Consider the following 72,089-nt stretch of genomic DNA (forward strand, 5'->3'; position numbering starts at 1 on the left):
TGCTGAATGGGAGCTAGATTTCTGCCCCAAAGCCTTGTCCTGATGGTGCTACTGGCTGCTACAGGAAACAGAAGCCCCTTTTCTACCCCCCCCCCCCAATATGGTTTAGTTCACCTTACCTCGTCCTCTGGTGTCCTTACAAAAGGTTTCCAATTTCCTTGGCCAGGGTCATCTTACCCATAGAAGCTAGTGGCACAGGGCGCCAGGGCACCAAGTTCTGGAGGGCGCCAGGGAAGAGGTGGAGGCTGGACACGGCATCTCCTGGCATCAGCTCGCTGCCCTCACCCACCTCCGTCATGCCAAACCAGCGCCGCCCCTGGAGCCTCCATCTGCCGTAGCCACCGTGACACAAAGCGGCCAGCTGAGCCAGGAGGCTTCATCCAACCTCCTCCTCTTCCCTGCCAGAGGAACCACTCTCCAGCTGCTGCCCGCCTCCTCCAGCCCTGCCGGCAGAGCCGTCCTCCCTAAAAAACTGGGAAACGGGGGGGGGGGCACCAGAGGGAGCTTTGCACCACAGTGCCGGATATGCTTAAGATGGCCCTGTCCTTGGCAGTGGGAGGGGACAACTGGATCAGGTCCTGCCATGGCCCTTGCCTGCCTGCCTGCCTTGCTCTGGGCAGGTGGTCTTGAGAACCACTCAATATGCAGCAGGCCCTTGTGTTTTGGTGATGCATTTCCTTTTTTATTTCACTGTGAAAGTGGCTACAATATGGAGGAGGAAGGGAAATTAATATAGTGTTCCTGTTTCCTGGAACAATTTAATTTTTGATTTTTAAACAGTATTTTTTTTTCTGCTCCGACTCACTACTTTTGATTTTCCCTTATTCATTTAAAATCTGAACCAAGCTACAAATATGTTTTAAGTTTTGTGAAATTATGTAAAGGAAAAGATAGGTGAACTCCAGAGTAATCAAAAACAGGATAGTTTAACTGCATTGATTAAAATTAAAAATCTCTCCCTCAAAGACATGAGATGACAGTTTTTATTTGCTCTACATTTCTATATATGAATTCTGAAATGTTGAATGGCAGCCCTGCTTTATGTATTCAAGAACAGAATGTTCTAACCTTTGCATAAAATTATCTCTAAACTTGGCATCTTCCAACCTGAAAACAAAATATCCCAACTGAAACCACTTATAGGACCTTCCCAATTCTAAGTAGAATTTGCCATAATGAATTGCTAACAATCAGAATGAGGAAGTTAAAATGAAATTAATCTTGCAGCCATACATATAGCATCAACTTATTCCCCACAAGCAGAAATGAATTAAAAATAACTCTAGCAGAAAATAAAATAATAAAAAATTGTCGGCAAGTGTTAAATGAGTTGAAGAAGAATGATGCATAACAACTTTGTAAACCTTAAAGCAATAATAGATTTCTCTCTAAAGCTGTCTAGGTTTGTCCAGGGACTTATAAAAGCATAAGATATGTGGCCACTATAAGAAGGTACAGGTGTGAAAGAACTCCATGTTATTAGCTGCTACTGGTGCTGGTGGGAAAAAGACACAGTGTAATAAGATTGGTGCAGGATGTACGTTGTGCTGACATCCGTTCCACAGTAGGCACCAGTCACGGTTTGTCCAGGGTCAACCCTCAACAGTCCTCCAGGTCCAAAGGAGTATTGGCTCTTCATCTGTGGGAGCTGGAGATAACACAGTCTAGAGGAGGCAAATTTCCAACACCAGCAACCAAAGCTCACGCAGCAGCCAAAATCAGGTAGTGTAACCAAGCCAACACAAGTTTAAAAGTTACCATCATATGCACAACCTGTACTATACATACCATTTTAAACAGTCATGGCTTTCCTCAAAGACCCCTGGGAACTTTAGTTTGTTAAGGGTGCTGAGAGTTGTTAGGAGACGACTGTTGTTGTTGTTGTTGTTTACCCCACCCTTTTCTCTGATGAGACTGAATGTGGGTTACAGTTAAAAATAAGAACTGCTAAAAATATCGAAAAAACAATCATAGAAAACAATTAAAACTGTATACCTGTATGAAATACTGTATATTTAAAGTCATACAAATAATTACAATAAAAACAGCATGGCACCAGCCCTTTCATTAAAAGCCAAAATCTCAAAAAAATGAAGTTTTGGAGTTATTTTTAAGGAAATTGACAGGCGTAACTCCTCTTACCCCTCCTGAATCCCTCTTTCCAGAAAACTGAGAATTATAGGTCTGTGAGGAGAAGGGTCTCCTTACAGCTCTCAGCACCCTTAACAAACTACAGTTCCCAGGATTCTTTGGAGGAAGCCTGGCTGTTTAAAGTAGGGTGATACTGTTTTAAATGCATAGCACAATGGGATCTTACAGAAACAGTGTTTTGTTTCAATCCAGTATTTACTGTGAAATAAGATGGCTGCCTGGAGATGGGGAGGAGGGCCATGACTGAAATACATAAATTACAGCTGAATATTTCTTTTTCTCAAAAGCTTTGTAATTTGATTCATTTCCATTACAAATATTAACACAGAAGATCACACAATCATCTTTTTTGCAGAACATGGTTTGTGTGATTTGTGTTCACCCGATGGTAAAATATGCACCTATTAATCACTCATCATAAACTCCACTTCCAGAAAACAATTGTTAAGCTCAAAGGAGATCAAAATAGAAAGTTCCTCATTTTCTAATGGTCTTTGTTTTGTATTTTCTTTCCAGGTTTCTTTTAACATAAGAAAATCAACACCTGGGACAAAGCACTCTGCTAAAATGAGAGAGAGAGAGAGAGAGAGAGAGAGAGAGAGAGAGAATATGCCTAGGAGCGAAAACAAAACCACTTGCATAGCAAATGTGAAGTTTACAACTTGCATGTTCAGTACTCAAACCTTGAGGCTTCTTGGCAAGGACATTGTATCTACAAGACCAGTGATTTTCAAACTGTCAACCTCCAGGAAATCTTTACTGCATGAACTTGTCTGTTGCTGAGGTATCCTCACACACCTGCCATGGACAGGGCCCAAATATCATTTCTTTAGGACCAGTGCAAGCGTGGAACCGGAGTCCTGTCCTCTGCTCCCAATGGGCCTTGTCTGGGGTTTTGTTTTTTTTAAATGGAGGATTGATTGGTACCTTTAGCTTCCTTAGGCAACTGTTTTATGCCATGTTTCTGCCTGTCTGATTTGTATTTCTGCACAAAATGCCCTTCATACAGTGTTCCCTGTCCCTGGGGCCATTTTGTGTGTGTGTACGTGTATGTATGCCAATCAAATTCACACACAAACGCACACTTTATGGAGACCAAAGCACAGACTCTTGGTTCTTAAGGCATGGATGAAGTGTCTTCCTTCTATGCCCTATCCCCTGCTGGAGCAATGGCCTGAAATCTCTGTGCATTCCAGAGAATTTGGGGAAGTGTTATAGCTTGAACATTCACCATGAGACTCACTTTTGTGGTCTCTTTATTAGAAAACACCCCAGAAGACATCAAATACATCATAAGAGGAGACTGATGACAGCTGAGTTTCAGGGAAGTTTAAGTTTCAGAATACCTTTCAAGAAGCCCCAAGGATTATTTAATTATTAAAATATTTTGTATACTCCTGTTATATGTGGTTACTAATGTCTGGCTCACACATGTTTATTCAGATAAAAAAACATTCCTTGTAAGAGCATGCAGTATATTAACTTTTCTTTAAATTGTTTGTTGTGAATTAATAACTAAATTTCAGCGTCACTCATCTTCTTTCCATGCCTGGCAGTTCACCCCTTTTCTCTAAATCTGGAGGAAAGGTCCCCCAAGGCAGACAAATCTAGCCTTCCTTTGTTTCGTTACTGTTATTCTTCTAAGCCTTCATAATTTGATTGGCATACACAAACAAAGTGGTCAAAGTGGTCTCTGACTTTCTGAAAACCATCCCACAGAGATTAAAAGAAGGGTCTCCAGCTTCATAACAATAAAAACTTTTATGCTTCTGTTGATGGGCAGTAACAACTGTTGTGATTCCCTTTTTTAGTTGATGCTCTCATGGGTATCCTGGGGGACACAAATCCAGGTTTCTTAATGCAAGGGCAATGCAAAGGTTGCTTTCAAAGCTTTTAAACCTGTTCTACGCTTCTCATATTATCTGTATTTCAGGGGCATCTTAAGCACCCTTGAGACATTTTTCACTGATCATGTAGATTCTAAATAGTTTCTCTCTTCCTTTGTAAAATACATACTTATCTAATACGGTCTGCCACCTATCCATATAAATATACGTGAAGGCAGATTTTGGTGGATTGAGCATAGGAGACCAACAGTTAAGAAGGTGGTCTCTGCATGTGCTGTAGAGGGAAGTGAGGGGCAGATGGACTCATCAACCTGGGAAGGTAGCCCATCTAGGAGAAGGAAAATTCTGATCCTAAGCCTCCACTACCTTGTGGGATATTGTTGGGAGAATAAATGGCTAAGAAATAAACCCTACTTAAATCGAGAGTGGAGTCCCTTAGAGGGCTGGATGGTGCCTTGTGTGTCTCCTTCTGGCAACACTTGCCGCCCAGCTGGTGCACAAGGTATTTCTCTGATTTCTCTGATTTTCTTTGGACCACATCAGCAAGGCCGAGAGGGGACTTATCATCTGGGCAGCCCAGGACCCCCATACACACTGCCCACACTTGCACACCATGGAAGGTCACTCTGGTGCTGCTAACACAGCAGTTTGACTTTACCCCCAGAGGTGCACTCCATTGTTTCTTGAGACAGACGGATGCCAAAACACACACACACCCTTCAAATAGGCAGAACAGCTATTGCCAATTCAACACCAATTTAGTGGAAGAAATGCGTTGAAACAATACATTGTTGTGCTTTTAGTTAGGTATAGTCTTTCAGTTTTTTCTAAGTAATTTCTTGCTTCTCAAATTTCTCTGAAATCAAAATACTTTCTGTAATCAAACACTTTATGTTTATCTGCTGCATCAATCACACAGACAACCACAGTGCACCCCACTGTGTTATATCACTAGTATAATAATACCATAAATCAGCTGGAACATCTGTCAGCAAATACCCACAAAAAATCCAGTGCAAACAGAAGGTAGGATTTAATTTCAGAATAGGCTACAGTTGCTTATTTTGGGCCCAATCTTTGCACAGTGGCACAACTGTCAGCAGGAACTACTGGCCAGCAATCAAGGCAAGTGGCCAGCTAAGAGCATTTACTTACTGAGACACTATACCAAGATGGAGGGAAGCCAGTCTACTATTTTCCAAAGAACTAGTGGTAGACTATTCATTGTTCATCATTAACGTGCTTGCCTCTGTTGTGCTGCAATGTAAGTAAACAAGGTTCCCCTTTTTCTTGGCATCCATCTGTCTTAAGAGACGGAGCACCTCTGGAGGGTGGGGGTAGAGGGCCTGGACTGCCCAGATGACAAGAACTCTCCTCTTGTCCTCACTGATGTGGTCCAAAGGAAAGCAGAGCAATATGTTTGGCTACAGGAGTTGTCGGAAGGAGGCGTACAAGGTGCCATCCAACCATCTTAAGGACTCCACTCTGGATTTGTGTAGGGTTTACTATTCAGCCTTTTCTTCTCCTGAAGATGTCCCTCAAGGCAGTGGGTAATGTTTCCCTACCCCTCCTTCTTCACAGATCAGAGTTGGGAGCTTACAGGCATGCACAGCTTGACAGTTCAGAGTATCAGGCTTTCATTGTTCAATATTTCCAAACAGGAGCAGCCTGCATGTTAGGGCCTTTACTGCTGGATGTCTGGGTTCTAATATTTGCTGTCAATCAGGCCCAAATATCCTTGGGATTCAGAAAACTCCCAAACAGGCATGATGGGCCACAATGAATGACTGCCAACATTATCAGAGGCAGCATGCCTGTAGAGTCACAAGTGGGAAGAGTGCTCTTGCACTCATGTCTTTTGGCTCTTGGGAGGCATCTGGTTGGCCATTGTGGAAGCAGAATGCTGAGTGCCTATTGGCTGAGCCATCGGGGGAGGGGTACTTATGTGTTTTAACAAACTGCATAATTCATTTGAGATCATCTGTTGGAGTGTAATTTTGGTCCCAGATTCAACCTTGCTTTGCCAAGTCAATCATTCTAAGAAAAGTCATGACACAATGAAGTACTATGTGCATATGCTGCATTGAAGAAAAACATCAAGGCAGGGAAAAGTGTATACTGTCATATGAACTTTCCAGATTGTGTGAAATAGAGTGAAATAAGTTTTTTCAATAAGCACAAAACAGCCCTTCATCCTGGGAATTTCTCAGGAGACCCTGAGAAGGAAGCTAAAATGATGCAATTGCAGGTCAGGCCCTAATTTATATATAAGATGTTTGTCACAATTGTGATTCTTGAGGTCACCATGATACTCATAGTTCCAGGTTCTTTCTTCCTGTTGGGAGGCTACTTTCACTACTTGGGCTTAGGTAGGCTTCTCATCTCAGGATTCCTAAACTGGCTTATTTTCTGTAGTGGGACACTCCCTGCCTACAGCCCCTCCCATTTATTTGTAGTGTAGTGTTTCACCCTTGCCTTTTTCCTTCTCCCCTGGCTTACCACTGGCCGCAGTAAACCAGGCCTCCTGCTTTACCTCTCCTTGTGCCTTTATCTCAACTTATAGACCAACTACTCCTTTTTCTTCTAGTTTCTCTGGCTCACCTTCCTTGCTCTGAAAATCCTTCAAATTCAATCCTTCCATTTTCTCTCTCTGTGTGTCTTTCTATATACCTAGAATGCAGATGTTGGAAGCACTTCCAGATTGCCCATGTCTATGCCTGGTAGTTTGTCCACCTTTGGTCCCCACCCTGCACTCAGCTCTCACCTGTGGCTCCTAGAAGCTGTCAGCAGGCAACAGCAGGCACACTAGGAACGGCTTCGACTAGCCAGCTGAACCAGGGGAGGGTAGCCAATCGGTCTCAACTTTTGGTGAGTTAGGGACTTCCCTGCATGTGAAGATAGGCTCTGGCGGATTGAGCAGATGAGGCCAACAGTGGGTCCTACAGTCAATAAGGCAGTTTCTGCACATGCAAACCATTTAGGAGAAGGAAATCTCGGATCCTAAACCTCTGCTGCCTTGCGGGAGGTAAGGAGTAAACCCTACACAAATCCGGAGTCCCGAAAACAGTTATACACCTCCTTCTGGCAACCCCTGCAGCCAAGCTGGTGCCAAACATCTTGCTCTGCTTACCTTTGGACCACAGCAGTGAGGCCAAGAAGTGGGTCTTGTTGTCTGGGCAGTCCAGGACCTCCAGACACACTGCCCAGGCTTGCACTCTGGGGAAGTCATGCAGCAGTTTGAGTTCACCCCCATAGGCACACTCCATTGTCTCTCAAGACAAATGTTTACCAACAACAATGAAGAGGTGTCAATAAATGCAAAATATAATAAAACCTGTGAGTGAGTATTACAGTCTTCTTGGAGTGGCAATTCTATATATTTAAAAAACCATCCTCAATTCTATTTGGCATATAGGCGATGAGGATGCACGAGGGAGGCTACTACGTCCATGAGGCGTGTGTTGGTTTTCTGGAGATTTGAATCATTTAATTAACATAATAATTCTCCCAACTAGAGGGTCCCCCAACCCTCCACAGTAGTTTTTGAGTTCAGGTGGGGGCTTCAGGGAGGAGCAAAGGAAGAGGAACTCCTGTTATATGAACAGAAATCTGTTTGCGCAATGTTCGATTTCATCCAATGAAAATAAAATGTAAACATGTTTTCTAAAAAAGAAAAGAACACCTATGTGGTTTTGATACACTGTTTAAATGTTTATTTTGATGAAGAGCAATGATTTTTTTTACAAATAATACCAAAAAAACAGCTGCATTAACCAGGGATTACAACAGGAACTGGAGATTCCTCTCCCTTTATGTAAAGATTGAGAGAATCATTTATCATTCTGTTCCCCATGCTGTTTGTACTTGTACAGTCTGTCATGGAAGGCTTGGAGAATATACTAGTCAGTAAGCTTCTTGACATTAATTTGATTGTCTCTCTTCGTTAAGAGCAAGACAGCAACAAGAAGCTCCTGACTCCACCCAGATACAACTAGGTTCAGGGCCAGGAAGTGACTAAGTTAGAATATGCACATGGAATCCTTTTGAAATAAGGATTGTGGAGATTAAACAATCTTTTAACATCCCTGCAGCTTGGTCAAAACACTTCAAATCTTTTATCTGGTTGTAATCCACTTTTGCATCTGAAGAGGTTGGTGTGGTAACCTATTGTATACTAATAAATAATAGAAGCACAGGATGTATTGAAAATTATTTGGTCTGAAAAGGTGCTGCTGGATTTATATGGAATCTATTTATACAGCATCTGAACATATTAAAATAGTTACTGTATGTGCAATGGGCATGAATTGACTTAAATTCAAGTGCAGCAGTATAACAAGACTGCATGCCTGAAAGAAATCCTCAATTTAGTCACATATACATAATTATTAGGGACGCAGGTGGCGCTGTGGGTTAAACTACAGAGCCTAGGACTTGCTGATCAGAAGGTCGGTGGTTCGAATCCCTGCGATGGGGTGAGCTCCCATTGCTCGGTCCCTGCTCCTGCCAACCTAGCAGTTCGAAAGCACGTCAAAGTGCAAGTAGATAAATAGGTACCGCTCCGGCGGGAAGGTAAACGGTGTTTCCGTGCGCTGCTCTGGTTCTACAGAAGCAGCTTAGTCATGCTGGCCACATGACCCGGAAGCTGTACGCCAGCTCCCTTGGCCAGTAAAGCGAGATGAGCGCCGCAATCCCAGAGTTGGTCACGACTGGACCTAATAGTCAGGGGTCCCTTTACCCTTTACCTTTACATAATTATTATTGATTCAAATTGAATTTACATTTGTGTATGTAAGTAGTCATTGCAGCAAAAATGCTAAGAAGTTATAACTGGATCTTAAAAAGGAAAATGAGCAATCATTTCAACCAGCTGTGTTAGCAATATATATTACATATCGTGTACCAGATAAGGAAAATTGGTTCTATTGGAATGAATTTTATTATTATTATTATTTGTTTAATTTCTATACCGCCCTATACCTGGAGGTCTCAGGGTGGTTCACATAAAACAGAAACAACAGAAACTATTGCATACTGTTTTCAAAAGATAATGAATTCCCCCCCCCCACACACCCCTAGTGCAGTGTGTCAGGATTTCTATTGAAAAAGGTAAACCTCAGCAATGTATAAAAGCAAAGACTTTAACTTGTTTCTCTACTTTAGTGTTTGTAGCATGGATTGTTAATTTTTAAGGTCACCATATCAGTCAAGTTTAAAAGTTTTCTTGTGGGCATGTTGTCAGATATTTGTCTGTAAAATTCCCCCCAGCATTAAATTAAATAGAGCTGCAGTCCAAACTCCACTTACCTTGGAGTAAGCTCTATTGAATGCTGCTTGCCTTCTTAGTTAACATCGGGGCTTTTTTCTAGCCAGAGCTCACTGGACACCACTTCCACCTCTTTTTCTAGAGAAATATCACTAGTTAATGTGGTTAGGATTCACCTGTAATTCTTTAATGCCAATGAGATTCCTGAACTGAGATCTCCATTCAGCTGACCAACCAATGCATTCAGAATCCAGGGTTATACTGGGGACTATGAGGAGAATCTTTGAATTTGGTTTATGTGGTAAAGAAACAACAATAATAACAGCCTTTATATAACGCTTTTAGATGTAAAAACATTTCACATGCATCTTCCAACTGCAACGTTTACCACAACACTGTAAGATAAGTTAGGACCCATATTGCAGATTGGGGGGGGGGCTGGGGCTGGGGGTGGAGTGAGGAGAGAAACTGAGGCTGAAAGAGACAAACCTGCCTTAGCGCATCAGTCTCTTGGCCATTATAGCACTCTCCCCTAGACATCTGAACACTAAAGCCTATATCTTCCAGACAAATTCCATTTTGATTCTGGTCAGATGGGACAAGAGCATAAGATTGTTGCACTTCAAGACAGAAGCCTCTCTTTGTACTTCGGCACAAAAAAGTACAAAGTAGCTTGTCTTTGTCAATGCTAGAAATATTTTCTATGTGTTTTCCCCACATCCCTCTGGCTGTGCTGCAAACCTGTATCTATTCCTCTCACAGAGCTACAATTCCCAGTTTCCTGGGACGAGGGATTGACTGTTAAACTACTCTGAGAGTTATAACACTGTGAGAATAGGGTATCCTAACAACACCCAGCCCCTTAACCAACTACAGTTCCCAGGAATCTTTGGTGGGAAGATGTGACTGCTTAAAGTGGTATGATACCACTTTGAATGTCTCGCACATATGGCACTTGTTTCTAGTATCATCCTGAGCCGTTTCTTGGTCATGCTAAATCATGCAAAACCTGTGGCTCTCCAAATGTCCAGCTCCCATCAGCTTCAGACAACTTGGCCAATGGCCACAGATGATGGGAGATGTAACTCTAACAAAACAACAACAAAACAACCTATGGAATAGATACCATTACACAGATGGACCTTATGCATGAACTGACTATAGAATGATCTGATCCACTGGGTCTTCTGCTTTGTTTGTTTGTTAAACTTTATGAATTACTTCTGTGGAAATTTACAATTTGATACTATGAATAGTACACCTTATTTATCTTAGAACACAGCCGGTTAAGTCTCATGTGTTTATTTAGGGAAATGTAACCCAGCAACAGCTGGAGAGGCACAGGCAGGGCTTTTTTTTAGCTAGAACTCTCTGAAACTCTCTGGAACTCAGCACCTCTCAAGTGGGCACCATTGCCATTATAAGAGAATGAGGGAGGCATTCAGGGTGAGTTCTAGTGCCTCTTTTTCTAGAAAAATAGCACTGAACAGGTTCCCTTTCCCTGTGCTAAAGTGTTTGAGAACTGTGGGTAGATAGATGAGTTTGCCTTACATTGACTGGTATTGGATGGCCACATTTGTTTAGAAGTTCGTATACAATAGCTGATCTGTCATATGAGTTTCACATAAAAGCTCATAAAACAGTTACATTTATGGCATGTGGAACATGATCATGCAAATTATCCTTGCCTCTTTCTGATGTATATTAAGTCTGCTTAAGTCACTGTGGCCCAACTCTCATCTCACCTCTATCCAAGTACTTTGGAAAACAATGTTATGGACTAGTTGCTCTCTCTCTGTTAAAAATACCAGCATTTTCATATTGATTAATCTTTTCAGTCTGGCAATCTATGTGTCACAAGCCACAAGTGTGGTCAAAGGATCTCAAGGTTGTATATATAGACATTTTCTCTTCACAACAACCCTGAAAGGTAAGAGAGACCTCTCTTAGATATAGTGACTGGCCCAACATACGTCCACTGGGCCACATGGCTGAATGTCTCAGCAATCTAAGAGACTACTTAGAAAATAGAAAAATAGAAAATGCAAAAATATTTTTTAAAAAACATTTTTTTAAAAAGGTGGCAACATGGGTCATGAAAATCTTTGTCTAGTCTTCATGGATTTGCCCTATGCAGGGCTTATGTTAACCAATCTTTGTGTGCATCTCCAAAGTAGCAATGCAGTTGTACTTTCATAAATGCTGCATCAGCACAACCATTAAAATAAAAATATTAATCATTAGGCTCTTCATCTCATGAGCTATAATATACATTAACACGAGAATGGTGGTTTCCAATACTTACCTAAATGCATTGCCAGGAATTACAGAGCCAAGGTATTGATTGATCTGTGTGACTCATGTTTTCATAATGATTTCACAATTATAGGCCTCTGGACAAACCAGGACCGGATTAACCACTTCAGTAAGTATGCGATGGAAGAAGAGTCCCAGCTATTAAACAGGGGGCACCACTGTTTTGTTACTAGCTTGCATTTCCATCAATGTAATGGGCTGGCTTAAAATGCTCACAACTAAAGGAAATACATTGTGGACCACACGATCCAAATAGCCTACAATATGAGCATGTAATGCACAATCATTGCTCTGTGAATTCATTTTTAGAGTCCAGATCACCAAACTTGGATTGGAGGGCAGAGGCAAAGCTCAGCATTCTGGTGCTAGGGCAAACAACATGAAACATGCCCCTAAGCCGATTCCATATGTATTTTATGACATAGAAAATTATGAACAATTGGAATAAAATGACAAACAAGTATGTTTCCAAATTTGGATGAGACTCCATTAGTGAATATTTATGGATTATTTTCAGGAGTTCTAAACTTGTTGCCAACTTAGAGAATTGGCAATGCCTAGTACCTGATGAAATTTCTGCAGGATTTAACTCATTTTGTATTTTAGCACCAAATCCCATAATCTCATCTAGCACATTATTAAAATAAATGTTATTTATGTAAATAATGTATATGACATGATTTTGGTGAATCAGGAATCTTGAATCAGGTCAAGGGCCCCTCTCTCCCCACCCTAGTTCTGGTCCAACTGGAGGGAGTTCCCACATGGCTATACATCCAGTAGACTTTCCAGCATGGAGATAAGACTTACAGTGCTTTTCACTGTGCACCTAACATAGTACATGTGGGATCAGAGGGCCACAAGTGGAATGACTGTCTACATGGATGCAGAGAAGAGAACAAACCATATAGATCAGAAAGTTACATTTGAAACAGCCTGAAGATGTTTGTGGACCATTTCTCAACACACATGTGTGAGATGCGAATTGCTATGTATCCCAAAGGTATGCATTATCTGGTAATTTTCCCTGCCTACATCAAAGGCCCGGTAAATGCTGCATTACCTAAGCACTATTGGTGTGACTACCCCATGCCTCATCCTGAGCAATGTATGAGATGAAGATGCTTGGGAGAGACAGATGATGTAGAAAGTTTGTGCAGAAGTGCTGCTGCCTCCAAGAGTAGCACGGGCACTTTCCACATGTCATACTACTCTGGTTTAGAAATCTGGTTGTAAGCAGATGTTGCAGGAGATGTGAGGTAAATCCTCCCACAACTATCTTCTCACATCATATTTCAGCCTAGAAGAAAGGAAATATTTTACTGCCCCAACATATTTTGATTGAGTTAGAATTCTTCTTCAGGGGAAATGTGTTACATTTTATAATAAAATCAAAACAATTTAACAAGGATTACTTAGCACCTTTCAGATGACAGTGGTGGTAGGGACGATAAAGTATCACTTGGTCCTTTGAGGACACAGATTCTGGCTGAGCTCCTCATTCTGAAGAATGTGCATTTAAGAAGAAGAGTAAGTTGCTTCTAGATGCTGCTCACTATCTCCAGAGCTTCCCCACTTTCTGGCTGCTTTTCTTAGAGATGACCTTTCTGCCTGGCTGTGCCTCCACTCCAGTCTCTCAGATCTTACACAGGGCTCTGAAAGCCATATAAAGACTTGCCAAATTATAGCTCATGTCATATCTGAAACAGTTCTGAAACTCAAAGTTAACAGCTACTGAAAGCAACCTGAAGTAAACCCCAGATTCCAAAGCTCCTGCCTTAGATTCATGGCTCTGGAAGCTTCAGAGGAATGAGAGAGGTCTTTGATTTCTTTTTGCATTTTTTTAAAGATATCGATCCTTCCATCTTGAAGATGTCCTGAGCTTATACTCGGCAGCTTCAGCTTCAAAACATAAAGGCAAGTTTCTTAGGCACTGCTACAGAATAGGATATTCCGGCCATTGGCACTGTTCATTCATTTGTCTTGTTCATTTCATAAAACATATACTTGCTGTTTTATAGGTGACTGCATCTCATAATTAACTTGTTTTTCTTAGCTTTCCTAGAGAAAGCTCAGGGTCTTTCCAAAGGTCTAAGGCAGGCTTCCTGAACCTCGGCCCTCCAGATGTTTTTGGCCCACAACTCCCATGATCCCTAGCTAGCAGGACCAGTGGTCAGGGATGATGGGAATTGTAGTCTCAAAACATCTGGAGGGCCAAGGTTGAGGAAGCCTGGTCTAAGGGTTTTGAAAATAAACATGACGTGGGGGAAACAAACCCAAGAGAGCTTCCAGCAGCCTTTTCTGCTTGAGGGTTTGATAGGTTGGAAAAGAGGCATCATAGATCTCATATATAGAATCCCTGGGACACAGGGGGAAACCAGTTCTCAATGCATCCTGTGTCAATCAATTGCAGTGTTGGCCCTTTGGGTCTCAACTTTCAGCTGTGCACTGTGTGATGCCAAAATCCCCTCCCCCTGCCTCTCACCTTCCATTCTACATCATAGTTGTGCCATGTGCACCCACAGCTCCACCCCTAAACTTGCCTCTGTCAACTGGCATGCTCAAGTGGTGGTGATCTCATGGGCTCAGCTCAAAATGTGATTATGGGAACTCTTGTGTTTGTCATCATGAGACACATCTTCCATTACTGTATGTAACGATGATGTAGTAAACTCTGGAAAGCTTTGAAGGTATGCCTGTACTTCACTTGTTGTTTTCCATGGAAGGTTGCTGGCTTCCAGATATGTATAACTGGGGTGGGTGACTCTGTCAATTTTGGTTTCTCTGACTTTCTCTTTCTTTCTTTCTTTCTTTCTTTCTTTCTTTCTTTCTTTCTTTCTATTTGCTTACTTGCTTTGGAAAAGAGGCAAGTGTGTCCTGGAAGAGATGCTGTGGGCCTGATCTCTGTGGTGGCTCCGCTACAGATGCCCACAGCAAGGATCAAGTGACAGCAGGGCACAGTTTTAGGGCCAATTCCGCAAGGCACACTTGCCTCGTTCCCATGCTCACACTCTCAGGGTTGCTTCCATCACTCCTACACACTATCCATTCTCTGTAGCCCCTCTTGGCTCCCTTTTGGGTTCCCACTATGGCTCACCATATACCACTGTACATGTAGATCCAGCCTGAAACTCTCTAGAATTCTAACCCAAGTTCTCTTGTGGAAGCAATGCCATCAAACAATTGTGTGTGCAGAGCTGTAGCAGTAAATCAAACAGGCTCCCCCCAGAACGACAGGTATTCCTTCCAGGACCAAGATGTGCTTCAGTCAATTTAACACCCTTTATTTATTATCAACTTTTTCCTTTAGCAGCAGATAAAAATTTTAACACCCCCCTCCCATGCAGATTAGATTTAGGAACAGAATTAATTTGATTGCACAAGGGAGAGGAGTCAATTTAGCCAGTGTGAACATGAGATTTTAAAGGTCTTTTTCTTTCTTGACTAAAGGTACAGCATTAAATTCCATCCGTAATCTGAAGACGTAACCCCCATACAAAGGGTATCCAGTGTTTTCTCTTAGAAAAGGAAGCTAGACACAAGCCTAAAGTGATGAAATATTGATCTCTGGGGGTTCAACCACAGAGCCCTCCAATCACTGGATAATATGATTGAATTGAAATTGAATTTTCTCTCAGACTGAAACTGAATGGCACCTCTACCTACCCCAGAGTAGTTTGAATTAATCTCTGGGTCACCTAACATGATATCCCTTTTGTTTGTTTGTTTTTTTCCTTAGCTGTTCTGTGAACAACTAGCAACTGAGCTAGTGGCTTTGAGACACGACTGGAAAGCAAGGAGCAATAAGCAGTACTGTATATTTAAGTAGGTGGGAAATGCTTACCTACATATGGATAAAATCAGCTCATTTCATCACAGTTTAGATGGTCCAGGAAACATCAAATTTTCAATGGTTTTCATTGGCTTTTTACTGGAAGGACTCATGCATTCTGTCTACTAATAAAAATGTCACCTGATGGATTTCTGCCCTCCAAATAGCTGCTAGAGACACAAGAATGGAGGTGCTTTGGGATTTTGTTTGGCCTGCATTTGTAAGCAAATTGGCCAGATTTAAGCTGTCCAGAGTAATATGCAGATTGGAACACAATTAGCATTCAGTTTTCACACTTCTCTGAATTTTACATCTCAAAAAAGTGTCAAAATGCATTTGAAATGCAGGTTTTAAATTACAAATTTAAAGTACAAATATGTGTTTTTTAGGGTTCAACGTGTACAAAAATGCATATGCTCCCAAAATCTACCCCTCCACAGACAACTTGAAAATTGCTGAGAGTCTTAATTTTTCTGCCTCTTTTAGCAATGGTAACGTGTTGAACCAGATGCTGTATGATTCTTCATTGCATTTTTGCAGACGCACTGTGGACCACATGAATGGAACTTGCAGACCTCTGCTGGTCCACAAAACACAGTTTGGGAACCCCTGTGTTAGGGTACATTTTTTAATGCAATTCGGGGGTTTTTATTCCATAATGATATGGAAACAGGACAGAATGGATCTGTGATTGAACAGATGTGAAAGAGGCACAGCCTGAAAATTGTCTCATCCATCTCTATTAACAAATCGTGTCAATAAAAACTGCACCTGTGGTGCTGCCTTATTTCTTTGTGTGCCCCCCCCTGCAAAAACCCTTTGCTCAAAACCCACCCTTTGTGTGTGTGTTTATGGCTTAGTCCTCATCTTTTATTGAAAGAAATCCTTAGCACATGCAGCTGAATTTTCCTCAGATTTATCCCTGGTTTCTTTTGTCTCTTCTCTGCCTTTTCCTCTGCCACTGTCAAAGCAAATCTTGCAATAGGGGTGTGTGCACACCCCTGACACAGACCCAGCCCTGAGCCATTTGTGGGGATGGGACTGGTGGTTGTGAAGGAGCAGGTTGGGGGAGCGACACTTGGTGTCACTCCAGAGCCCACTCACCTCCCTCTAAAATAAGGCTCATCCACACTTTTGTTGCCCTTACACTTTCCCACAGGAAAACCTGCGGCTTAGAGCTGAAGCAGAACAAACGACAATTGAGTTTTCCTCAGATCATTGATTGTTCCAAAAAGCAATGACCAACCTAGACAGCATCTTAAAAAGCAGAGTCATCACCTTGCCAATAAAGGTCGGTATAGTAAAAGCTATGGTTTTCCCAGTAGTGATGTATGGAAGTGAGAGCTGGACCATAAAGAAGACTGACTGCCGAAGAATGGATGCTTTTGAATTCTGGTGCTGGAGGAGACTCTCGAGAGTCCCATGGACTGCAAGAAGATCAAACCTCTCCATTCTTAAGGAAATCAGCCCTGAGTGCTCACTGGAAGGACAGATCCTGAAGCTGGGACTCCAATATTTTGGCCACCTCATGAGAAGAGAAAACTCCCTGGAAAAGACCCTGATGTTGGGAAAGATGGAGGGCGCAAGGAGAAGGGGACGACAGAGGACAAGATGGTTGGACAGTGTTCTCGAAGCTACCAGCATGAGTTTGACCAAACTGCGGGAGGCAGTGGAAGACAGGAGTGCCTGGCGTGCTCTGGTCCATGGGGTCACGAAGAGTCGGACACGACTAAAGAACAACAAGTCCTAAAGAGCAGGTTTTCCAGGGGAAGGTGACAGTGCAAGGGCAAAACCTCTCAGACCCATGCCTAAAAAGCATGGAACAAGCAGAGAACTGCTTGGACCCATGCTTTCTAGGCATGGAACAAACGGAAGCATGGATGGGTTGTAAGTATTGTGCATGGCCAGAGCTTCCTCCCCACCAGTGCCAGATTTACATATAAGCTAAACAAGCTATAGATTAGGGCCCCACTCTCTTGGGGGACCCCCAAAAAATTAAAGGAAAAAAACCTGGATGTACATTTCCAAAATATAAGATAAAAAAAACAAATAAAATTAAAGCTACATACAGCAACACCATTTAGGTCCATAAGTTACCATATAGTATATATTCAACACACAAAAACAGTGCCAATTTGTTGTTGACAAAGGACAGCTGGACATATAAAGGACCCCATAACCTCCAGTAGCTTAGGGCCTCATCAAACTAAATCCGGCCCTGTCCCCCCCCCATCATATTAAACACATAACATATAAGGAAAAAGCAGGAATAATTATAGATAATGTCAATCATTCCAGAGCTATTTTATTCTTTAATTGTTTAGATAACATACCTTTTTCCCCAAGTGCAAAAAAAGACCATTGCATTTCAGGAATGTTGTCTTATTACCACATTTTTTAAGCATCTCAAATGACCTATTCAAATTGAAGGAGAAAAAAACAAAACGGCATCAGTAAGGAGACAGACATGTATCATCCCACCTCTTCAACATCCAGGGTATACTAATAAAAATAAATTATGAAAAGGGCAATAGTAGCAGAAACCTACTTGAAAGCTGTGTCATCTGCTTGCTAATTCAGACCAGGAGTGACTTCAAACAGTCAAGGATCCTGGTGGCATTGTTGCCCTCTTTGTTTCCCCCGAAGGAATCCTTTGCCATATATTAACCAAATAGCTGAAACATTTTCCTACCGCGCACAGATGTACTCCTTCAGTGACTCCTCCTCACGAGGTGAGCGTGGTCATGATTTTCTTCTTTGGTTTCTTCTTTGTATAAACTGGTCCATTTCACGTGATGGAATGTGAGGTCTTTGTCCCTCTCTGGTATAGAAAATTAAAGTGATGGTTGTGCTAAGTCTTTGTGCTAAGACTTTATTGTTTCGCTGTATTCTACTGTCATGCTGTTTTACTGGGCAAAAGTGTAAGTGTCAGAAGCTCACTAAGCAGTGGCATAAATGTCAAAGAACTACCCATAAACGACACCACTAAGTCTGACTTTTACTACAAAATACATTGTGCCCAAGAGTTAGGTAACTACAAAGCTGTAATAAAAGAACCAACTTTATGAGAAAAACATTCTACGATGTGGCCAAGGAAGATCCATCAAGGGATACCCACATGCTTATATTAATGTTCACTGTGCTCCTCACTTCCTCTCCACTGACCTTCAGGTTGTAAAAAATGGGGTTTTAATATTACTCTCACTTTCCTCACACCTTGCATAATTTTTTACACCTCTATCACATCCTTCCTTCTACTGTATTTGTTTCTGAGGTTTTTTTGTTTTTGTTTTTAATAAACTAAAATGTCACAAATGTTGTAGCTCCAGCGCCTTGATCATTCTGCTTTTCAATTGTTATCCCATGCTCTACTCTGCCATGGGCATAGTCTATGAAGTTTGACTAGACTTGCTCTCCTGAGATTATTGATCCTCCATTTTGTTCTTTTTTATATGAATATCAAATGGGGGAATCTGTACAGGGTGGAATACTGGGAGCACCAAGAGCTAGTTTGGCCTCTGGGAAGGTCCAGGAAGGGACTGGGGAGTCATTTTAGGTATTAACAAGTATCTCTGAACCTCTATGCCCTACACACTCTGTGCATAGAAATTAATAAAGTGACATTTTGTGGGCTCATAGCAAAAATGGAGCTAACATGGGATTCATTAAACTAGATTTAAAAATTAATTATATAAGCCTTTAAAAAGAGAATGCAAATGTAAAATTACTGTAATTTAAAGCTGTAATCTTAGGAAACCTTAGGGTTCCAATCCTAATTGCACTTGCTAAGAAGTAAGGTGCAGTGAACACATTGATACTTATTTAAAAGTGAGCATGCATACGGTTGCACACACTGAACTCAGTGAAATTTATTTCTGAGTAAACTTGTTTGGAATTAACCTATAACTGCCTATTTTTTACAGGAAAGCAGAAAATAGGAAATCAGAGGTAATCATAGGAAATCATCTAGTACTGTGAAAATATGTTGTTCTATAGCAATGTTTGGTTAATGCCAATCTCATAAAATATCTATCAATTTTTGAAATATAAATATAAACCACCACTGGGAATGTCCTATGGTTATATATATATATATATATATATATATATATATATATGGTTTTCTTTCTGGCAATGTGGTTTTAAAAACATCAATCACTAAGAAACTTGTTGAGTGAGGAGAGAAATACAATAAATCACTCATGAGCAGATATGATAAAGCTAAAATCTTTCATAGCTGCTGTTCACAGTAAACTAAGGAAGAAGAAAACTGCATGACTGCTCCAGCTGTCAAAATGGTGGCTTCTGTAAGCACAGCACTCTTACACCTCTGCTTAGGGCAGGGATGGGATGAAGCGCCTCTACCCCACCAGCTGAATGTGGTCACCTGTGCCTCTCTACCTGGGCTTTGGGACTCTCCCTTGGCTCTGCTGCTCACCTTCCCTGAGCCAGTCTGTCTTTCAGTAATTATGCCAGGCTGGAAAGTGTCACTGTATTGTGATAATGTTTCTGGCTTTTCTGTATGGAGGATGGAGGGGTGTATGTGTGTAAATATCTGGCTTTTGCATGACAAGAACACAGTCTGCTGTTTAAGGGTAATAGTTAAATCCATTATGCCATTCACTTTTGCTTTTTCCTCCCCTCACCAGTGGGATGTGACGCCCAGAAGGTGGTCCAAAAGAGAATGTGGCCCTCAGGATGAAAAAGATTCTCCCCACTAGACTGTTTTAGCTTAGGGCGTCTCCCACTTTTAAATGAAGAGGATGTCTGGTGCCATCTTTCAAGCAGTTGGTCTGCAATTCATGCCATTATCCTTAGCTACCCCCCCCCCCCGCAGTCCTCCAAATTTAGCAATAATCCCCACACAACCATGCATCTGGGAGTCCTTGGAGCTCTTCCACCTCTTTCATGCAGCCTTGCATGCATTTATTCCTTATCTATGCATCTCCCATACCTATTCCCTCCCCACTACTGTGCTTCAGACCAAAAGCTTCCATATACATTATGGCACTCAATAAATAAAAACAACATGCAAAAGAAAATCCCAAAGACTACATGGTCTTATACTGGTCTATTGCAACGATTGGCTTATATAGTTGCTCCACACGTTACCTGTTTAATTGAAACATATAGAGACAGTTAGCATGTAAACCGTATGGCACCATAAAATCAGGTCCTAGCAAACTGAGGTTCCATCAAATTCAAGAGATATACACGCTATGTGAATCTACATTGTTGTATCCTCCATGTGGACCAACTGTTGGCACACAAAATATTTCCCAGCAGATTCTACATAGCTAATAGAACATGTAAACATACAGTCAAAGATGAAAAGGAAGTAAAAGAGCATGCTTTTTTAAAAAATGAGAACAGTATCATAACCTGAAACCCATCATACACATTTCAACATCATGGCCTAGGCCTTTTTAAAAAGAGGACAAAGAGAAAACAAGACAGTCACTAAAAATCCTTGAGCTACAATAATAGTTCTAAATTGTGCTTTGGGAAAGGGCAGCCTCTCTGCAAGCTATTCATTTTAATACTTCTAAGATGCCTGAGAAATGCAGGTGTTCCTTGAAACAAGACTGAGATCTGGGCTGCAGGCCAAAGTGGGATTGTCCGCTGAGAAAGAGAAAGCACCATACCGGGAATGAAACTTACACAGAACATCAACCATGTAGAAAAGCTTATCCGGTTCAAAACCACCCAGGTTTGCTATCACAGCAAGCTTTAGCACACGATCATGGTTTAATATTTTTATATCCATGAAATAACCCTTTATTTCTTGTCACAACTGAACCTTAAATACACACACCTCCATTCACTCTCATTCTTTTCTAGTCCCTCTGTTGACTTGGTTAAGGGAAGGTTACAGTTCACTGATATTATGCTTTCAATGTGTCAGATTCCTTTGTTTCAGGGCCCACCCATTCTTTTGCTTGGCTCAAATTTTGATCAGCTTTTGCACCTATTCATTCCTTCGTTTCTGAAAGCTACTCACATTGTTCTGTGGCTGTGCCATAAGTTTCTTGTGAAAATCCAATCTTGCCAGTTGCATGGAAAATATGAAGAGAGTTTTGGTCCACTTGGTAAACTGATTTTGGAAGGCCTCATGAGCAGCTTTCTTTGAATTTTTCACAGATCCACAGGCATCCTCCCACCTCCTCCCTTCCTTTCCACACACCCCTCCCCATGGTCAGTTTTTCATTAGAGTCAGTTACATTCAGGAAAAAATGGACTAAGAACAACCCAAAAGTAAACAAAGAAGCACAAGTTTGCTGAAGAGGTTCCAGGGCAAAAATAAAAAGTGTACAAGCAGGGAACCCCTGAACAACAAAAGTCAGGTTCAGCCCTTAGTTTCCTGTGCTGAATTTCCTATTAGAGGTTCATGATTTCAAGTACTGCGGAAGAGAGGGTAATCCCTTGCCAGATATTGTGAAGGAGTGATGCCAATCAGGGCTGGTCTAAGACATTTTTCTGCCTTAGGTGCAGCAAGAAATGGTTCCCCCTTTCAAGACAAGGTGCATAGTATCCAAAGCCAGCCAAGTTAAATTGGCACTTGGAACAGAAAAGCTCACAGGAATAAAAATACAGCAATAATAGTCACCACTCCTGCTCTCATATTGGATTGTGGGAAAATACTTTGCATTCTGGGGTTGAAGCCCCAGCCGCCACCTTCCCATTGGGCAAATGGGTGCCTCATGCACAGTGTGGCTTGCATGGCAATGGGAAGAGGGGAGCTGAATGCATACACAGTAGTTGCAAGCTGTTCCACCCACTTTCCTCTTTTGAGGGGTTGCACCTACCCACTCTTCATGTTTCATAGTATGGCTACTTTGGTTGCCTTTTGGGCCAAGTAGGAATTTCTAGCCAGCCAGGTAATACCTGGAAGATTGGGCCTTTTAGCTGCTCCACACTTCATGGGACAGAATGATGGTTTGTTAAATAGGTTGAATGGTTTAAATGGTCACTTAGGCAGGTAGATCACCTTTAGGGGCGGTGAGTGGCTAATCTTGTAACTGAGGGTTATAACTGAGGGTTATATGATCTGTGGCAGGATTTGGGCCACTATTTGGGGGCAACTTGCCACATCCACTCAGAGCTTTGAGGCCCTGGGAAGTGATGAAGCAGGAAAGCCTCTCTACTCACCTTCAGGGTGAAGTTGGAGTTGGGGGCAAGAGGACTTGCCTCCCCTTATCCCAAGAGAAACCCTACAGCTGCAGGCATTTCCCTGAAATTTGTTTATTTAGCTCCTGCACTGATAGCTTTCCCTCTGCAGATTCTGGTCCTGTTTGAATTTAATAATAATGTGGCCTACAGTTCAAGTGGTGTCAGAGTTTTTATTTTAGCCCTTGGCTACAAATTCAGTAATGAACACTTTCTTGCTCTTCCATGACACCCAAATTATCTGATTGATATGGCCGCCTTATTCTGCGTAAATGGCAGGGCTGGCCCTGCTGCCTGCCCGAGGCAGGAGCTGTGGGCTAGATAAGGGTCCAATAGCGTATAAGGCAGCTGACTATGTTCACATGCTCCCACCCTGTCCAAGTCCATAAGGGGGGGGAGATTTGGGGTTATAGGCAGGCTGGAAATATGTATGCAGCAACCGATCAGTTCAGGGAAACTGGATTGCTGAACAGTCAAAAAGTAAGGACTACTTACAAATTGAAAATTCTCAGACTATAACATTAGAAGAATGCCATCTGTCTTATTCTCCCTTTAAATTTCTGTTAAGCTGACCTTTTGGGGTGCGATAATTAGAAATCTTCTTGTATCTCTTGTGCTTTAGTGCTAAGCTAGTTGTAGTTTCTTAGGAAGTGCTTTCCTGAAATTATCTTTTCTCAAAGCCACAGATCAAGAAAGAAAATGCTCCCAGAGGGGGGGAAACAACGAACTGTCTCCAAGATGTATTGTTCTCTTTCTATTAATGGAAATTGCACAGCCCCCTTTCCCCCACCCGCAACTCTTCCACAATTGATAGGTTATTTCAGAAAGGCTGTGGAACTGGAATAAGACAAATCAAGCAGAGCTGAACATGTCCTTTCTTTTACATGGTCAAATTTTTGCATAGCAGCAAGCACAGAAAGAGCTTCTGATTTTAAAGACACTCCTGAGAATTTGAGCAGAAAAAGAAATGGCATACAAGAGCTGAAGGTTCAGGCATGCATTTCATTTGAAATTAAGGATAACAAAAACTGTGCACATCCATGAGCTGTTGAACAAAAAAACACTCCTCCTTTGCAAAAGCGCTGATGTCAGTACTACAATGTATGTGCCTGATATTGATATGCGGCAATCCTGACATACAGAGGAGAAGTGTAATAACTTTTTTATTTCATTTTATCCCATCCTCTGAGGCATTTCAGGAAACCAAGAATAGCTGGGGTGGAGCTGTAGCCTTTCCAAAACATGTGCTAAGGCTGTATTTGTATTCCTTTTTTAAGGAATGACCGCTCCCTGCTTAAAACAGGGGGCGCCCTTTGCGTGGACGTGCGCAGCCCTAGATCTGGAGCGGCTCCATCAGCATAGGCTTGGCTTTGCCTTCCCTCAGGTGGGATACCTGGAGGTCTCCGCATACCTCAGTCAGATGTCCAATCCCACCTGGGGGAAGCATTGCCAAGGAGACCAGGCCAGGTAGGGGAGGGATTACCTGCCCACACAATAGAGGGAGGATCTTACCTGGGAATCCTCACTTGGCTCCAGAGCTTCTCCCCCCTACCCACCCTCAGTTAATGTCTTCTTTTGCAGGTTAACTTTTCTTCACAGGTTTTGCAGGTTAACTTTTCTTCACAGGTATTTGGGCGCTGCTACGTGAAGGTCGCTGTTAAAGGGCCGGAAAGGAATTTCCCTGCATTGGCAGGTTTCGCCTTTCCCGTAGCAAAACGTCACAACTTTGGCGGTATCAGGCCTTGGGCGGAATCCTTTAGTCCATCTTCCTCTTTGTGGCAGCGATACCAGGGTTCCCAGTTAAAGGGGTTTCTGAAGGGAGGCTTTGACCGTACGCCGAAAGGTCGTCATTGCTCTCCCCTGCGGCGGCGGCGTAACGGGGGCAGCTATCTCTGCTTGAACATATGTTCTCCAGAGCTGGCCCATTCCCCCCCCACACACACACTGGATAACCCTGATGCTCCCTAGGTCCCCGGCTGAGGACTGGGGAGGGAGAACGCCCAATGCCTGAGCCAAGGTCTACCCACATTTGAAATTTAATAAAGTTGTGGCCAATTTAATCCCATAGCACGTTGTCTTGAGTCGTTATTCCACATGACGGGGGTACCGCTTGGGATCTGGGGACTCCACCTGTCCACGCAATAATTGTATTTTTTAAACCAGTAAATGAAAATGAAACTTAAACTTCAATATAGGCAGCTGGAAATATAAAAGTTTTCCACAGTAAGTTTCCCCTACAGAAGCATATAGTGATGCCCAAACAGACAGGACATTTGAGACTTTGGGCTAGGATGAAAGGGGAGAAGTCATTTCAGTTTGTGGCCAAGATTCTCAGCATATCTTGAAGGCCCACAGTTAGGTATGTTCAAGAGTATTTTAAGAGCAATTGTTATGGGTTGTTTTTGTTTGTTTTTTTTGGTTTCTCAGCATAATGCATCTTAGAAATACTTACGATAACTAGTTTGGTAGAGCATGATACTCTTAATTCCAGAGTCAAGGGTTTGAGCCCCACATTGGGTTAAAAATTCTTGCATTGCAAGGGCTTCAACTAGATGACCCTCAAGACCCCTTCCAACTCTACATTTCTACAGTTCTATGAGGAATAATCATGTCACTTGTAACTTGTGCCCATTATTGAAGGAAATATGAGAACTTTGTCAATTTAATAACAAACAGATGCAACTCATTGAGGAAGGCCATACTGAATAATAACTTTACTAGTCTGTACAGGAACACCACACAAGAACCAAACCAGACTAACACTCCTAGCTAATGAGAGAGATTCTATGGATCCTGAATCCACCATCATTCAAGCATTCCCCACTTTGTTTCTACAGTGGTCTCCAGTTTAAGGGCCTAAGTACCAATTACAAAAGACCAAAGCTGACTCCAAACCAAATCAGTATCCTAATGAATTCAACCAAAACCTTGTAACTAAAGTCTTAACAATTGCCAAGCACTTTCCAAGTCTTACATATATCCTCACACACTTCTTTTAGCAGTGCAGAACATTTTGACTGCTCAAAATCAATGGCTCACCACATACCCTCCAACATTTCTCTGATGCAAATAGGGACGTCCCATTCCAGAATGATAATTTTACTATTTATACCCCATACATCTTACTGGGTTGACCCAGCCACTCTGAGCAGCTTCCAACATATTTAAAACATAATAAAACATTAAACAACTTCCCTATACAGGATTGCATTCAGACGGCTTGGGGACAGATAACTCCATGCCCTCTAACATTTCTGCAATGAAAAAAGGGACATCTTAAGGAAAAGTGGGACATTCTGGGATCAAATCAGAAACCATGACGGCTTCTCTAAATCAGGAACATCGCTGGAAAATAGGGACACTTTGACGGTCTGTCATACATTCTTCAGAAGTAGAATGTCTCTGACAGAAGGGTGTGTTGTCAGGAAGTAGAGAACATGAAAGGAAAGAGACAGGTGTCAGAACTCTGTCACGATGTGACAAATTTTAAATTTATAACATAAAATGCACCTCAGAACTTCATGGCACAGTTGGATCAAATGAAAAATCATTGCTTTCTTCAATCTTGTGTTCTCAATACATCAGCCATCAGAGGACAGGGTCATAAGTTAATTTACAATTTTAACTGAAATAATATTGCTGTTGGGGCATCTCCCCAACTAATCAATGTATGATGAAGAATTGAGCAATGCTTACCTCCGTTGTTACATTGCTAATTTTATCCTCTAGCAAGCTGGTATTCCCATTGTTTTATGCATTTATATAAATGCATAAAACAATAAGCAATAAGGCACAAGTAATGAGCATAAAAAGCCTTAATGTTTCATTTTCTTCAGCTAGAAAACTGGAAGTTTTGAGGAGGTGGACATTTACTTCACAAGACACCTTGTGATGGCGATTCAACAATTGTACATTTCTCTCTTCTCTTTATCTTGCGCTTTCTGTGAGCATGCCATATAAAAGGTCAAAAGGGAGACATGCAATCTCTCATTGTTCCTGCACCCTGTTGCAGTCAGTCAGCCACACCTTCCTCCAGAATCTTCCACTCCTTTCCCTTTCCAACCATTTCAATATCATACCCCCAAAGCCAGACAACATCTGATAGTTGCTGAGCACCAAATGCTGAGCTGTTTTGGGGTTCCCTCCCCTTGGATCTTCCATACTTCTGCAGTCTTGGGGTTCCCTCAAGCCCACTGATACCTTCCTCTGGTGTGTGAGCGGTAGTGCCATTTTTGCTCTATGAGCAATGATACCACTGAACACTGGAAGTAGAGGGGATAACTGATCTTTATTTGGGACAATTGCAGTTGTTGGCTTTTGCTAGGATTCTGGTGTCAGTTGTTTCATGAATAAGCACATCGTGCTTCCTAGATTTTGCACTTTCAATGTACTTTATTTATTTATTTATTTATTTAATTAATTAAAAAAAATATTTTTCATCTTTGAATTTTACAATGTTTTAACAACAAAAATCTAAACAAATTCAACCTCTATTTTCTTAAAATCCCCGCCCCCGTGGTTCCTTATTTTATGTCGTATTCTTACTGCATAACCAATTCAAATTTATTTACAAATTTCTTCTTTATGTTCCCTTTTAATTATTTCCTACTGCTCATGTTTATGTCAATCCTGCTAACATTTTAAATTATTTACAATTTGTCTTCATATATCCAATAAATTTTCTCCACTCTGTTAAAAAAAAAGTCTCTCTTTCGGTAAGTTTTGCCATCTCTGCATAGTCCATCAGTTGCCCATGGTCTTTCTCTGGAAGTGCTTCCTCTTTCCATCTCTGGGCCTACACCATTCATGCAGCCATGACAGCATACAGAAATAGGGTTTTTCATGTTCTTTAGGTATCTCTCCACCAATTATACTTAAAAGGAAAGCTGGTTTTTTAAAAAACAAATGTTATTTTCTACATTTTTTCCCAACTCATTATAAACCATTTCCAAGACTTTTGCTATCTTAAACAACCACTACATGTGAAAAAGGTATCTCCTTTTTCTTTACATTTCCAGCTTGTACATTTTAGCTAGTAGCTTACTAAGGTTCAAATACCATCTATACATCATTTTCATATGATTTTCTTTTTAACACATAACACTGTAAATTTGAAGTCCACATTCCACAATCTTTCCCATGCTGACATTTCAATATTATGTCCTATATCCATTGCCCAATGTATCATCAATTATTTGACCTGTTAGTACCGGTAGTTTGTTTGCCATTCTAATAATATTTTATACATTTTAGACATTACTTTTTGATTATTCTTTAGCAGGTCTTTTTCTAACCGAGAGGTTTGATTTGTAAAACCATTCCTTTTATTAACTTAAATAGCTAATTAAGTTGATAATATTGTAACCAGCTTGTTACTATCGTTGTTATTTCTTCAAACCTCTTTAATTTAACCTCTGCCTCTATTAACAAATCTCTATACTGTAGGTTAAAGCCACATTGGTGTTTTATTTTCCAGAAAGTTTTTTATATTTATCCCATACTCATTTACTAAATTTGTTTTTGCAAGTATAGCAGAAGATGTGAAAATTCAACCCCATATTGCTTTGTAGACAATTTAAAAAGAAGCCAGAACAACAAATGTACAGAGTGACCAGAGGGAAACAAACAGCCTGCCAAGTGAAATTTCCACACATTGGAGCTGATCTACAATCATGTTAAATACTGTTAATGGAAGGGTGTGTTTTAAGATTGCTTATAGTGAGGAGTCACATATTTGAATGTTCCCCCATGTAAAAAAAAAAAAAATGTGCCCAGGAAAAACAATTACCTCAGGGGAAGATATCTAGCAGGGTAGCTTTCCTTTTTTTTCATCCAAAAGTCATCTTCCATCTGCAGTCTGTAACCAATACAGTTTTGAAATGAATTATTCATTTTATTTCTAGAACTTCAATGTGGTGTCAGACCCACCCACTCCACTCCCTGGTGACCTGGCCTCAGTCCAAACTGGGTCCCCCTGTGACTTCCTTTTCATGAAGAAAGAAGATGACAGGTGTTCAATACAGCGAGTGCATACACCATGTCTGGTTTGACCCTTCTCTCGTTTCAATAATTTACTGAATTTAAAACTTATTTTAAAAATCCATCATTGGTCTAAATATTTACCTGCATTAAAATTGTATGATTTGTTTCTTAAATGAGTTTTTTAAAGCATAAACTTGGTTTGCATTAAGAATAAACATAATTATATTCATCACAATATTCCCACTCTATAGAACTGGAGTAAGTGCAGTGCTTTTTTTTTCAGGCGGTATTCAAGGGTACACAGTACTGACACCTCTTTTTTGTTGTTAAAAAGTGTGGCACTTACTGTAACAACTTCATGGTGAATACCAGCACCTATTTTTCTAGAGAAAAACACTGAGTTAGTGTATATGAAGATGTCCCCAATGACTCATTCATTCCCATGTTTTCCACTTCAACAGCACTAAGATAAGAAGAGAATAAACGGATATATTCGTTACATTTATGGAATTTCTTTTGTCTCAGCAAGCTCCTGCAGCTTCTTAGACCTCAATGCAAACCCTTCCGCCCTGTGGGGCTTTACAAAATGGCAGGGTGGCCCCCCCACATCCACAGCCTTGCCACGCAGAATGGTTAGGGCAGAACATGGACAATGAGAAGTTCACTGTGCCAGCCAAGAGGTGCTCCAGCAGCTGGGCCCACCCGGGACCTGAGGATGTTGTACAATGGCAGTTGGCTCAGCTCAGACTCCAACCCCCCTGGGATCCCCTACCCCACCTCCAAAATTACCTGTTTCAAGGCCACCTGCCAATGAATGCTTGCAGGCATCCCACCCACCTCCATGTGTTTGGAAAGGGGGGGGTGACACACCAATGGAGCAGTGCTTGTCCACAATGGTTCCCATGAGTGCTGGGAAAGAGGGACAGCTCTGTCCAACCCCACACCCAACACCCAAGCAAGGGAGGGTTGATGTTTTGCAATGCCAAAGCTGGCAGTACCAACTATTTGTTCAGTCAATGATTTTATGATCACGATAACAGAAACCATCAGAGTGCCAGACATGACACAATTGAAATCAATGGGCTTCAGTGTGATTTATTCTGATGTGAACCAGGTGCTGGATGCTGCTGTGGTTTTTTGCATATTTTTTTTACAAAGTACTGTGCCATCTTATTTATTTTTCTCATTTGGACTTCCAGATACCACATGCATCCCAGTCCAGAGGGAGTAAAGTAAGGTGACTATTCTAAAAAATTATTATTATTATTATTATTATTATTATTATTATTATTATTATTAACATACCCCAACCCTGCTACTGAGCCAATCAAAGCAAGTTTGACTAAAAACAGCTTATGCTGCTTCAAGAAGATGTTTCTAGGCAAAGAGAATCTGAACACTGAGAAAGTCTCCCTGGGTATCTCTCGTCTGTGCCAAATGAACCATATCTAGCAGGTCAATCCATGTGCAGATCCCTAATTCCATACTTGGATTGCCCTTGTAATAACAAGATAAATACATTAATAAATAGAAAGACTGGAACAAGATTTTCTGTACTCTTCATTTTAGTTAATTTTTTAAAAACAGAATAAATGCTGCACTTAGATTCCCTTTCTTGGGCATAAACTCAGGGGAACATACTTGTGAATAAACATGTATAAGGATTCCAGTATCTTTCAGATGATTGCTAAGTTACGCAGTTAGTTGTGCAACATCCAGCATGCTATGGGCTATAAAAAACAAATGTACTATTATTGTGTGCTGCTGAAATTACTATTCTAGTGCCTGCCGTTAAAAATGATTAAATAATAATAAGCAAAATTAATTTAGATCATGATCTCAGAGTTGCAGGGATTCTTGCATATGCCTTCACTCCTCCTCCTAAATTTCCTACACTTAATTGTCAGGGTTCAAGAAAACCTTCAAATGGTAAGCATTCTTTTTATGCAGTGTTTCGAAGCCTGATCAGCAAGTACTGTATATTTATGAAAGAGCTCCACTGATGGGCCAGATCCTGTTATCTGAAAACGGACCTGTAAGCAAGTCTCAATAACAAATTCCGTCCTATTACTGGCTGCCAGCTGAGATGACAGTTAGACATACTCCGGGGGGGGGGGCACATTTGGGCTGGGCTTCTAACATTCATTAGTTATTTAAAACAACAGATATCTGTCTATCTTTACATTTATAGCCATGTGTTAGAGACACAGCACAATGCCTGGCCAGGGAGCAACAGAGCAAAGGGAATCAACTGGCACATTCCAAGCCCCAGCACATCACGGAAGGCGAGAGCATTTTTTCCTGATTTGTCATGATGCCAGCTCCAGGGCCCAAAGACTGGCCTTTGGACCCAGCAAATCTAAAGCCTCTGGCACATCCCCCATCCTCTCCCCTCTCCCAAACACCCTGTTTTGAGAATTTCAACTGCATGCTACTGGCGGGATAAATGCTGACAGTAGGAGCCTCCAGCTATTCACTCCCACTATGCCCCAGCCATCAATATTGGGGTAGGATTGTACTGCAAATTAGTTTTATTTATTTATTTGGCACATATTATTGCATCTAGTGCATAATATTGCTTAGTGAATGTTTATATTTACTGGTAAAGGTTAGTTAATTCATTTTTTAAAAAACTAGCATGGTACATTTTCTTTTTCTTTCAATGAAAAGGCATGATGACATTTGGCAGCATACTGTGAAGACACTGCATTGACTTTGAAATTTACTGGTCACTGTGTCCTGTTTCTTAAGCAGTCACTGATCCACAAGAGTGCCTCTCATCTTACTCTATGACTTGCTAAACTTGCTCAGGAATCCTCGTAGAGATACATTATCAAAGCTTTTCAAAAGTCTAAATACTCAGTGTGAAGTGGATAGCATTGCAAATCCTTGTTTACACTCTCAAATATCTCTAAAAGGCTAATGACAAAAGCCATGATTTCCACTTGTTTTTTCCAGAACATGCATCAAGCTATGTGACCTGTGATCTCCAAGATCCCTCTTGATGTTCCTGTTAGAATTCCTGCTCCGTGATTGCAGTCATGGTGTTGTTGTCTTTCACATGACGGTGTATGTTTTGACTCCTCAGAGTGGGAAGTGACAGAGACAGGATCTTTGTGTTACTGTGTTCCACAAAGTAGGACTATGGTCCTTTGTTCTTTTTCTCTTTGCTGTCTGATGCTAGAGAGAGAGGGAGCCATGTTGCAGTGCTCCGTGTGTGTTTATATGTACATAAGGTAGATTAGCCAAAATGCTGAGTTGCTGAGGTCTGTTACACAAACTGTGAACACTCTGCTGATCCCTAAGTGTGCCAGTGTTGGCTGGCAATTGGTCGCTGTGGTGTTCGGGCAGAAGAAAGCTTTTGAAGCTCCCGAACGATCGACCAGGAGGGAGACCATGCCAGTTGGGCATGTGTCTCTACCAGGATCCTACTCGAGTGTAGGCTGAACTCCTGACAGTTCCATGGGACACTGTCCACTTCTCAGCTATTGAAGCTGACCTTAGGCATAAGTTACATCTTTTTGATAGAAAAGTAGCTGTTTCTCATTTGAGTTGGTATCCAGCAAGCCTGGTAAGTTAATGCAAAAGCTATGTACACAACAAAAATGAAGGTGATGCACATCAACTGTACTGATGTTTAAACCAAGAGGCATCCATGTCTTTCTGAAATTCTATTATTAGGTTTCACTAATCCTATACATATCTACTAAGAAGTAAATCCCATTTTAATAAAATGGAATTTACTCCTAGGTAAATTGTAAGGGATTGCAGCCTATATCCCATGGAGCACAATCCAGCCAGGTTAAGCCCTTTACATCTCATTAACTTAACCTGAATTGTGGTTTTGGTTACAATTTAAGGGGGAAACAAACATATATTAATTTACAGTAATTTCCTATAGCACAGGATTCTTGGTTATTTTTATGCACGAGTTTAATATTGTTTTGTAAAACAAATGCCACAACAGCACTGCATGTTGGAGCAAATAATAATTTGTATTTATGTGCTGACATTATGCTATTTTTATTTTGCAAAGCTAACTGATTGAAAGGAAATATAAGTAGGATCTATTATACTCACAGCAGCAATATGCATACAGCTATTTTAATTTTCTCTTTTTATATTTGTAGCATTTCTTGAAGTCCCTTGAAGTGAATTGTTCAAATTAAAATAATCATGTAACTCAAAGCAAGGCAATATAATCAGAGAATTAATAGCAAAATCATGAAAACAAAAATATGCAGCTTGACCTGCCTCCCATTACCTTGACAAACTATTCATTGTCTGTTGGGAAATCATGTTTGACAAGGATGAACTGGCAAAGATAAAATATTATAGAAAATATGTCTTCAGGGCTACAGTATGATGAAGCTGACCTAATATTTGACAATGATGCAAGTGGCGTCCCTGAGCTACATGGATGAACAATATGTTAATTTATGCTAAGGAATTTTTTACATAATAATGGTCCAACAGAGGATGAGGCTGGCATGTTTAGCAAGCTGTTAAAAGAATATGCATCTCCCAAGCACATCCTGCATCTAATCTTAAATGACTGGCCTGGATATGTTTCCAAAAACAATACATACCACCTGCACTGACACTGTTTGTTCCTGCAAATATACAACCTGAGATTATATTGCCAAAATGTTAATGCATAAAAAGAAGGTACGGCTGAAGTGACCCAAGAAAGCATGGCTCAAGCAGTCTTCTCCCCACAGCCCAGCATCAATTCCAAGTGACCTTCTAGAGGGGGTCCACTGTCCACTGCTATGTTAGATGTACCCTACTGAACTTGTATTTAAAATAAATTTGAAATCTATCTATCTTCCATTGTTTCCTAGCTCACACTGTCTACCATCTAAATTTCTTCTATATTTCAAAGTCCATTTTCATGAGAGGTTTGGAGCCAGCTTTGGGTGGCCACTGCGTGAGCAGGATCCTGACCAGGTGGGCCGCTGGCCTGATCCGGCAGGATCTCTTGATGTCCTTTTCTTCCTAGGTGCAGAGGCACCATTCAGGCATCACTCAGGACAGCTCCTCCTGCAGGTAAAAGCCTGCTGTCCAGGGCACATCACACCACCCTCTGAGTGAAAATAAACGAGGCATTATAATAAACGCTTTATTAGAAAATTAAAGATAATGAACATGATGGAGATGAAAATGTAATACAGTAAATAGCATTGTTATCAGTGAACATGACTCCAAAGTCAAATTAATGAAAAGCCAAAAGGTTAACAATTATCCTTGAATTAAAACGACTTTTAACAAATCTGCAATCAACAAAGCTGCAAAAATGGTTACAGATAGTGAAGCAAATATAGCAAAGAAAATAAATAAAATTTAAGAATTTTTTTCCTTATCCTGCTGTTAAATAAAGTCATGCTTCTGATGTAACTCAATAGCTTATTGACTGAGGCAGTCCTTTTGCACCTGTTTGCCTCTATTCTAGCACAGTCATACCTCGGGTTACAGATGCTTCAGGTTATGCGTTTTTGGGTTGTGCACCACGCCAAACCTGGAAGTACCAAAACGGGTTACTTATGGGCTTTGGCGCTCACGCATGCACAGAAGCGCTAAATCGTGCTTTGCGCATGCGCAGAAGCGCCGAATCGTGACTGGTGCGTGTGCAGACGCAGCACTGCAGGTTGCGAACGCTGCGGGTTGTGAACGTGCATCCCACACGAATCACATTTGCAACCCAAGTGTCCACTGTATGTTACTTCATAAGCACCTTGATTCCAAAGGTTTCCACTTTGTCTGGAAATGAAGGCTGGAGACAACGGAGTAGTCCCACCCACATCCTGTATTTTGTGGGATCTTCTGAAATAGTTAATGCTTAATCTTCTTCCATTCCTAATCTACTCAAAGCACTACCTTATTAACTTTTGGTGGGCTATGGAGGGTCCTGAGATATTGAATGTCCTTAAAATAAGTCTCCTTTGTTCTCTGATAATGGCAATGGTGCCTACCTGAGAGGTGCTAGAACTTAGTTGTGGTGAGTTCCAGCTGAAAAAAAGCCCTGGCAACACCTGTTATTGAATCACCATGAGTTCACTGGTTTAGAGGTGCAAGAATGGGTATACAATCTGGAGTTTAAGAGCCAGGCAGACTGAGCTTGAGCGATGTTGAGTCGTGGAAGAACTTTGGAAAATCTGCTTCTCCGTTCAGGCAATCTAAGAGAGTTAGAGCTCTTGATTGCAATGATTCCCCCAAAAGTAGGGTGCTCCTGGCATGTTGATTTCAAGGTGCAGAAAATAAAGGAGTGGTATTGTTCTTGAAGGACAAAGCAGTGGCATCTTTAGGTGGAATGTAGACTATATTCATGGTGAGTTCTAGCACCTCTTTTCCTAGAAAAATAGCACTGGGTGTTGCTGGGATAAAGTCTGTCTGGCTGACCCTGGACTCCCAATATTGAAAGGGCTCTTCCCCTGTTTCCAGTAGAAGTAAAACAGAGCTGTGGTTGAGGAAAATATTATTATTTTTAATTTCTCCCCAATTTCTCTCCAAACAGAGCATACCACCTTATACTGTTTTGACAGGAAAGAAAGAAAGAAAGAAAGAAAGAAAGAAAGAAAGAAAGAAAGAAGTTAGTTTTCACCATAACTTTCTGCTTCTTTTCATCCTGAGGCTGAACAGCCTCTTTAGTATTGTTTTTCATGCACCTCTCCTCTCTGGGAAATTATTACATCATCATTTAGTCATATTTTCTCAAACATTTTCTGCAAAAGCTCTTCTTGCATCGCTGATCTCATCTACAGTACAAGACCACTCTGCTGTTCAGAAGGGTGTGTCACCTAGTGCCTGCTGGTTGCTGGGAGGAGCACTAGATCCCTTGTTCTGATCCAGCAGAGCCATACTTCTGTTACCAAGTAAAATTTCAGAATCAGGGTTAACACATATTGTGTCTTAACTCTCAAGAGGTCTTGAATTTGAGGTTTCAACTGTTCCAGTGGAAGTTGGGGAACTTACTGAATACATCCCTGATTTTGCTCAGGCCTCACATGCAACAGTCCTACACCTGATATTGTATATGATGTCAAGTGTGGGGCAGGTAAAGATGCAGCTGGGGTGAAAGTGAGGTTTGTAGGCACTGCCAATCAGCTGATCAGTGGTGCCTGCAAAGTCCTGTGCCTTTGCAAGTGAGTGTCACCATGATCAATGCTTACAAAGTGCAATTAGCTGAGCATTAGCACCATTCAGATAATCCCAGAAATAAACAGGCTCCTTGCATAGAACAGCACTGTTATTTCTGGTGGAATAATACCAGACCACTACAGCTGATTGAAAGAAATTGTGACCACCCCTGAACAAGTCAAGGTGGGGGTTGTTTGTTTGTTTGTTTGTTTGTTCTCAAATACACCAAATTTATAGCTAACTTTTAAATAACTATTCTCAAAGCAGGACACATATGGTACCAAATTATGACAACAATTAAACATTACACAACAAACGTATTGACATGTCATTTACTGAAGGCTGCTACTGGAGCTACCCAGCTCAGATTAGAAATTTGAGTGCTTGTGATAAATGTTGGCATAGCAGAGACATTCCTGTATTTTTTACCATCCCTTTCATTTCATTTCTCAGGCACCCTAAGAATCTGCCATAGTAGTCCCATGTATTGCAGAGGATGTGTTCTGGAAAGTACATTCCCTACACACAAGACACTAGCCAAGATTGTTCTCCGTGTGATAAGCAATCTTTCTTTCAGGGAAGTTTGTCTAGCATGTTTGACCTTTAACCGAGGGACTCCTGATAAGGAACTTCAGGGTTTCAAAGCAACTGCATCAACCACAGTCCGTTCCAGATCCATCTTCCAAGTTACATGACAGACATGGGTAAAGGAAAGGAAGTTCTCTACTTGCAATATAATTTCAACACACAAATTTAAATTGCATGGTGAAATTGTACTATGCAAACCATTAAAAATGTGTGAGTGAAATTATGGTTTGTTCTTTTCCCTCTGAATCCTCTAAAAAGGCATGTTACATAACTTCAATGAAGAAGAGATTTCTGGAATAAGCTGTAATATAAAGGACTAAAAATGGAACTTTAGCTTTGATGGCACTCTAAAAGCTCTAATGATTAAATTGTTGGCTCTTCAGGTTTAACACTAGAATGAGAAAAAATGTATATAGAAATGTATCAATGGCAGAATAATTTTACAGTTTCTTATGGTTCCACTCATTCATTTACAGAATGAAAATGATGGTATGTTGTGTAAAGCAACTGCAACAGAATCTAATTCGACATTACAAGATGAAATGTACTGTTACAAATATTATATATAACGTATTATTTGTTGAGTTATCTTGCATGCTCTTTTAAACCAAAAAAGCGAAAAGAGAAATGTCTGGGACAACAGCATAGGGCTGTTGAACATAGTGAGTCAGACATTACTAACACAACCTTGATTAGGATGCTGCATTCTGATCATCAACAGAAGCTGGTTCCAAATGCAAATTTAATCTCGCTTAGTATTCAACATACGCTAACCATCATACCTTTGATACCACTGTGGGTTTGTGGTGCTTCCCAATCTCACATCCTAATTATCTTCTCCTAGGTGCATTAGGAACTGCTTATTTATGGACAGCCAATAATGTCCTTATACACTCCTCCAAGTGAAATATCATTTTAATTAACAACTCACAAGCCGATGCAGGTGGGCGATGTATAGTTAAAATATGCTTAATATTATTAATGGTAATGAACAAGGCTGGATATATTGGCAGAGGAATGAATTATTTTTGTTAGCAGGCATGTATCCATTACTTAGCCCCCTGGTGTTCCAAGTTCCTTAAGGCCGCAGTCCTGTGCACACTCTGCAAATTTTCTGGAGAGAATACAGAGCACTTTCTCAAAGGGATGAAGTGTGATTCTTTTTCCCACTCTGCATCTGCCGTTTCTGTGCCCACTGGGCTTCTGCAGTACCAGGCAGCTGTGATGCAGCTGGCCACTCACTTCAAGTCTAGCTCTCATTTAAGCATTTGGCAGCCCACCTCTCCCCGTGGCCCGTGCTCTCCAGGATAATCTCAGGATATTGAGTTGCCAAGCGCTTCATGTTGCATCCATAGAGCTCATCTAGGACCACAGAGAGCAGAACACTCTGTGCAGGCACACTGTATTTATCTCAATATTTAAAAAGCAATCTTAAGGAAAGCACCTTAAGATTATTACACAAGTGTATTGCACTCCCTTGCAAATGTTAAGAATGTTTTCTTCCATTATCACCTAATTGTTGGAGGGATTGCAATAAACTTGGTACATATTATCATTTATGGTGGGAAATGTCGGTTGGTGCAAGATTTTTTGAAACTAACTTTGACTGAAATGATAAATAGTACTATGGTTTTCTGTCCAAAATTTATGTTATTGACCATTTTCTTCATGATACCAAGGTAAATATATTGTCAAAAGAATTGGTCTCATATACGACTGTGGCAGCACAGATAGTAATTGCAAGTCAATGCACCAGACCAAATCTACAATGGTCAAAATTTAGGAACATTCCCTCTAGTCAACATCCCTGGGGTTTGGCACTTGCACTACCCAGAAAGGATGCCCTAATCCTTCTTGCCGCTAGTGCAAATAGTGCAAGTCAATGGAAAACAACCCAATATCTTACATTGGATGCTAATGGCATAATTTGGCATAATTTGAGATTTTGACAAGGACTGGAAGTTCCAGGCACCTTTTAGATGATTGGCATTCTTTTATGACATGTACAGAGGAACCATCATTTTCAAGATAAGCCTCATCAAAGCCTGACAAATCTGGAACTGGGACTTTATTATTTTAACTCATGTGCAACTAAGGAGTGTGGTGGAGTCTCCTTCTTTGGAGGTCTTTAAGCAGAGGCTTGACAACCATATGTCAGGAGTGCTCTGATGGTGTTTCCTGCTTGGCAGGGGGTTGGACTCGATGGCCCTTGTGGTCTCTTCCAACTCTATGATTCTATGATTCTATGATTCTAACTACTCATTCTATGTGCCTATTTTATAGTTTTGTTTTTCAACTCTTAATTTTTGTCTGTTGTTATAAATGTTCTCTCTGTTTTATAAACATTATAAAATAAAATAATAAAAAATTGGCAAAAATATTTTAAAAGCCACAGTAAATAGAGAAAAATATTATATATATATATATATTGTGTGCGTGTATATATATGTGTGTGTATATGTATATGTATATATGTATATGTATATATATATATATATATATATCCTGTCACAAATATATTAAATGCATGCAATCACATGCAGTGAAGCTACACAGGAAAGTCAGAATATCTCAGGATATATCTACATCACAGAATTTAAGCATCACTTTATTTCTTCAGGAAACCCTGTAGGTGGAACAACTGGGATAATGTAATATGCTTTAATTAGTTTGGAGTGGTGAAAGTTTGAGGGAGCAAACAAAAGTAGAGCTGCATAATAATAAAATCTATTATTAGTTTTGCACACCATAATCATTGTTCACAATAGTTAAGCTGCATATTATTTCTCTCTCTTTTTTTATAAATATTTTTATTAAGTTTAACATAGGGAAAAATAAAAAAAACATACAATAAACAACAAACAGAACAGAAAAAATACGCAATTACAAAAAGAAAAAGGAAGAAAGAAAAAGAATAAAAATGACAAGAATAAAAACAGTTTTATCTTCATACTGTTCCTTGCATTAACTTGTTTCTCCGACTTCCCCTAGCCTCCCTTCCCTGTATTCCAGGTCATACCATCAGACAGCAAATCCCTTCCCTCTGTCTTAAATAAATTTTTATCTTAATTTAAATATCCTAATTTAGCTTATTCAATTCTTACATCTTAAAATGTTGGGTCTTTTAATTTTTTAAATTTTAACTAATAACCTTATTACATTCAATCTGATGTCTTCTAACATTCATTAATCTTATAATATTTCTGTAAATAATCTTTGAACTTCTTCCAATCTTCTTTCACCGTGCATATTATTTCTCTCAGTAAAGTTTGTAATATTGCACATTCATATTCCATTTTGTTTTCTATATGATCAAAGTTTGCATATGCTGTTCATTATATATTTCCCTTCCTCCTACCCCCAGATGCATTCATGTATAAATTGTTGGTGATTTCTCTTTGATATTGTTACATTCATATCTCTTATGTTGCAATATGTTTACTGGCCTTCTGATGTGCTGTTTAAAATGCATCCTTTCTAATCAATTTTAGCCTTTCAAGCCCTGTCCAGATCACATCCTCTTGCCTGTTAGGGGAATTTAAGAAATTCATTTTCTGGGAGCATTTCTGAAATGAACTTTTGACATTCTCTGAGCCAAACTGGAATACAGACCATGGTGTAGAGCAAATTCACGGGGGGGCGGGGTAGACCTAGCCTAGATAAACTAATGTACATTTATTTGGTTTTTTTAAAAAATGTCTACTAAGTAAAGCTATATTCAAATTAAGACACAAATCCACAGAAGCAACGGAGATAGTTATAGGCACATGGCAAATTTGCTTTTCAGTAGGTTTCATTTGCATCCATTATCAGCAGACGTTGAGCAACCTTAATGGTGGATCTAATATACAGTATAACAAGCTGCCTTATCACTGTTCTGAAGCCTTTTCAAATTAGTAAATTGCCTGGGTCCTCACAGATACTATTTTTTCTCCTATTTAAACATTTTCTCCATAAAATGCTGTCCATAAAGTATCTGTTGCATGAATATGCTAGCAAATAATTTTCATATTTATATTATTAAAAACTCTACATCCATTAGATAAAGTGAAGCTTGCGTTGAATATTTAATTCCAAATGTACAATATGGAGTGAGAAAGATGAGCAAAACTCGATGATAGCTATGTGATCAGCAGTGTCATATACTGTCTTCAGTTCCTTCTCTCATCATTACTGAAATCATTAGAATTAAATGTTCTTTAAAAGAAAATCCCTGTACAGAAAAAGTAAATTAACTAGTTTTCTAGTGTACCCTTGCACAAAAGCTATTGTTTTAATTGTTGCATTTCTACCAAACACAAGATATGATCAAGTAGACACTTGAAAGAATAATATGCTTTTAATGTTTGCCTTCAGGCTAAAAAAAACTGTATAGAGTTGAAAGATTGAGGTTATTACTGCCTTCTAAATGCAGTTATATTATTATTAATGCTTTACCTAATTTCCCATGCAGTCACCTATTCTGAAATTTTCTTTCCCCAAACAAAATCAACTATAAAGTGAAGATACAAAGTGGTATAAGTGCTATGGAGGTGAAAAATGGAATAAAAACAGTTACTAGTAGATCCTAATTACATTGCTCAAGTATAAAATACTAATAGGCATATTTTTTTAATTAGCTCAGCCAACGAGATCAAGCCAGAGACATTACAGATCAGGCAGATGTCCAACTTTGTTAGTTCTGTGGTTCATAGGCAGGTTCCATGGGACTCAGAGGAAGAGTTGATGCAATATGTTCTGTTTAGAAGCCTGGAAAATGAGAAGTAAGATTTGATTAATGTCACATATGTTTTTCAAACTGTTTACATTTGACATCAGTGGCCAGTAGGGGGAAAAAATGAATTTACAGGAGGGGTTGGGGTTGTGTTTGGATTTTTTTTTTTTTTTTAATGGAATCATATGACTGTCTCCAGTGCTGCGAGATCTCAATATATCGGATTTGGGGATGGGCCTGTGCTGGGTGCTCATTTTAGGATTCAGACAAAAGCTTCTAGTATCCTGTATGGAGCTCAGAAGCACAGGGAGCTCCCACAAGTAGAAGAGGCTGTCCATTTGCCCTTTAACTCCTGAAGGATGACTAGAATGGTGGTGTGATACAAGCATTGACCTGACCCCCCAAAAAACTCATCCCCTGATGAGGACTCAGATCTCTTGGAGTCAGGATGGGCAAGGATCTAATGAGCAGGTGGTTGGGTGCATCACTGCAAGTATCCAGCTGACAGCATTAGGCTGCATTATCACACAACATTGGGCTTGGCATTGCAGTGGACACTTCAACTGGCACTGGCACAATTTGTTGTTGTTTAGTCATTTAGTCATGTCCGACTCTTTGTGACCCCATGGACCAGAGCACTCCTGTCTTCCACTGCCTCCTACAGCTTGATCAAACTCATGTTCATAGCTTCAAGAACACTATCCAACCATCTTGTCCTCTGTCGTCCCCTTCTCCTTGTGCCCTCCATCTTTCCCGACATCAGGGTCTTTTCCAGGGAGTCTTCTCTTCTCATGAGGTGGCCAAAGTATTAGAGACTCAGCTTCAGGATCTGTTCTTCCAGTGAGCACTCAGGGCTGATTTCCTTCAGAATGGTTTGATCTTCTTGGACTCCATGGGACTCTCAAGAGTCTCCTCCAGCACCATAATTCAAAAGCATCAATTCTTCGACGATCAGCCTTCTTTGTGGTCCAGCTCTCACTTCCATACATCCCTACTGGGAAAACCATAGCTTTAACGATACAGACCTTTGTCGGCAAGGTGATGTCTCTGCTTTTTAAGATGCTGTCTAGGTTTGTCATTGCTTTTCTCCCAAGAATCGGGCATCTTTTAATTTTGTGACTGCTGTCACCATTTACAGTGATCATGGAGCCCAAGAAAGTAAAATCTCTCACTGCCTCCATTTCTTCCCCTTCTAGTGGCCAGGAGGTGATGGGCCCAGTGGCCATGATCTTCGGTTTTTTTGATGTTGAGCTTCAGACCATATTTTGCGCTTTCCTCTTTCACCCTCATTAAAAGGTTCTTTAATTCCTCCTCATTTTCTGCCATCAAGGTTGTGTCATCTGCATATCTGAGGTTGTTGATATTAATTCCTGTTTGGGATTCATCCAATCCAGCCTTTCGCATGATGAATTCTGCATATAAGTTAAATAAACAGGGAGACAATATACAGCCTTGTCGTACTCCTTTCCCAATTTTGAACCAATCAATTGTTGCATATCCAGTTCTAACTGTAGCTTCTTGTCCCACATACAGATATCTCAGGAGACAGATGAGGTGATCAAGCACGCCCATTTCTTTAAGAACTTACCATAGTTTGCTGTGGTCGACACAGTCAAAGGCTTTTGCATAGTCAATGAAGCAGAAGTAGATGTTTTTCTGGAACTCTTTAGCTTTCTCCATAATCCAGCGCATGTTTGCAATTTGGTCTCTGGTTCCTCTGCCCCTTCGAAATCCAGCTTGCACTTCTGAGAGTTCTCGGTCCACATATTGCTTAAACCTGCCTTGTAGAATTTTAAGCACTGACACAATGGCAGTGTTTAAATCACTGTAGAGCTGAGCAACTTTAACCTCAAAGTGTTTAGTTATTCAGTTACAGTTAGTCAATGTGCGCTCCAGAGATCTGCCTTCCTGGTCAGGATTAACCAACCTCTGGACCACATAGAACAAGTCTGCTGGTCTTTCCTCCTGACATAACCCCCTGAGCCAATTTCAGGGGGCATGTGGGTGTGCTGGGGGGGGGGGTGAGGACAGCAGGGAAAACCCCATTGTGCAAGCAGAAGGACGTTTGCAGACTTCCACTGATAGAACACATAGAGCCAGCATGGTGGTTTGGTTAGAGTGTTGGACTGAGATCTGAGAGAACAGGATTCAAATCCCACTCAGTAATGAAGCTCACCGGGTGACCGTGGGCCAGTCACTATCTCTCATTCCAACCTACCTTGCATGGTTGTTGTGAGGTTAAAATGGGGACAGGGAAAACCAAACATGCCACCTTGAGATCATTGAAGGAAAGGTGGGCTATAAATGCAATCAATCAATCAATCAATCAATCAATCAATAAGTTGAATCCTGCCTTGCATTTTTCTTTATTTTTCCATTGTATGTTTCAACTTCCTCGAATCCATCCCTATCTGCAACCTTACAATTGCAAAGCACACACTTCCTTCCACATTTCATCTCAAGGCTGTGAGGAAATATAGTGTCATCCATACTTCCAGAACCAGCCTATTTCCCCCTCCCCACCCCACAAAGCTTGGACAGTATAACATTTCCCTTGGACTGATAAAGGCAGTGCCCTGGTGTGGATTGTGGAGCTGGAAAAGCTACCTCTGCTTTTTGTTGTTTTCTGTTGCTTAGGCTTTCAGAACACCCAAAAGCAGTGTGAGCAAATTACTGTTAGATCACCTCTCAGCAAATGTGGGTCCAGAGTTAGTGTGCATTTTTATTTTATTTTATTTTATTTTATATTTTATTTATTTTATTTTATTTTATTTCTGCTTGTCATCTTCTAGCCATCTATGTAGAAAAAACCACCTTCTAAAAAGAATGGCTCCAAAAGAGAAGGATCAGAAATGGCACAAATATAATACATCTGCCCACACTTTCTTGCAAGGGGCACATCTCCTGTCTATACATGCGGGCATTTGCATTCAGAGTCACTTCCCAGCTTGTAAGGAGGTAACAAGGGAGGAGATACATAATCACCCAAATTATTTAACAGAAGGATAACATGTTGTTCATGTCCAGAAGCAGTTATTGTAATAATAACGCTCCTCCATAATTGCCTCAGTGCTTGAGTCAGAGACAATTATGTTCACTTATCTCCATTTCCCTGATGTTATTTAATTTTTCAACCATTTTCATGACTGCCTAATAATTAGTGTTACTGGGCATTTTTGTCCAGTTTTATTTTATCTTATTCTAAGCATTTTTTTTTGTCTAGCTGCTGAGATGCAGAGTTGATGCTGCTGATGAAATGGCTTTTGTCAGTACATGTAAGCCATCATTGTTACAAAGTCCCTCCCCTCTTCTGTGACAAAGGAATACTGCATTTGAGGCTTCTCACAGGTGCACCAACAACACATTTCTCCAAAATTTCATAGGCTTTTAATTTTTGATAATACTGGTAAATGTAATTTGCACCTGGCATGCATGAATACAGGTCCGGCCTACACTCAAGAGCCCATCAGGGCTGCTAGTTTAACTGTGTCAAGGAGCAACAGAATTCTCAGAAGCCATATGTCCTTCTCTCTGAAGTACACCACCTAGGTTTCAGCTGTTTGCTGTAAAAATAATAATAAAAAAATCAATCAATCAGTCAGTCAATCTTTATTACTGTCCAGAGACCCAACAAATCGTTACAAAGCAATGCACAATTCAGACAGCCTACCTCCAGGTTAGGGACGTGGGTGGCACTGTGGGTAAAAGCCTCAGCGCCTAGGGCTTGTCGATCGAAAGGTCGGTGGTTCGAATCCCCGCGGCGGGGTGCGCTCCTGTTGCTCGGTCCCAGCGCCTGCCAACCTAGCAGTTCGAAAGCACCCCCAGGTGCAAGTAGATAAATAGGGACCGCTTACTAGCAGGAAGGTAAACGGCGTTTCCATGTGCTGCCCTGGCTCGCCAGATGCGGCTTTGTCACGCTGGCCATGTGACCTGGAAGTGTCTCCGGACAGCACTGGCCCCTGGCCTCTTGAGTGAGATGGGCGCACAACCCTAGAGTCTGTCAAGACTGGCCCGTACGGGCAGGGGTACCTTTACCTTACTACCTCCAGGTTAAACAAGCATTTTGTTCAGACTTAAAGATAGGGATCATTGGTTCTTGCAACCACTGATAAAAACTTTGCCACTGCTAATGTTCCAGCATTTGTCCAGTCTTCCAATAGGAACCTGACATAGTGAGCCTCTGATTTTCCCAGGAAAGGTACCAGCAAGGGTAATATCAGTTCAGCCCTGGCTTGCTCATATTTCGCCCAGTGCAGCAAAATATGTTTTATAGAAGCGATGTCTTGAGCACATGAGCAAAGTCTGTCCTGGTAGGGAACTCCTCTCCACCTTCATAACCCAGTAATAAAGTTGGGGGGGGGTGATGGAACAATAGAGGTGGCTTTTCTAGCCATGGTTTTCTGCCATTTGCTGACAAATTCCTCATTGGTCAGGTGTTGGTACAAACCCTTCCTTAGATCAAACACTGACATCCTGAGCCAATGTTTTAGGGCAGCCCACCATGCTTTAGTTGAAATTGGGCATTCACCAGCTTCTAACAGACGTATGGAGTTGGAGACACAGTTGGGTACCTGCAGCAGAGATCATAGAATTTTGCCTGGAACAGAGGTAGCTATTCAGTCACAAACAGTAGGCATATGGCCTATAAAATGCAGGGCTCTTCAGCCTTCCTTCATGTTCCTTTACTGACTTGCATTGTGATGGTGGTGATCTTTGCTTTATCCAGCAGGATGCATACATCACATTCATTTTAATGAGGCCATTGCAGGGTTGCTTCTCAGTGGATTTTGTGGTCATCTGAGTTGTTCCTTTCATACAAATTTGTATGTCCTCTTTATTGCTGCTTATGGCATTTCCCTCTGTTCCACCTAATGCTTCACCAGACTGAACCAGTTTAAAAGGAGGCCACAGTATCACACCAGGATAATTCCCCAAACAATGCTCAAATAGTTATTGTATATTAAGAGGAATACAGAATGGTATTTGTGGAAATATTTATGCAGAAGTTGCTGTGCAGAGTTGGGTAGTGGGAAAGAAACTTGGGGAAAATGATTAACTTGTTTGCCCATGGAGTCAGTTTCTCATTGGAAACTGCATGCTGGGCTGCTTTGTGTGATCACAAAACTGAACTCATGTGTGCCTGCATTCAGCCTATATGCCCAACCTACCACTTTGGCTGAATGGTTCAGCCCTTGGAAACACAGAGGCTCTAAGGGAGTGAGTGTTGTGGTAGAGATGATGGACATGAAGCTTTGCTTTGTGTGGTAGAGGACATTTGCATTCACTCCAGGCCAGATCCATGTCAGAACATAAGCACTTGGTTTGATCAGACCCAACACCCGTCTGGTTCAGCATTCTGTTTCCAATTCTGTGAGTTCCTAGCCAGAATGAAATAGGGGCATGGAGGCAGCAAAATCCCCATTTAGCACAGGTAATTCAGAGTACATGTTAAAGTGTCCTTACTGGTATATCAGTTATATCTGATCCTCCAACACTGCAAAATCTGAAGATGTTTCTTCTTCATTGAAGTGAAGTTTTTATTTATTTATTGCCATTTAATTCTACCTGTCATATTTGTGTATGCAGTCCTTTCTCCAAGGCACTCAGGATAATGTAGAGTGGTACCTTGAGTTACAAACGCCTCAGGTTACAAATGCTTCAGGTTACAAATTCCGCTAATCTGGAAGAGTTACCTCGAGTTGAGAACTTTGCCCTGGGATGAGAACAGAAATCGTGTGCCGGTGGCGCAGCAGCGCCAAGAGGTCCCATTAGCAAAAGTACGCCTCTAGCTAAGAACAGTTTCAGGTTAAGAACAGACCTCTGGAACGAATTAAGTTCGTAACTAGAGGTACCACTGTATATGGGATGATGACACCATCTTCTCCAGGGGCGGCCCAGGACAGTTTGCCGCCCTTGCTTCATGGGTGGGTTGGCCCATATCTTCACAACAACTCTGACAGGTAGGTTACACTGAAACATAATGGGGAAAAGAGCCCTAAGTCAACCGTGAGCATCATGATTGAACTGCAGTATGAACTTTGGCCTCCTAGGTGTAAGTGGCAATGGAGGTAGGTGAAATATGAAGAGGGCGAAAGTCTTTCATCCCAGGAATTATGGTAAAATTTGTGAATTTCCCAGTACCCTTTCAAAATCAGAGCATTAGTAGTTCAGATTCCGTCACTTTAGCATTGAATGTAGCAATGCATGCCTCAATTATAATTACAGATGCAATGATTTAATGAAAAACAAAGAAAACCTTAAGAGCAAGTTGTTTACAAGTTGGTTCTTTCCTATTGAGCTTCTTACATTATTTGATAGTCATGTGCTGTGTAATGGCATTGTTACCGCACAAATGAAAAATAATGCTACTGGTTTTTGTGGGGGGTGGGGCTGGGTTCAGCCTTGTAAATTGACAATGATCTGTGTCAACTGATGTTCTGCAATTTTTCAATTAGGCTCTCCTGTGTCCTACCCCGCTTGTGGAATGATGTATGCACAATACTTTACATCGTTGTTTCATTGAAAGCTTTGACATAATTGGGATAATTTCCATTTCCCTCAATTAAATGAGGTATAATTAATTTCCCGACTGTCACCAAAACATATTTGATCTTAAGGAAAAGAACAATTAATCATTTCTAGGGAGAATAGCAGACATTTCCCATTTGGTGAAGCTTCATAATGGCATTTCACACAGCAAACCAAAACTATGAACCTCTGAAGCTCCCCTCTTTGCTTCCTTGTCTATGACTAAGAGAGAGCACAAAGCAGATAATGGAGCTGTACAATCAAGGTACCTATTCAGGGCTGCAAAATTTTAAGTAAATATTAAGAATCAGCTTGGAGGGAGAGATGGAAACCCTGTTTTCCAAAATCCAGTCTGCATGGTACACTCAGATCCTTTCTCTTCATATGCTCACAACTACATCTGTTACTGCCACTATTTCACATATTCCAGAACTGATCCCTTGCGTTGAAACAGGTTCTGCAGGTTCTGCAGAGGATCTGCCTCCAGCTGGGACTGGAGGTGTAAGAGGAGATGGCATATCATGGAATCACAGAATTGTAGTGTCAGAAGTGACTCTGAGGGTCCTCTAGTCCAACCGCCTGCACTTGTAGGTATCTCAACTAAAGCATCCATGACAGAAGGCCATCCAACCTCTGCTTAAAAACCTCCAAGGAAGCAGAGTCCAAGGAGTCCGTTCCACTGCTGAACAGCTCTTAATGTCAGAAAGTTATTCCTGATGTTTATTCAGCATCTCCTTTCTTGGAATTTGAAGCCATAGGTTCAGGTCCCACCCTCCAGAGCAGGAGAAAACAAGCTTGCTCCGTCTTCCAAGTGACAGTCCTTGAGTTATTTGAAGATATATCTCCTCATATGCTTTCTTCTTTCCTCAGGTGACAGGGTCAAATTTTAATAATAATAATAATAATAATAATAATAATAATAATAATAATAATAATAATAATAATTTATTTGTACCCCACCCATCTCACAGGGTTGCCCCAGTCACTCAGGGTGGCTTCCAGCATATATAAAAACATAACAAAACATTAAACCTTAAAAAGCTTCTATATACATTGCTGCCTTCATATGTTTTCTAAATGTTATATAAATACTCCTCTCCTTAACATCTGATGGGAGGGCATTCCCCAGGATGGGTGCCACTACTGAGAAGGCCCTCTGCCTGGTTCCCTGTAGCTTAACTTCTTGCAGTGTGGGAACCACCAAAAGGCCCTCAGTGCTGGATCTCTGTGTCTGGGCTGAATGAGTGGGGAAGAGACGCTCCTTCAAGTATACTGGGCCAAAGCCATTTAGGCCTTTAAAGATCAGCACCAACATGTTTTTCTTGCCTAGGGAGTACACTGGAATGTTAGGATTTCATGTTGCAGAAGTAGCACTTTGGAGAAGCCCATTCATAATGCTGACTTTACTGACATCAACATGCCACATCACATGCACATCGTTGGGACGAGCATGAGCCCAGCATTGTGTGTGTGACATCACACACGTGGCACATACATGGCATCACATGCACATAGCACTGTCCCGCTCCCAAAAAATCTGGGGCCCAACTCAGTGCCTCTGTTTGCATGGGTTTTCCACACAGCAAAGTTGATATTGCCAGTCTTCATGCCATGTTTGCAGACACCTTTGTAACACAGAATAGGTCTGCCAATGGGCCTGGTATGTGAAGCCAGCTCCCCATAAAGCACTTCTTTGGGAACCTGCCATCTTTTATTCTGTGGACATGATTAAACCAGCGTAGCTGGAAACATAGTCTTGGGAGAGCACATCCTTGCTTGAGACTGTCCTTCCACGTGATGCCCAAAATCTTCCTGACACAGCACATGTGCAATATGTTGAGGCGTCAATCTTGGTAACTGTAAGTTACCCACAACTCATTTCCATAAAGCAGCTTGCTCAGCATGCAAGCCTGGTAGATCTTCATTTTGGTATTGGTCATTAGCATCACATTCTCCCATCCCCTTTTGGAGGGGCGAGTCATTGCCACAGCTGCCTGGTGAATATGCTTGTCCAGCTCAGTGTTGATGGAGAGGTTGCTGGTTATGGTGGAACCCACGTAGACAACATCATCCACTACCTCAAGCACATGGTCACCCATGCTACATGGAGTGCTGGCAATGTCCTGACCCACATATCATGAGTGTACAGCACATATGGTTAACTGTTTCTACAAGTTCCAAGTACAGTTCCAAGTACAAGAAAAGAAAAGAAAAGTGAAGCTCATATATGCCATTTCGCATGTTAAATGTTTACGTAAAAAAGGTAAAGGACCCTTCGATGGTTAAGTCCAGTCAAAGGCAACTATGGGGAGTGGTGCTCATCTCGCTTCAGGCCGAGGGAGCCAAAGTTTGTCCACAGACAGCTTATACATACATATACATACAGGAGTATATAAAGGTTTATATACATGCATCAGTATCCATAGAAATGTCTATAATCTGTTTTCAATTACGTTAAGCTCTCTGCCTTGCTGATAACTTACAATGATGACAGGTTGTTTTAAAATATACTTTATGGGGATGGATAACAGATACAGGTTTCCTGATGCTCAATTACCTTGCACCTGTATGTGTTCTGCTTGTAAAATGCTTAAGCATGAAATTCTAAATTGCCTTCTTTGGAAGAATTCCTGCTTTCTCTGTCCTTATTCTTATTTCCCTTTTAGGACTCCAAAGTAAACTATCACAATTTGGTATTTTCTCCTGCAGGACTTCACTTACCTGCCCTGAACATATTTTGTTTCAAAATATGAAACTTTGCACAAATGTGATTTTCAGAATGCTACCAGTGAAATATTCCTGAGAGAGAAGAAAATGAGTCGCTCATTCTTCAAAATACTATGTTGATTGAAATGAATTGGTTATTTCTTGGTGTAATAGTTTTCTACTTCATTGTGAGGGCACGGATAAGCCCTGCAAAAAAGGAAAGAAAAAGGATTCATGCCGCTTCATACAAGGCCAATATCTTTTTGAAAGTCCAGAGAGCTTCAAAATATGCATTGCTCCCTCCCCCTGCATTGCCTGCCTCCTGTCTGTGATGAGGGTCATAGTGGGTCTTAAAATCTCTTCTGGGCTGATTGCCATCTTTAGAACTCACAAAATGTAGGGCATGTAGGGGGTCATAATCATACAGCTATTATAGGTGTCCTTTAACCTGTCCTGGAGCATAAAACAAAACAAAAAGAACTCAGCTGACCCCTAAAATCTGTGGCGAGTCCACCAAGAATGTGTATCATAAGATATTTATATGTACAGTAATGTGTGGGAGGCAGAGAATAGTACAGGGGATTTGGGAAAATGAGCTTGTAGTTATTTATTTTCATTATTATTGCTAAAACGTTTATGTAGGATGTATTCCTATACACTTAGAGAATAAGTTCCATAGAACTCAGTAGGACTTACTTCTGAGTAGTAATGCATGTGACTCCATTGCTGATTGATTTCAATTTGATCAATTAAAAACAACCGAGTGAATTGGAACAGTAGGCTATTTTTTATATTAAAAAAACTTTATAAATCTGTACGAAAAATATTGAGGGAAGGCAACATGATACACATTACAATCCAGTCCTATGTAAGTTTACTCAGAATCTCTCTAAGTTAAATGAAACTGACTCCCAAGAAAGTGGGCACAGGTTCCCATTCACACAGGAGCAATTGTCTCTTCTAAGTTGCAAGAAAGGAGATTCTGACTAAACTAAAAACTTCCTGACGGCAAGAGCTGTTCAGCAGTGGAGGTTGTGGAGTCTCCTTCCTTGGAGGATTTTAAGCAGAGGTTGGGTGGCCATCTGTCACGGATGCTTTAGCTGAGATTCCTGCATTGCAGGGGGTTGGACTAGATTGACCCTTGGGGTCCCTTCCAATTCTAAGATTCTATGATATTAAGATACACTATGAAAACTATCAGAGGTCAATAAGCAAATCTGAACAACTGTAAAATCAAGAGTGGGAAGAGAAAGGATACAACCCTGTGTATGTTTTAACTTGGAGGAAGTCCCATTGAACATCATAAGAGTTACTTCTGAGTAAACTTGCAAAACACTCAGTGTTGGGCTGTAAGACTGCAGTCCTATGCATACTGCCTTGGAAGTAAATTCTATTGCAATATGTGAGCTTGGCTCTCTAGGTATATATCCATTGGCACGTCCTGTGTCTCACCTTTTGAACCAAGGAGTGTGTAAATGTTAAGTATAATTGTTTAAAATTATTTGAATGTATCTCTGATGTTTTTGTAGCCATTTGAAGAAGATCTGGTTAGCAAAGTTTTGAACCAAAGCTTATTGGTCTGCACAATGTTTTATTCCAAAAGGAGCCCCCCCCCCCCGATTTTAAAACAAATACACAAGTGCCCCCTGCACCTGTGAATCACATGAAGGAGCACTGTGTGTAAAAAGGGGCTGCGCTGCTGGTCCACCTCTAGAGATGTGTGTTGTCCTCATTCATGCTGGCTACAGAATAGCCATGTATGTTTGTCCTGGAAAAAATGAAAACTTGACCCTGGGACAGAACCAAGGAGCCCTCTCTTTGTGAGATGCACCTTCACATGTGAAGAAGGCTATATAAAAGTCAGTGTGATTCCAATGTGACCAAGAAGAAGAAATGAGGAAAGGGCTGCGTAGACAGGGGTCAGCTCAAGTTCCAATGGCTGGTGTTTCTGGGACCATCAGGGCAATGGGAAACAGAGTCAGACTTCAACCCTGTGTCCTTAAGGTGACTATTTTCCAGCCACCTCTATCTAGAGATAGAGAAGAAAAGCAGTGCTGCACTTGAACACTTTTGCTGCGGAGGCGAAACCTGCCCTGCAATGCTGACAATGGAAGCCCCAGCTGCCACTAACAGTAATCTTGGATTCACAGAGGATGCATGGAGAAACAATTTGCACCTCCCAGGAATTATTGTAACATACAGCCCTATGCACACAGGAGGAAGGGAGGGAAGGAGGGAGGAGAGAGAGAGAGAGAGAGAGAGAGAGAGAGAGAGAGACTTTCATAATAGGCCTTTTGCTGATATTCTGAAAGCCAGTGATTATTACAAATATTATTGAGGTCAGTGTGATGGGGAAATTGTTAAGGACTGTAAAAGGTAAGAGCAGCACTTTGTTCCCAGAAGCTAATTGGCAGCCAGATCGACCCTGCCTTATAAAAGAGTAAGAGGCTGTCAACTATATAGCTAAAGCAACATCAGCCGAGACCACAATTTACAAAATAATTTCATTTCTTTCCTCATACACCATGTCTGCTGCAGTCTTTGAAATGAAGATCACAAGGCGATATTTGTCCAGTGATTTGTTGTATGTAAATTGGTTACATTCTTTGAATGCTATGCCAGGCTTCCCGGCTTTGATTCACTTGCTGACTTCTATGATTTGCCTGCAACCCTTTGACTTGTCTCCCCATACAACCTGGAGTAATGAGTAGGGAGAGACGTGTATATACATTCCCCCATACTGAAGAATAAAAATACAAGATACCAATGTGCTAGGAACTAAAGCCTTTTAGTTTTATTTAACAACTGGTTTGTGACTCATGCCCCTAATTTGTTGTCAAGCTTCCCCAAACCCAGGGCTGGTTAGCTGATGCTTAGGAGAGACTAAGAGAAACTGTTGTCTCCTCATGTACCACGTGTGGTGGACGTGTAGGAAAATAAGAGGATTCTGGGGCCTCGTCTATGATGAGCTGAAAAAAATCTTTGGAACAACATTTTTTAAAAAGCCTGAAACATTTTTGTTAAGCATTGTTGGAAAAGATATCCCGAAAAACTTAAGAGAAATATTTCTATACACTATGGCGGTGGCCCGAATACTAGTAGCAAAGAACTGGAAAGGGGGAAATGTTCTGACTTTAATGGATTGGCAGAAAAAGTTACAAGAATATGTGGAAATGTATGTAGAGTTTGGTGTCAGCGTTGCTTGTGTTGTTCACTTGTGTTCCTTTGGTGGTGAGAGAGATTGGGGTTGGCCTAGGGTGTGATTGTTTGTTTGTGATTGGCTGTGGTGATCTTTGTTTTTGTGTGTGAGTGAAGTGGGTGGGTGTTTTGGATCAGGTTAGCCATATTGATTTGTATTCTGTTGGTGGATTATTGTCATTGTCTTGTTGGGCTGTGTATGTGATAAAGGGGAGCCATACCGGGGTGAAGGTGTCTTCTTCTGTTTGTCCTCGTGTCAGTTTCAGTTTATTAGTTAATTTTTCTAGTAGGGCTGTTTCCCATACTATTTGGTACCATTGGTCCATGCTTACTCCTGACAGGTCTCTCCAGTGTCTGGTTATGGTGTTTCTGGCTGCTGAAAGTAGGTGGGTTATGAGTTCTTTGTGGTGTAAATGGGCGTTGTTGTCTTGGAAGATGTTTAGCAGGGCCAATTCTGGGGTGATATCTAATACTTGCTTAGTTATTTTACATATTTCTCGTATGGCTGTTGTCCAGAATAGTTGGATTTTGGGACACTCCCACCACATGTGGAGGTATGTGCCTGTGGAGGTGCACCCTCTCCAGCATTTTGGTGAGGTTCCTGGGCGTATTAGCGCTAGTTTCCTTGGTGTTAGGTACCACCTGTAGGTGAGTTTCAGTTTGAGTTATTTTCTTTTCGTTGATATGGATTTTCTTTTCGTTGATATGGATTTAAAGGGGGGTTTAGACCACATTCTGGTCCATTGAATGGGGTTAATCTCATAGCCTATGTCATTCTCCCATTGTTTTATGATTGCGTCTAGGGGGTTTGTGGGATTTTGGAGTAGTATTTTGTATATTGCGGATACCGTCCCTTTACTCTACATACATTGAGCATAATAGAAACATCGCCACCCGACCCCACCCCCATCCATCTTCCCTCCCTCCATCCCCCTTTCTTTTTCCTTTCTTTCTTTTTTTTCCCTTCTCCCCCTAATGCCTCAACAAACGAAACGGATTTGTAAAAATGTTACATGGGAAAAAAACACACGAGGCATTACACTTACTTCTGTAAAACAAGAAAATCCTTAATAAAGTATTTTTTTAGAAAAAGAATATGTGGAAATGGCGCAATTGACCAACAGCCAAGGGGCAGTTCAAGACAAGAATTTGCACAAAAATGGGATGAATACAAGAGATATGTACAAAAATATACCAATGGTTTTTGTCTATGGCAGCATTTGAATGACCTTGGATAAAGAAATATAGGAGAAATAAGATTAACGGTACAAATTGTTGTTAGAAGGTATTAGAGAATATATAAAGAAAAGATTAATAATAGTAGGTACATTCACTATTAGAATAAAAGCATACAATGGGAATTGACAGGAAGTCCAAAGTTTTTATGATATTTTTGTTAATAAGTTTTGTTAATAACCACATAAAAAGTAGCATAAACACAGCTGAAGCTTAAGGTTTATAACTATGTAAGAAAAGACAAGTATATGTTTTTGTGTGTGTGTGCATGCATTTGATTGAAATCTCAATTTACTCTACGAGATGTACTATATATAGATAATGTATTGTAAGACTATTAATAAAGCTTCTTACATTGCAAAGAGAGAGAGAGAGAAACTGTTGTCTCCTCCTGCCTCCCAGGGTGACTGAACCCTAGATCAAAGCCTTCAATCAATATAACACACGACCCTTTATTTTACATTACACACACACATTACTGGTTTGCAAAAAAAAAAAAAAAAAAAAAAAAGCGCCCTGGCATCATCACCTATTCTGATTATTTCCTACATTTGTATGCCACCCTTCACCCATAGATCTCAGGGTGGTTCACAGCATGAAATTACAAGATAAAAACACAACATACATAATACAAGTAAGAACAAGAACAAACCAAACCAATAATGCCCCCTCCCTCCCACAAACACATGGTGGGGGGGCACATAAATAGTCAGCAAGTCTGGGAAGGCTGTTGAGGAATCCCCACTGCCAGGGACCCCCTGGCCGGCTCCCCCCTCAGCCGCAGCTGGTAAGAGGTCCAAATCCACTCTTTACTACCTTGATGCATTGGGTTCTCCACTGGGTTGTTTTGGGGGCATAGCTGAGGATTCAGTCCGGGGGCATTAATAATAGCAGTACCAGGCATTAGGTCCTCATGTTGAATTGCCGGCTTCTTCCTGTAGAAAGCAAAGCAGTTAGAAAGAGTGGTTTTGGCAAATAAATATTTATCTTTTAAAAGTTATATATGAGTGTACAGTGGTACCTCGGTTTTAGAACATCTCTGTTGATGAATATTTTGGTTTTTGAACGGCGTAAACCTGGAAGTGAACACATCGGTTTTCGAACACGGGTGGTGTTAAACGACAGAGCCTAGAACTTGCCAATCAGAAGGTCGGCGGTTCAAATCCCCATGATGGGGTGAGCTCCCGTTGCTCGGTCCCTGCTCCTGCCAACCTAGCAGTTCGAAAACATGTCAAAGTGCAAGTAGATAAATAGGCACCGCTATGGCGGGAAGGTAAATGGTGTTTCTGTACGCTGCTCTGGTTCGCCAGAAGCGGCTTAGTCATGCCGGCCACATGACCCGGAAGCTGTACGCCGGCTCCCTAGGCCTCTAGAGTGAGATGAGCACCGCAGCCCCAGAGTCGGCCACAACTGGACCTAATGGTCAGGGATCCCTTTACCTTTACCTTTAAACCTGGAAGTGAATGCTTCGGTTTTCGAACACGCCTCAGAAGTCAAACAGGAAAAGTGGCTTCCGCTGAGTGCAAGATCCTGAGGCCAAGCTGTTGGTTATTGAATTTTCGGTTTTCAAATGTTTCAGAACTAGAATGGTCTTCCGGAACGGATTACGTTCAAAAACCGAGGTACCACTGTATAAATACAGTTCCTTCTTGCAGCCACAAAAACCTCTAAAATTATCCAGCACAAATTACTGAACCCGTGTGACTCATTAATTTGTGTTACAATATATAGCTTACTTTTCCAATTTAGTTTGCAGTTGAGTGGTAATAGTTGGCTTCTCCACTGAGAACTCAGCTAGAGTGGTAAAGAAAAAGCAATTTATATGTGTTATATGTGTGATGTAACATTGTGCCACCAGATGGCGATGTGGACTCCCGTTTTTCTCTACCTACTTTCCCTGTTTAAATTTACAATGCTTTAAACTGAAATGCTTCTTTGATGTGTCTACGTACAACACATATAAAATGCTTTTTCTTTACCAGTCTAGCTGAGTCCTAGATCCAGTCTGAATCTTAATCAACTTCTCTTTCCCTGTTAGAATTGCTTTTTTATTTTTGCTCTTACTGTGATTTCTGGCAAGTATAGCAACAAAATACTCTTGAACTTAAGAATTTGGGGAATAAGAAGAATGCTTAGCAATTTTATAAAGTTATTTCAAGTGTTTTGTGCTTGTCTCAGTAACGTTTACGACAGCCTAGTAATCATTTTTATGTTGTGAGTGCTGGTGGGTGAGGATGCTAAAACAGAATACTGGCTTGCCTAAGACCATATGAAAAGTCACTGGGAGTTCATTTTTCAGAATTACGTCCCTCTGTCTTCAGTGGGAGTTGTCAACTTTGAGTGAGTTTAGAACTTCCCCCCTGTTGGTAGCGTTTGAACGATGGACTTCACTGCTTACATGTATAACCTACAGTAGCTCAACATTCTTTAAATGTAATTCAATCCATCTCCAGTTCATACTGTAGTAAAGAACAGTGCTCAAGATCATCATGATGATTGCAGTGAACACAATTCGTGTGGACAAATTCACAGATTAATGCCGATTTGCCCTCAAGTAAGCAAGGATGGCATTTGCTACCAATTTCTAAGCCATCCAGGCAGGTTTTTTAGACATCACATTCACATTTCAAAATATAATATGAAATCCATGAAGATGCCCAGGTTAGATGCTTCTGCCTTTAGGGATAAACAAATATCAGCTGGAAGCCGTTGTAGCAAATCTTTTAGCACTAGAAGCAGGAAAATGTAGCCTTAATATTGCATTCAGCTCTCTCTTGGGTTTATCTTCATGTTTAAAGTTGTCCTTCATTTCATCAGCACTTACAAAACATGCAGCTGCTTATGCCACTCAGGCTGCCAGGCACAACTTAGAGGAGGGCTTCACAATAAACAACTTAATGCTGATTTTTGTAAGCCACACTGAGAGACTCTTTGGCTAAAGGGTGGAGCATAGATTCATAATGCTAAAGGGTGGAGCATAAATAAAATGTAGGAAATGGACAGCACTGCCTCCATATTTGGGGGGGGGGGGGGCTGGTACCCTGTGATAGAGGGAACATTTGCTGCCAGAAGACCAAGTGAGTGTGAGGTTTGTCCATTCTGTCTGTTCTCAAGCAGGGGGTGTGTGGTTTTGCTTGCGTGTTTGCAGAAGAGCCATGTTGGCTGTTTGGGTTAACATACTAAAGGGGGAATCCTGTGGCAAGATCTACCAGGATGAGTAGCTTAGGATGCAGCAGATCTCCAGCTCAGCTGTCTGATACCCAGCTTAGCCACCATTAACTCCCTAACCCTGGCTCTGCTGACAATATGCCAGTATAACTTGCTCATCCTGGCTCTGCTGGGACTCAGCTGCTGAGGTGAAGCTGTCTGAGCCAAGGCCAGCGCAAGTCCCCAGAAAGGGATGCTCCAGGAGCCATAGTGGGGGCGGGACCAGAACGGAGGCACTTAGGCTGGATCCTAAGCCAATTCAGCTTTATCACATGACCTGGCAACCGGCCATTGAACACTATTTTAAAGCTTCATTTTCCTTCTGCCAGGCTTATGCAGAGTTGTCACAGCTGAACAGGGTTTAGATCTGATGTAACCTTATGCAGCCTTAATTTATGCCACTTTGCTTTATGCCAGCTTCTTGTGCATAGGATTGCTCCCTAAAAAGGCAAGCGTAGGCATAATTACTTAGGGTGCGAGAACTTAATTCAGCTATTTTACTATATAATAACATGTTTCAAAGGTGATTTGGGAGTGAGAAGTGGGACCAGATTTCATGAATATATGAATGTGGCATCATATACGAGCTGGAAGATATGAATTTATGCAGGATTCCTTCCATATTTATGCACCCAAAGAGGTGCAAGGATCACATGTTCATAGTTTCAGTTCTTTCCAGGTCAGCATTACTGAGCTTGCAAAGCGTACCAGAGGTTTTCAACCTTTTTGAGTCCACGGCTCCCTTGACCAACTACATCCTTTCTGTGGCACCCCTGTGGGACTCAGGAGCCCAGTTAGGTCACCCCTTGCCTGCAGAGCTGGCAGCCCCTCACCTTTTTCGAACACCCTTCCTGTGGAGTGTTCCTTCAGCCTCCTCTCCTCCTTCCCTTCTCCTTGGGAGTCCTCTGGCCAGCCACTGCTGCCTGTGGGATGTGAAACACAAGAGCAGTCAAGTACAACATTCCTAGAGTGAATATGTTTACACATGGGGAGGAATGTTTGTCCAGTCAGCAAGTAAACTTCCTGTTTCCTTCTGGGCTGGGACAGACTTCCTCTGCATGTGACTAGAGTGGGCATGGCCCCACCTGTGCAGGTAACAACAAAAGCACAGGGCAGGGCAGGGCAGGGCAGGGCAGCCATCTCTCTCTCTCTCTCTATGACTATTTTCGTCTAAGAAGCAACATCTGCTTAGCCAAAGATGCTCTCTTGGCTTCCAGCCAAGGGAGGACAAAGGGACTGTCTCTTTATGGGATAGTTTCCAGGTATATGTTACTTTTCTATGATAGGTCTGCCTTCTGGGATCCGATACCCCACACATCTTACTGCATTGCCCCAGCCACTCTGGGCAGCTTCCAACATATATAAAACATAATAAAACATTAAACATTAAAAAAACTTCCCTATACAGGATTGCCTTCAGATGGCTTGGGGGGTCAGATAACTCCATTCCTGGAAAACAGGGGCACCTGGAGGGTCTGTCCTTTCCTCAATTGTTTTAGCAGCCAAAATAAGTCAGGTTAAAATTCCCAGCACAGTGAATAAATTACAAAAGCAGCTCAATATACATCTTTGATACCAGGGATTCCCAGAGTGGCTTACAATTGCACACAATCATAAACACTTAATTCACTATATAGCATACAAGTTAAACAGCAATAATAATTTAAACTCAACCCTGCACAGCATTGAATTCTGCAAAAACAACAACACTCGAACAAAACATTTTCCAATTTTCATTTCCTACCTGAACATGCTAAGTGATGGAGCAAGTAGAACCTCCTGGCCTTTACTACTGGCTAGCTCTCTCTTCCTTGGGGACGCGGGTGGCGCTGTGGGTAAAAGCCTCAGCGCCTAGGGCTTGCCGATTGAAAGGTTGGTGGTTCGAATCCCCGCGGCGGGGTGCGCTCCCATTGTTCGGTCCCAGCGCCTGCCAACCTAGCAGTTCGAAAGCACCCCCGGGTGCAAGTAGATAAATAGGGACCGCTTACTAGCGGGAAGGTAAACGGCGTTCCATGTGCGGCTCTGGCACGCCAGAGCAGCGATGTCACACTGGCCACGTGACCCGGAAGTGTCTCCAGACAGCGCTGGCCCCTGGCCTCTTGAGTGAGATGGGCGCACAACCCTAGAGTCTGTCAAGACTGGCCCGTACGGGCAGGGGTACCTTTACCTTTACCTTTAGCTCTCTCTTCCACTGTCTGACGGCTGCCACTGAGAAAAGGCCCAACTGTACAACCCCATTTCACAAGGTAAAGGGATCCACAGTGGAGTGCCTTCCAATTATCTCAGCAGGTTCACATGGCTGGAGGCAGTTCTTTGGATAGTCTGGTCTTAGGCATTTTAGGTGAAAATGAGCACTTTGAATTGTGCTGAGAAACTTACTGGAAGTCAGCACAACTGATCCAACATATGACTAAGCTCTCTCTTTGTTGCCATATTTTGCAGTAATTACAGTTTCTGAACACTCTTAAAGGTCAGTCTTACATACAGCACATGACAGCAGTCCAATCACAAAGCAACCCAGGCATGCAATTGTGTAAATATCAGTTTTCTCTAGAAAAGGCTGCCATTGGCCTGCTAGTCTAAGAATGTAAAGGACAACCCTGCCAGCAACTACTACCTCTTTTTTTGAGAGTGAAGCCAGGCCCAGGAGCCCCGGAAGTGACATACTTGCTTTTTTTAAAGGAATAAGTCAACTCAATTCAAGCTTTTTTCCAGATGTGCCTTCCTTCTTTCCATGAGTAATACCCACCTTCATGTTTATCAATATTCATTCGTTCATTCATTCATTCATTCATTCAATTTATTTCCTACCCTGCCTCCCAAAAGAGCCCAAGGCAGCAAACACACAAGTGCAGAAACAATCAAAACATCTAAAACCAATCACAATACAGATGCAGACGAGGAAAGATCACTGTTTTAAAAGGTTTGTTGACAGAGGAAGATCTTCAGCAGCAGCCAACAAGACAACAGAGACAATGTCTGAAGGGCATTCCAAGGGAAGGTGCCACAACACTAAAGACCCTACTCCTTCACTGTGCAGAACAGACCTCCTGATAAGACGGTCTTGGCAAGAGGCCCTCTCCTGCAGAGCATATAAAACAATATAATTAAGTGAGTATGAGTTGATAAGGCTGAAAAAAGCACTCCCCTAACTCAGATTTCTTCTTCATCCCCCTTTCAAACATTTATTGCCATTCCCAGGAGAGATCTTGGGTGAAGCAGAGAGCTAATTATTGTGAAAGCATCTAATTTGCTTTTAACACAAAGACTGTTAGGAATAAAACTGAGAGTGGGGGAATGCAGCAGCTATATTTAAAATAACACAGTTTGTACGTTTTTGTTTTGGTCTGTGATCATGTAACTTGTAGCTAAGTGACAATTAAAGTTTTGGGCGTTGCCTATCCCTTAGTAGATATCAAAAAAGCAGAGAAATTCAACTTTGCTCAGCACTTGACTTACTTGCTGGGCACTTAACCTACTAAGGTATGCCATAAGGAATTGTTATTATTAAAGTTCTTGTTGCCATTTTTGCCAATGTCTTCTATCATTCAGCTATCATTTTATCTTGCTGCTACACTGCCAAGCCTTCCTGCTTTATTAGAAACCCAATTTAGGTCTTCTGCCCAAACAAGCTTTTTTGAATCAATTCCATATTAAGCTTTTTCCCCACGGAGGGTTTAAGGTGCTTCCCGATCCAAGTTCATACATCAGCAAAGAATTAGAGACAGGATGAGAAGATAACTTAGAGGAAAAGAAGCCGGCTGTGACCTTGCATATCATATCTTCAACGTTTCTCAGTGATTTAAAATGCCATTTTGGTTAGCCATTCTTACAGAGGCTGAATGAAGCCAGGACAATAAAATGTTATTTAAAGGTACTGAAATAAAAGACTTTGGAGTGGGGAGGGAGAATACTTCTATGAGGTATAATTTTTAGCCAGCAAATAAAATATATACCCTTGTTGGATTTTGTTCTGGGAAGCAGCAAATATACGTGATCTACCAAAAAACTTTTTAGAAATTCAGTAAGCAAAAGCAGAGAAAATGTATTTTCAGTTTTTGTTTACAAAATGCTTAATACTATTTCTACTTGTTAATCATAATGTGCTGCTAACTGTAAAATCTATGCATAGCTTTTCTAACATCACCAGGAAGGTACATGTACTGAGGTTATGTCCAGAATATCAGGTGAAAGAGGCACCTGTTGTGGCAGCATGCCACCTACAATTTCTTCTGCGTGCAAGTTTCATTTTTTATATTGCAATCTAACTTAGCATTACCAGACATCCACGTTTCCCGGGGACAGTCCCTGGATTTGCAAATAAGTCCCCAGACAAATTCCATCCACCAAATGTCCCCAGATTTCATCTAATGTCCCCAGGAAACGCAGCAGCGGCAGTCTCAGCAGCCCGGAGCAGTTGACTCTGGCTGGCTTCAGGAGCTGCTCAGAAGTCCCCATATGATGGTGGTACAGAGGCTCTAAAATGCAGCTTCTGGGCTGCCTCCACCTACCTGTGAAGGGAGGCTTCACGCTGTCTATCGGAGCAGCCTCCCAACTCCTACCTGCGTGCAAGCAGGAGGGGGCAGGGATCTCTCAGTTAGGCAATGGGAAGCCTCCCTTCCCAGCTGAGGGATCCCCAGCCCCTCCTGCTTGCATGCAAGTAGGAATGGGATTGGGGCTGCTCCAATGGGAAGGGAGGCATCGCGCTGCCTGAGAGATCCCTACCCCCTCCTGCTCGCATGCAAGTAGGAGTTGGGATGGGGCTGCTCCAAAAGGCAGCGTGAAGCCTCCCTTCCCAGCTGAGGGATCCCTGCCCCCTCCTGCTTGCATGCAAGTAAGAGTGTGATTGGGGCTGCTCCAATGGGAAGGGAGGCATCACGCTACCCGAGCCTCTCCACCGCCACTGCTCTGGGCCCTCCTTCTCCGCCTTCCATGCCTGATCCGCCACGCACCGCTTCCCCACCACCAGCACCGAAGAACCAACAACTCAGGGGCTGCCCAGACTCATGGAGAAAGAAGATAGAAACCCCTGGAGGAAGGGGAAATGTGGCGGTTGAGGTCAAGGCGGCAGCCGCCCCTCTGCCACCCCCATCGCTGCAGCATCCAACGTCCGAATGTGTGTGTATGTATGTATGTATGTATTTAAAGTGTCCCTGGATTCATTGAAAAAAATCTGGCAACCTTACTATATGAACCATCTATTCTTCATTTCCGAATCACAATTTTTTCCTGTCGGCTATTAGGAAAACAATCACAAATACAGGTAAAGGGGGAAAGAAAAATGTTTCTACTTTTTTTTTTTTTACCCTAATATATATATTGTCTCCCTCCCGCTCTCTCTCACTTTTAATAAAAAACAAAGAACCAATGCATTGGGCCAATATATATGCAAGTCTGAACACAGGTAAAAGGAACCATAAGAGTAGCTGACACCTATCATTAGTATTTCATGCACAAACTTGGTAATGTACATGCAAAAACATCAGATAGGCTAGTGCTGATTGAAAGAGCTTTGGCCTACAGCCAAGAGCTCCACAGCTGGGATCTGGCCTGGCTGCCACTGGTAGAGATAAGGAGTGCGGAGGAGGACAAACTACCTAGGGATACTTAAAAGTTCGTGCAAGGTGCTTTTGCAAAAGCTGTTTTACATTTCTCATATCTAAAAGAGCCTAGAAATGAAATTGCAAAATAAAATTGAGGCCAACGGTAAAAATGAGTCCTGATTATTTGTGATCCCGTGAGAAGGAAGATTTTGTTTTGTATAATCGGAAGAAGCTGCTTGTTGCTAGTGACAGGTATTCAAATTTACATCCCTTTTCTTAGAACTGGGAGCAGCTGATGCTGTTTCTGTATCACCATATTGTTTCATGACACCCCCATCTCTGAGATTCCAGGGGTTCTGGGCACTTACCCAGGGTTCGTGTTTCCTTTGGGAATTGAAGCACAGCACAGTCTATGGTGTCTTTAAGATATATGGTTTATTTACACATATATGCAACTGAGCCTGCAATGGAGGAGTTCACAGCATCAACATCTCAAAAGTGTCTTGTTTCTGCTATAGCCACAGCCTAGGCTTCAAGCAGAAACCAGCCATGGCCCTCTCTCCCTCTGCTTTTCCAGCCTCTAGCTTTTTTCTCTAGGTCACACCACAGCAAACTGTGTCCTAATACTGTGGCTTTATCTGTTGAGAGAGGGGGGCTCCATCCATTTGCCATCTAGCAGGAGCCCTTTGACCCTTTGCACACTTAAGTACCTTAAGTACATCACACAGGAGGCCAGGCAGGCTTGATTAGCTTGCAACACGTTGGGTGGAGGGGTTAGAAGTGTCTGGCACACAGTTTAGGACCCCAAGCCTTTATTAAATTCTAACACTTGCTGGATCCAGGAATTTAGAGGTCTGGCACCCAGAAACTGGTAACAATATGATGAACATACGTCGCTGACATTTACTAAGTGCATTAGTCCTTCAAGCCCAGAAGTGGGTCTTGAAGCCCAGATATTTGATATAATGTAATTGTAGATGACAGGGCTGCACTCAGGACCACGTACCTGCAAAGCAGGTGGTCTACACTGGGGCCTAATTTGATCAGTAGAATGCTTGGTACCTGGTGGGCGGGGCTTGTGTGTTCTGCTCTGGAATCAGCCCCTCCCTTCAGGGTGTTCCTTTAAGTTTCCATTAAGAGGGACCAAGGTGGAATCCACATACACAAAATGCCATGAAAATGTTTTTCAATTTTTTACAAAAAATACATTGAATTTGGCATAGCTCACTATCACCATCTACTGTCACATTTGTATATTGCACTATACAATACATTTAAAGTGTTTTATTTGCTGCTGTATAGCTGAGTCTCAACTTTCTCTTCTTGTTTCTTGCCTCAGACTTGCCTCATGTTGTTCTATTTAGTTTCTCTCATCATGTTGTTTTGTTACAGTTTTCTTTATTTGTCTCAAAGAAAAATAAACTCTGCTGAGGAAAGGTGCGGAATGTCCTAAACTGCGTCCATGAGGGGATATTCCCAGTTTGGCAGGAGGATTGATTGTGTTAATCACCCCCCCAACAGTTATAGTCCTTATAAAAAGCCACAAAGACCCTGCCACCATTTGTATTTTGCTTGTCCTCACCATCTTCTGTTTATTACAGGGTTGGGGAATCTTTCTGCTGTTGAACACTATACTCCCTCAGGAATTATCTATCTATCCAAAGCAGATGGTTGGTGAAAGCAAGGGTAAAATGTTCTGGATTAACTAATCTGGAACAAGGACTGACCTGCTTCAATTTCCAGCATAGCTACCACAACTTAGAATTCCCAAAGCCAGGCAGTCCTGCTGGGCTTGATAGGATTACTCACAAATAAGTATTCAGGTTATGTGTTTATTTTTTTAGCACAACAGATCAACACAAGAACTCTTTGGGAGAACAAGGAAAGGTAATTCCTTTCTGACCTAGGGTGCAATACCATGCATAGTTACTTGGGAACATGGAGGTTGCAAAAGCAGTACCCTCCATCCATTCACTTTGGGGCACTGCATGTTCATGGTGCGAGGCCACTCATTCCTGGCTGCATCTGGGTACCATTTGCCCCCTTTTGCTCAGAATACTCAGATGTGAAGCCCTGAAGGTTTAGGTTCAGACATCATTCGTCATGACAACATTATGAAGACAAATCAGAGTGAAGACAATGTTTTCTGCCCTCGCCCCAAATTGAAGAAAAATAAAAAAGAAGCATCTAGCAGCAGTCAGGAATATGCTCATCAGCTACAAACTGGTTGGCAAAGATGAGGCATTTCAGCTCAGCACGATTATTTGTATTTATTCCTTATTACCCTTGCCTTCTTGTTCTTATCTCTCTGGGCTTTGTTATCTCCCTCACTGACAACATTTTGATTGTAAACTGATAGTCTTCCAGCGCTCCCCCCCCCCAAAAAAAAATGTTTAGGGGTACTCTCATCTTCCTACTCATATTGAAATACTGCCCCTCAATGAGGCCAAACGTAGATTCACAAAATGTTTAGGGGTGTGCATACCCCTGCGTCCCCCCCACAAAAAAGCACTGCAGTCTTCATTGTATAGAGCAGATGTTTTTCTTACACGTGTAATTTGCCATTGAGCTCTACATCACCATCTGGTGTCACATTTTTATAACGCACTTACAATGTTGTAATTGCAGCTGTGTAGCTGAGTCCTTATTTAGCCTTGCTTTATGGAAAGGAAAGTCATCACATGCAGAGCAGCACACACCAGAAATCTAAAGTGAATAAAAATTCATTCATTCATTTACTCACAAGTTTTATACTAAAGGTTCTTAAAGATGAGCACCCGGTGATAGCAAGTCTATATGTATAGCTAAACTGTCAAGATGTCAACAGACAGGTAAGCACATTCTGAAGAAGCACAGCCAATTTGCTTCTGAAGGGCAGGAGGCTACCTGCCTTTCATTGTGCATTATTCTCAAATATGATCAGACATAATGAACACCATGGTAAACCTCACTGTAGACTATCATTGTAAATGATCATATAAAACTAAAATGCCTCTCATTGTAAGAACGTATGCTGCACCAAATGCTCACTGATTTCTATATTTGCTTCAAAATGAGCATATCTGAAGTTAAGGTAATTATTCCCCCCCACACACACACACAAAAAGAAACCCCCACCTTGGTTATGTTTCCCCCCTGCTCTTGAGTGCCCTTTTGTTTCCCTACTGCTGCTGCTGCTGTTTCATACAATGCACTTCATTCTTCTTCTTCAACCATACTTTCTTCATCAGCTTTCTCTATCATTTGATCTTATTGGCTCTGGCATTGCACAATTTGTATATGGATGTCTATGGCACTGTTTCAGTTGTAGCATTTTGATGTAATTGGCCAAAAAAACCAAACCCACCCCACATTGTCACTAGTAGCAAGGAGGCTAAATAGGAATGAAAGTAAATAAGAATAAAAACAGGACTGAGAAATACCTGCAGCCCCAAGATGGAAAGTGTGTCACACTAAAAACAACATGAGCAAATGAAAGAAGAAAAGTAAAATTAAATGAATTCAAAACTTAACACAAAGGTAGGTAAGGAGTTTTAATTTTAAATAAAACATTCACAAAGGAAAGGAAAGGAAAGGAAAGGAAAGGAAAGGAAAGGAAGTTGCATCACACTTACTATTTAGCCACCTTAACCTTTGTAAATCGCAGGCAGGTTAAAAAGCGAAAGATCATACAAGGAATTTTCAGAATGAAATAAGCATTGTCTTACTGTGTGCTTTGGTTTGCCTTAGGGCCTACCTGTATGAAAAACTGCTGAAATTTGCTTGTAGATATGGAATCAGAACGGTAGTCCAGACATATGCAGGCTGCTCTTATATATAATCTGGAAGTGTAAACAAAATAAACTATCTGACTTCATCCTGACCCCACATGTGAGCAATGTAACATTCACAATATGGTGGGTCACTTTAGACAGCTTGCTAATGTTAACACAAAGGGGGGGGGGGAGATTTAAATTAGTGAAGAATTAACTTTTCCGGGTGTTGAATGTGGCTTCCGGACAAGATTTAGCAATAAGTTTGAACAGACACGAAAGAGCACAACAGCGCACAGCATGAAAGCCAATTGCATCCAGCAACAGTTAATACCAAATGCTTGCAAATCTTTAAATGTGTGGCAGGTGTCTTCCAGCAACACTAGTGAAGCACATCCTAAATCCTGCTAAAGCACATGCTAAATCCTCTTCCTCCCCATCCATATATACCTTATGCCTCATTCCTGGGAAAGACAGGCCTCTCTGCTGGCTGGGAAAAAATGTGCATAACCTATTTTCCCACTAGGGTTGGGAGCAGGGGCTGAACAGAACAAAATAATATGTACAAAGGGGGGGGGCTGCATGCAGCTCAATTGGATGCTTTAGATTAATCCACAGAGCATAACATTTTCAAGATGCTGTACAGAAATTTTTATGCCACTTACATGCACAATGGTTTCTAAGTAGTTTACAAATTTAAAAAATCAATTATAAAATCCATACATAATTAGAATCAGAATAAAACAATTCTGACAGGGCATTTCATAATTCTAAAATGCAGTAAACTAAGCCAGTTAAAAAGCATACTAATTAAAACATACTAATTAAAACAGTTTAAAAATTAAAATAAATCAAAGGTTCAAGTGCAGGGGAATGTTTGTCTAAGCAGATGTGTCTTCAAGAGCCCATGAAATGTCAGTACTGATGGGGGAATCTTATGATACCATAAGCTAATAATCACCAGACTGCAGCAAAACTAACTGGATTTCATTTGCTGATCTTAATGCCTTTAAGGAGGAATGAAATACTGTTTTAAAGTAGTGTTTCAAAACAGAAATCATGCAGCCAGTTCCAACTACTGGAAATCTCTTCAGTCCAAGATTCAAAGCCCAACTTGATAGCATTGCTCCTGCATCTGAAAGTACTACTGGGACTCAGTACCGTGCTGATGGAATGATTTTAACTGGGCTGCTGAAATGGTGGGGTCTTTTTCTGCTCGTATTGTGCTTTATGATTGTGCTGGGTTGACTATTGTTTTCATATAGTATTCCAGGTACTTTAAGGTTCCTGGTTGTCTTCACATTCAAATTGTGTTTGTTTTACATTGCTATGTTGTTTAGTTTGTGCATTATGTCTTCTAATTTTTGAAGATAATTCTATACAAAACTTGCTAATTTCATACAAATTGATCACAAAACAAAAGGGGAGAGTAACTGAATAATTCTATTTTCCCCACACCAGTAATGACTGTACTTTTGCCATAATTTCCCAACATCTGCAACTTTTGTCCAATTCTGTGTACATATTTTAAAAGTTTTAAAATGTTCCATTAAAAAATAATCAAAAGTTAGTGCTTTCAAACATGAAAGCCCCTATGCCTATTTGCTTGGAAGTTGGCAGGATTTATCCACATACTATAGTAGCAACTGTTATTTCTGAAAATGTTGATCAGTTCTGATAGGAGGGGGAAAGGTTTTAGACATTTGTTGACTTCCCCACATATTCAATGAGAAGGCAGAAAGCTTTGGTTTTCCCAGTTTAGATTTCTATCCAAGGTTAATTGGGCAGCCCCCAAATGAGTCCAAGCCATTTGTTTTTTGAAGCACCAAAATGGGGTCTAAGCAACAGAGGAGGTCCATGCTTATAAGGAGGCTTCTACACATGTATCACAAGTTGAATTTTCCATGTACAGCGGTACCTCAGGTTACATACGCTTCAGGTTACATGCGCTTCAGGTTACAGACTGCTAAGCCAGAAATAGTGCTTCAGGTTAAGCACTTTGCTTCAGGATGAGAACAGAAATCGTGCTCTGGCGGCGCAGCAGCAGCGGGAGGCCCCATTAGCTAAAGTGGTGTTTCAGGTTAAGAACAATTTCAGGTTAAGTACGGACCTCCGGAACGAATTAAGTACTTAGCCTGGACTACATCTACCTTCTTGAATTTTGGACTACATCTACCTTCTTGAGCAACTATTTATGCAAAAGAACTAGATTGTGGAAAATACAACTAATATTGTAATGATGTTTGATAAGAAAGTACTGAAGATGTTTCTGTTCCCCTACCCCTAACTATTTTTGGTGTTGTTTTTAATTGGCTTTTGCATCATTGTTTTACATATTTTTCCAAGAGGCAATTGTGTGTAGGTTGCCGACTGCACTAGTGTTCGTCACCAGTTTTCAATCCCACCAGCTGAAGTCTCTTCAGTCTCAATGGAAATATTCATTGAAAACAATATTTCGCTTCAGACTCTTTGATGATGTCTTCAGCTTCTTGGTTACTGAAATATGTTATCTATTTATAAACTGTACCCAAAAGACAATCCCTTATAAATAGAACTCTTGAAGATTAGAGAAACCAGCTCCAAATAAACCACAAGCTTTTTATCCTCCGATTGCTCTAAATTTTCTTGGATTCCTTAGAACTCCATCAAAATGCCCTCTTGTTGTGTGCTTAGCAGCATCCATTTGCTGGAAGGCTCCATCAAACAGTCTTAAGTACAATTTCTTTGTCATTTGTAAGATAAGTATGAAGTCAGCTATTGATCATTTTATAGTGCAGTCTAAAACACTGAAATCAAAGGGAAAGTTTTTATCCACAACTGTCTGGAATTACCACTGTCTCAAGAATGGAGTTGTCTGTATAAAACCCACTGTGGATACAGGATTCCTCCAAATCTGATGCACACTCCTAAGTTTTATATAGCCTTTCTCCCTCCCATTTCCAAAATTTGGCTGGACTACTAATGATTCTGCATCAAGCAAGCAAGTCAAATAAAATTGGCATTGCCATGAGATTAGAGAGAGTTAAGGAGGAAAATGAGAAAGTGCAAACAGAATATAAGAACCCATTTCAAGGATCAAAATTGATTTTTTATACTTTCTCAACAAGAAGTTATTAGAGAAGGCTTCACTGCTTTTTCAAGATCTCTGTCATCAAGACTAATTGCTTTCTCATTATCATTGGAGCATAACAGAATTATAAGATAAGCAACAAATACAGAATGTTATCAAGCAACTTCCATGATCAAAGATTGAAGGAACACAACAGGAGGGGGGGGGAATGACTAACCATGAAGATAAAACCATTTCAGTTAGTAGAATATGCTTACTGTCATAGGACTTTTTAAAGGTTAAATAGGGAAGAAGAGACATTTCTAGAAAGCTAAAGAATTATTCTTTGTTGAAAGAGATTATGGAAATTTCCCTTGCTTCATGTGTGTATTGGACACACTTGAGAATGGTTGTACCTATAGCACAGAATGAGGCCATCAACTGAAGGTCCCTCTCACATTAGCTAAGAGCCTCTTAGGGACGCGGATGGCGCTGTGGGTAAAACCTCAGCACCTAGGACTTGCCGATCGCATGGTCAGCGGTTCGAATCCCCGCGGCGGGGTGCGCTCCCGTTGCTCGGTCCCAGCGCCTGCTAACCTAGCAGTTTGAAAGCACTCCCGGGTGCAAGTAGATAAATAGGGACCGCTTACTAGCGGGAAGGTAAACGGCATTTCCGTGTGCAGCTCTGGCTTGCCAGAGTAGCTTCGTCACGCTGGCCACATGACCTGGAAGTGTCTCCGGACAGCGCTGGCTCCCGGCCTCTAGAGTGAGATGAGCGCACAACCCTAGAGTCTGTCAAGACTGGCCCGTACGGGCAGGGGTACCTTTACCTTTACCTTTAAGAGCCTCTTATTTAATCAGCAAAAAAAACCCTGCACCCTACTTTATTGGTTCATCTTTCCCAGTATATCTACTCCTGTTGGCAACTGATCTCCATGGTTGGTCTCAGATAAAGTCCTTTTCCAGCTCCACTACTAAAGATCCAGACCTGGGATGAAAAGCACCTGCTCTAACACTGACCTCTGACTAAAGGCCCTCTGTGCTCAACGGTGGCTCCTTCTTCTGTTGCAAGGGAAATGCCAGAAGATAAGAATATCAGAAGAGCCCTGTTAGATCAAGCAAAAGGGGGAAAATCTAGTTCAGCGCCCAGGTCCTGTAGTGGGCTACAACCATTTTAAAATACAACATTAAAGACAGTTGAAACAAACCAAGATACTTAGAGTGAGTCTTAGCATGTAGATGTTAAAGACCAGGGTAAGAGGTGTGTTTTCAACGTATAATGAAAACACACTAATGAAAGTGTCAGGTGCACCTTTATGGGGATGGAATTCCACAGTTTAGGGACTCCTACAGAGATTCCCATCTTCTGGGCCGCTGCTCCCTCCCCTGAACGTCTGGGAGCAGTGGACCTCCCAAAAGGGCCCCTTTTGCTGATCTTCACACCTGAGAGGATGTGTTGGAGAGGAGGCATTCTTTCAGATACTCAGATAAAGCCTGAAAGCCTCTAATTGTGACTCCCTGCCACTGGTATCCAGATGCATACGGCTTCCAGCAGCCAAGGTAGAACATAGTCATAATTAGTAGTAGCTATTGAAACCTTGTCTTCCTGGAATTTTTCTAACCATCTTTTAAAGCCAAGTTGGTGAAATCGTGTGGTAGCAAATTCCATAGTTTAACAACACACTGTGAGAAGAAGTACTTTCTTTTGTCTGTCCTGAACCTTCCAGTGTTCAGCTCATTACCCTGCCCTCTTCACTTGCCTTTTCTCTAAACTAAGAAGCCCCTTTATCATTTCAGTTGCCCTTTTCTTAACCTGTTCCATCTCTGCAATATCCTTTCTGAGATTAGGTGTTCAGAAATGTACAACATA

At 41.3% G+C, this 72,089-nt stretch overlaps 4 long non-coding RNA genes across 4 annotated transcripts; 3 read left to right on the top strand and 1 right to left on the bottom strand.

The window, feature by feature from the left end:
- The first annotated feature begins 6,937 nt into the window (after nt 1–6,937).
- Nucleotides 6,938–11,219, top strand: LOC310675417. Its single transcript, XR_014510129.1, has 3 exons — nt 6,938–7,023; nt 9,610–9,670; nt 11,103–11,219. It is a non-coding gene; the product is annotated as an uncharacterized lncRNA (long non-coding RNA).
- A 16,130-nt stretch (nt 11,220–27,349) lies between these two features.
- Nucleotides 27,350–29,811, top strand: LOC310676950. Its single transcript, XR_014510817.1, has 3 exons — nt 27,350–27,432; nt 28,483–28,623; nt 29,761–29,811. It is a non-coding gene; the product is annotated as an uncharacterized lncRNA (long non-coding RNA).
- A 53-nt stretch (nt 29,812–29,864) lies between these two features.
- Nucleotides 29,865–31,804, top strand: LOC310676951. Its single transcript, XR_014510818.1, has 4 exons — nt 29,865–30,596; nt 30,772–30,852; nt 30,898–31,068; nt 31,520–31,804. It is a non-coding gene; the product is annotated as an uncharacterized lncRNA (long non-coding RNA).
- An 8,210-nt stretch (nt 31,805–40,014) lies between these two features.
- Nucleotides 40,015–55,596, bottom strand: LOC310675419. Its single transcript, XR_014510131.1, has 3 exons — nt 55,485–55,596; nt 44,424–44,563; nt 40,015–41,035 (listed from the first exon to the last, which is right to left on the bottom strand). It is a non-coding gene; the product is annotated as an uncharacterized lncRNA (long non-coding RNA).
- Between the last annotated feature and the right edge of the window lie 16,493 nt (nt 55,597–72,089).

The sequence above is a fragment of the Podarcis tiliguerta genome (genome assembly GCF_965153285.1).
Source record: "Podarcis tiliguerta genome assembly, chromosome: 4".
Lineage (NCBI taxonomy): Eukaryota > Metazoa > Chordata > Lepidosauria > Squamata > Lacertidae > Podarcis > Podarcis tiliguerta.